This window comes from Nyctibius grandis, chromosome 25 (genome assembly GCF_013368605.1).
Source record: "Nyctibius grandis isolate bNycGra1 chromosome 25, bNycGra1.pri, whole genome shotgun sequence".
NCBI classification, from domain to species: Eukaryota; Metazoa; Chordata; class Aves; order Nyctibiiformes; family Nyctibiidae; genus Nyctibius; species Nyctibius grandis.
This window is the reverse complement of record NC_090682.1, coordinates 2,009,933-2,066,337: the sequence shown is the minus strand read 5'-3', so window position 1 is coordinate 2,066,337 and position 56,405 is coordinate 2,009,933. Positions and strand designations below refer to the sequence as shown.

Sequence of the window (56,405 nt, the reverse complement as noted above, 5' to 3'; positions counted from 1 at the left end):
TTTCCCACCTTGTCCCCACCACAGGCTCCATACTCTCCCAGGCACTTTCTCTCCCCATCACTGCTGCCTGGTCCTGCCAGCCCCCTTCTTCCATGGCAATTTTAAGTGCAGAGCTCTCTCTCCCACCCCAAACACCAACTCCTCTTTCTAGTCCATCTCATACCGCATTTGCGGTTCACTCCTAATTTGCTCCCACCTCTTTCCTTCCCCAGCTGCCTCTGGAGCTCCTTGGAGCAAGTAGGACCGAGTCAGCTTCATAACTCTCCCCTTTCCACCCCCAGCTGTAGGTATACCCTGTATCTGTCTCTTTTTCAGAGGTGTTGTGTCCTAAATCCAGTCAGGACAGAAGTACTGAGTTCCCCCTACCACAACAGATGCATCTCCTCTTCCACCTACTATCTCCAGAGGACCCCCTTGTGCTCTACTACTCTCTGTTCCCTCCTGCAGCACAAAACCCCACAGCATCTCACTTTTCTTCTCATTTTCCTTTCTTCAGACCCAAATGTCTCCCCATCTGTCCTACACCAGACAACCTTTCCAGCAGTTCCTCCCCTTCCCTTTACCTTCAATTGCTCTCAGGCTCACACTTACCTCCTCTCCTTGATTTGTTCCCAATTATTTCCCCCATCAGCCCCAGCATGCCCTATTTTATACCACTTGCCCTTCCCAGCTCCCACCCATCCCCAGTTGCTTCTCATCAAAAAACTCATCGAATAGGCTTTTGGCTATTGCTGCCCCAGCTCCTTTCTCCCCTCCTCTGTCCAGTTTGTCTTCTGCCACTTGCCCTCCCTTCTCCTTACACAGAGTATTTCAATCCCATTGAATCAACATTTCCCAAAACAAAGAGGGCCACTATTCAGGTGGAAAATTTCTTTAAAAAATAAATGTCTTCTACTCTTGAGATGAATACACATTACCATATCGTTTCCCAGCTACTCTGTTTATGTAACCTTGAAGCTATTTTGTACAACCCTTTAGTTTTGACAGCTTAAGATTTGTTATGAACTAATATTTTAAAATCAAAATAACTCAGAGGTACAAGAGATTGTTAAAGATTGCCCAGGCAATCTGTGCAGGGAGTAACACTGAGAAGCAAATTTATTTGTTTTTTTTTTAAAAGGAAAGGCTTTTCCTGGGTTACCTTGTCTTCAACTCAGGAGATGTTTGAGTAAAGTAAACCCACTCCCTTTCCAATTTGATGGCCTTTAGGAAGTTGAAAATACACACATGGATACACACTTATTGTCTTTCTACCTGGCATTTCTATGTCAATAAAGGGCTTTCAGCCAAAACCAACCAGATATAATCTTTCAGGAACTTTTACAATGTCACATACTTGTGAAAATTGCCAGCGTGTTTATAGCAACAGGCACCACAACAGACCTCTGTGCTTTCAATTAGGCCAGGCAGATCCAGCAGCCTCCTCCGTCTGTTTATGTGCGCGTATTCGCATGTGGCATCATGCGAGAGATCATCCCGCCAAAGCACGTAGGTGCTCGGGAGGGGTGGGGAAATCACTGCTCTCCACTGACCCTCCTGCCCTTAGACCCTACATGGACCATGGAAACGTCTGCAGGAACCCACCAGTCTGTGCGAGGGGATGGAGCTTGGCACGGTGGTCAAAACAAATCAAACATGATGATTTTTGACTCCTTTTGGAGCAAGACCCTGAGCTGCTCCACCAATTCCTGCCTATCTGTATGAAGGAGAGTAAACAACACTTAATCACCTCGCTGAAGGTGCTGTGAACTGTCAAAGACCTGGAAATCTTGCAGCATAAGATCCAGCGTGAGAGGGAAATATTATGATGCATGACGGTGTGTGTAACCATCTTGGTGAGAAGTTGCCTAACACTGGATGTGGAGAAATTAGCTTCCAAGTTGTGTTAAGGTAAAAAAGACACTGTTATTCTGGAACACAAATGTTCCTACCGAAATAATTACTCCAGAATAGCTAATCTGATAAATATCCAAAAGCAGACAACCTCTGTGTACTGGAAGGAAGGAGTTTCATGATTTTTAGGGATTATTTCTAGGCATGTTGTTGGCTGGTTTGCCAGACAGTGCCTAAAATGGTGGGCTTCCATGTACCCAGGCCAGACAGAAATATAAATAACACCTGTGAGGATAAGATGGAAGTGATTAATCTGAGTTCTCATTCATAGAAAAATGGGCTGGAAAGACAAGGGCAAAACATCTTTAACCATAAACCTTTCCACCAACAGTGAGATTTTTACCCAATGTATTGATTTCTTCAAGGAATAAATTATCTGCTTTCATGTTTCTGTTTCTCAATGAAATTGATTTCCAAGAAGTTGAGTAGAGTCTAGTTTCTTCTCAATGGACAAGTCCTTTCCCCTTTGCACCCTCTGGCAAGGCAGGAGGTGCAACCTTCACCAGTCTGCTGCAGATGCAGATGTCTATCGACAGGTAAAATGAGTCCCCGGGCAGGGCAGGGTGATGGAGAGCTCAGCGCTGTGCTTTAAAATGGGACGGGAAAGTGTCCGAACTGCTGCACAGGGGAGCCTGGGAAAGGCGAGCGTGATTTATTGCGCTAAATCACACAAATAAAAATAAGTAAGTGACTCAAGCATGTGCTTGCCTTAGCAGGGGTCAGCGCAGCAGTGAGACACATCCCTCTTCTCACCTGGTGGAAAACCGCCCCGGGGCATCCTCCCAGGATCCAGTTACCGATCTGGGGAACATCACTTAAGCCAATGTATTTCATTCCCAGTCCCTTGGGATTCCAGATGAACAATCAAAGGGGTGAAAAGGGAAGCTCCACCCAAGTTTATATTTCACAGGGTAAGAGGCGCCTTATCAAGTGTCAGTGAAACGAGCCCAAGGCGCAGCAAGTGCCGATAGTGCCTACGTAGCCCTGAGTTTTGATTAATTACCATGGTATACTTTTATATCTCTCTCCAGAGATTAACCATACGCACCAGGCAGAGGAGATGCTCCTGGCCAGGCAGGAAGGTGACAAAGAGCCCCCGCTCCCAGCCTGCAAACTCCTCTCTTGCTGAAAAGCCCTTTGCAAATAGAGATAATTTTTGGAGGGCTTTGTTAAATGGGTTTTAAACAATAATTAAGCGGGGATGGGCTATGCACACGCAGCCCAGCCAGAACTGCTGCTAAAAGAAGAAGAAATGATTCACTCCGTCACCTTTCGAAGCGACGTTGTCTTGTTGTGGGAGGATAGGAGAAAGTACCAACTGCCCACTCGCCAAACCCCGCTCTCCTTACTCAGAGGAAATTTTTATATTGCCACCCACACACATTCAAAAACCCATGACTCATCTCCACGGATAATGAGATCAGCTTTAAAGCGACGAGATTTTGAATACAATAAAGGTTGCCTCTTAAGTTCTTCACTCGTAGAAGGCACTTTTTCCAGCTTTTTCCACCTACTCCGAGAGGTGGAAATGTCCTGATTTATTTCCATCTCCACCCCTCCCAGGACCAGAGGCTCTCAGGAGATCCCATGACTCCTAGAGCTAAGGTTTTTTGGACAAACACCACCTATCCTCGACACACAGCAAAATAAAATCACAGGAGCTGGCAAAGCCCTCGCGTTGGTGGGAACACTGCCCGAGCGGGAACTGAGAGGTTTGGCCCGTGATCAGCTCCATCTCAAGATGTTTCACTCGTTCCTGGCTCTCCTCCCATTGCTCTGTTCCCAGCTCAAACCCGGCAGTGGAGGACAGAGAGAGGATTTAACACCTGAATACACCTCCTGTCCTCTGCAGCTGCTGTTGCAGGACAGGATTGGGCTATGAATCATGGACCCCTCTGGATTTCGGACAAGAAAATCATTCCCAGAGGGATTTTTGAGGCTCAGCTTCAAGTTTAGGGTCTCTCAACCATTCTGTGTTTGGGTTGTGTTTTTTTTTTTACATTACCCCTTTGGGCTCAGGGCTCCAATTACTCCTTTTCATTCCTTTTTTCTTTAAGGATTCGGAAATATTTGAGTGACAGATCTTTTATTAAAACATCATTATCAGAAAGCATCCAAGAATGGGCAGGGCTAGCGCTCCACTCAGGGTTTCCATGCCTCAGGGAGAACTAAGCTCTTCCTGGCTCTCGCCTGGCCTCTGATGAGCAGGGGTTTGGTATGCAGGCTTGGGTAAAGAAGACAGAAGAACATGATTGTCCCAAAAGGTTGGTAGGAAAATGAATGTCCATCATACCAGAGAGGTAAGTGGCAAGGCAAAGGAGACACCTTCAAGAGCTTCTTCCCATCCCACTCCTGGCAGGAGAGTGGTGATCAAGAAGGACATGGCATGGGCAGCTGATGCCATTACTCGCCTTGTTCCTTATCCACTCAGTGACCATTCACACAGCAAAGAGCTGTGTCTTCTCCTCTTGCACTAATGCTTCAGGCACCCAAGCTAAATCCAGTGGTGGTCGTGTCTTAGACCCATCTTTTGGAGCACAGCTTTACATGAGTCATTTTCCCTTGCTTCACCTATTCTCCTCCTGCCCATTGAGACTGCAAGTTCCTTGGGACAAGAAGCCTGTAATGGTCCATCACTTGCTGGTACAATAGTTAGTGCCATGATCGCATCTTTCTGACACAGGCCCTGCACATAAAGGTTTATGGATTATATTCTGTGGGAGGTCAAATTAGTTGCTCATGGATCTGATAGAAAATGACCCATCCATCGTTTTTTTTCCCCCAATAAGTGCATATTTTTTCCATTTTTCTTCAAAGATTGTTCTAAAATGAGATTTGGAGCATTGGGGTCAGAACCTGAAATAATTCTGTTTAAAAGGGCCTCATCAGGAGTTGCTGTTGGGTTGCTGCGTGTCTTCTCAAACCTCTCCCATCTTCTGCAGCAAGTTCTGGCTGCAGCTTCCAAGAAGCTGGGTGAGAAGAGTCCAGCCACTGTCCCCAGCTCGCCTCGCTCAGGGGATTTTGGGTTTTGGGATGGTGGGATCGAGTGCCAAACACCAACTGCCCTTTGTCAGAGCACACACTCGACACGGCACCTCTTCCCAGTCCTCCCAGGCTGATATGGTTTCTTGCCCAGCTAAGTCAACATCACACCCAATGGTTGCAGAAAAAGAAAAAAAAAAAAGCCCAATTTGCTCTCTCTTGCCTATCCATGAAGCAATTCCAATTATTTAATGGACTCAACGAGCCTGAAAGCCACAAGGAACACCTGCAGTGAGAAGAAACAAATATTTCACAGCTGGATGCATTTGGCAGGTCACTCGTGGGTTTTGGCACCAAGGTGCATTGCTGGCATCTGGGGCTTGGCCATGCCGTCCCTCTGCTGCTCCCGAGGGGGAGGAGATTGGGAGGGGGGAATTTCTGATTTTCTTATTATACTTGCTGAAAATTTCACTCTTACTGAAAGGGGATGGATGTTGGGCAGGTTCGCTCGAGGCACAGGGCTAAGCCCCTTTTCCTAGAGGTCACCTATCTTTCAGGAGAACAGGTTTTTGGGAAGCCAACATGCATCTTCACCGATGAAAGATATGAGCAGAAAAATTCCACCTGACGTGCAGGGACAGACCTCGCCGATGACCCGGGGCTACGCACACCCCCGTCGCCATGCCAGGGGGTGCCAAGCGTTAGCACAGCTCCATCCCACTTACATGCTCCCCGGTGCATGTTCTCAAATCCTTTTTTTTCCAAAACAAAAATGATTATCAGGGCTTTCGCCTCCTCTGTTTTGCTTGGCTGGGGCACCTCTGTTTATTGTTTATCACCGTGCTCGTCTCTGCTCACGAGCAGTTGGGGATGTGCTATGCCAGCGGGGAGGTGCGGGACAGGGAAGAAGGGTCTGGACATGCAGGACGCGGTGCTGCCTGCTCAAGGCTCTGCTTGCAACTCCAAAGAGTGGGAAAAATTCGGCCAAAACTTGTTTTGACAGAGGACTTGGTTTCCCATGCACCCCCAGCAACTGTTGCTGCATCATCATCATAATCATCATTATTATTATTATTGTCATTATAATTGTTTTCTACTGAAATACCCAGCAACAAACACGTTAGGATTTTGCTTTTGCCTCACCTTGTTTTCCCAACGGAAAAATATGTCTTTATTTTTGAGGGGAACTCAAGAACTAAGCAAGCGATGGGGCAAAAACCACCTAAAACTTTCAGAGTGCGGCGAAGTGAGCTGGATGGGAAGGAGCCCGGGAAGGGGCTGGGGGCAAGGTGGTAGCAAAAGTGCTCAGGCTGGAGGCTTTGAACCCAAGCAAGAGACATTGGGGGAGAAATACAAATAGAGAGGAGCAGAAAATGAATGAGAAGCACCTTTCTTGCACCCCTGCTTGCTCCTAAAACTGGAGAGGCAAAGCAATGTACGCCACGTGTGCCGAGGGAAAGGGGAGGAGAGGAAAACCGACGGCATCACCAGCTCAGTGAGATCTGCAGGATAAAAACAAATGACCTTTTGTGCTGTCTGGGGAGAAACTCTTCCATCATCTTTATGGATTTCCACCTTCGGCAATAGCTAAATAGCCTGGCGTATCTACCATCGAGACACTAACAGCCATGCCATAAATCTTAACCCTAAATTATCATTATTCACCAGAGAAAATGAATGGTTTGCTCTGCACGTGAAAAAAGAGCAGAGCTTCTGAAAGAAAGGAACCCTCTTGGGCTGGGCATCCTCCCCGGCTGCATTTCGGGCTAGCTCCTACTTGTCGGTGGGACGAGCATGTCTTGTGGGTTCGGTTTTCAGAAACTTCCACAAAAAAGTGCTATTTTCTATTTCTTTAAACTGATATTATCTTGATATGATCTGTTGCTTGAAAGAGTGAGTCAGGTTGGGAAATGATGCTAGGCGGCCAGGTCGCAGTTTCTCATCTGCAAAATGGACTTAGATCAGCTCGCTGTTCACTTGGAATAAACATTAAAGGTTATCAGGGTCCCAGAAATGATAATAATTGGGGTTAAAGCTCGTTGATGCAGCCAGAAAAAATGTCCAGAGCTTGTTTTGCTCACCTCCTGTCCCCCCCGAAGGACACACAGCCCAGGTACGGGCTGGAGCCAGCCCCTCACGTTGGCTCTGGGGCAGCTGCAATGCGATTTAATTCCTCCCCTCTCATTACTGCTTCCTTAGCCGGGGTCCCTGTGAGCCCTAAGGGATGAGGGGAAACATCAGTTTCTTCACAAATTCTTGTGTCATCTTCTTGACAGCACCTTTAAGCGCTGAATGACACTCAGGAATGATGCGGCTTAACCTCAAGAGTTCAAGCGAGGGAGCGTTTCCCCTGCCAAGGAGCAGCGGTAATCGCTGGTGGAGAAATCCCTTCCAGCCCTCCCTGCCAGCAGCCACCCATCGCTTTGAACCCACGTGGCAGGGACACGGCCGAGGAGCCCAGCTCGCTCCGGGCTGTGCCATTATGGAGATGGTAACAGCTGGACACCATCGCACTTTGGAAGAGCATTAGGATATTTGTGAATAAAGGGGATATAATATCTCATGTGAAACGCCCACCTTTCAGTGGAGGTGGCGTGACTGACCTTATACCCGCTCTGAATCTACTGCAAATGGCAAATAAAAGGGGTTAATGCAAAGCACGGGGAAGGTGAGCACAAGCAGAGTGGATTTGGGCTGCGTTCCCACGGGATGCAGGCTGTGCACGAAGGGTGCCCGGTTCGCTGCGCGGGCCCAGCGGGTGAGGGGTGGGATGCGAAGGCTTTCCCGCAGCACTCCCTTTCCACACTTATTATCCAGAGACCAATAAAAAGCCACTGTCTTAAATCCCAGGGATTAAAGGTTTAACATGACCAAGAAGAAGAAGAAGCCTGGAGAGCATTAATTAATGTTTATATGTGGTTTCTATCTTCTCTTCCCTTTTTCTTCACCCTTTGTCTCCTTCAAAAGATAATAGGTGGGAACAGCTCTTTCTGCCAGTGCCAGGCTTCACTGGCTAAGACTCTTCTTTCTCCTCCCCAAAACGTACGTAACAATTTAATGCACAAGCTCATGATTCATGTGGCTTTCCCAGTGTTTATGTGCAATTAAGGCTCCTGTTCTTCCCCACCACTGGCCCCTTTTCTCATAGGTTATGTTCTCTGCGCAATGATCCCCATCCCAGTCCTGCAGCCCCAGCCTGGGAAACAGCATTGCTGCCTCTACCACTGGAGCACACACTTCTCCTCCTCCCTCTCCAAAATGGAGAGGTAAATCACTTCCCATTAAGAGCAGACACCACTGCAAATTCCCACCCTCGCTGCCTTCTTGGGAGCTGGTGTGTGTAACCCTGACCTTTCTTTCTAACTTCCTTGGGTCAAAGCTATTCCTTGTTCCTGGGATGAGCCTCTGACAGGGAGGACAGAAGATGAAATACCTAATCCCCAGGCAGATATTCAGAGGGTATACATGGCTCCCCGCTGATTTATGTCAGCTCAAAATATGACTCGACTATGTCTCGAGGTTTCTATATAGCATTGCACTACGCTGCACTTGAACCCAGTAATTTTAGCTAAGCAAAAATTTCAAGCTACCGCAACAGGTGGAAAGAATGAGGGGCTGTTCGCTTCTCCTGCCTCTACAGAACACATATTACCATCTTCTTTACAAAAAAAAAAAAAGAAAACAGAAAAAAAACCAGGAAGCAATCCCCCATCAGCTATTTTTCTAAGTTTTTTATACTGTATAATGCCTTTGCGTTGGAAGGAAGAGACTTACACTTGGATACAACATTCATGTTGGCGTGAAGAAACTTCAAAAAAACCCTCAGTATTTTAGTTGCAAACTCCAGGCCTTGGAAGCTGGGAATGTTGGAAATCGGGTGTTGCAAGAAATGGTAAATTAACCTCTGTTTTTTTCAGGAAACACCTACAGAAGTAGACTGTAGTCAGTCCTAAAGAGCCACGGTGATCCCAACAGCGCCGGGTTGGGAGGTAATATGACACGGTGAGAGGGGACCAGTGTGCTCCCCCCCTTTTCATCTCCCTTATAACAGAGGCGCAGAATTAATTTTAGCTCGAGGAAGTTTCTTAAGAAGAGAAATTTACTCTGGATATCAATATTTCCAGTAATGGAAAACCCACCATAACCTAGGCACCCTGCTCCATGGTCAATTAGCCTCGCTGTTAAAACGTCTCTCCTGCCGTCTCCATCATCCATTCTGTCCATTAGGGAAAATCCAGTAGATTTAAAAATGAGATGCATGTCATTCCAACTTCTATATAATTTCTTAATGCAAAAAAAAAAAGTATAATTCATTAAAAAAAACCCTTCCCCAAAAGGTATTATTTTCCAGAAGCTGCAATTACAGCTCTTTTGCTTCTGACTCTCGACCAAGAGCTAATGAACTCATTGACAATATAACGAGCGTGCAAGGAAAGGGACTTGGCACAGCACGACGCCGAGCCCTATGAATAGAAGGTTTCGTACAGCCTCAGCCACGTTAATGCTGTCTCCATTCAAAAACATTGTGCCCGAGCACGGGGGAATATTTCCACGTTAGCCAAATGGAATAACCGTAACAGCGAGTTATTATTACTCCATTAAGCAACCGCAGATATTTTTCTCCTCTTTCCCCAAGTTAAAAAACAAAGGCTGAACAGAACATAACTACTCACAGCCTGCTTAGCAAGATCACCTATTTTTAATGCGACATCTGTTACTACACCAAAGTACCCATAGCTCCTGAGAAAAAAAAGCTGGATAAAAATAGAACTTTATTAATTACAATCACCAGCAATTACAGAGACGATGGGCCCGATTCTGCTCTCACCTTAGGACACCACAAGGGCACAATGCCAGGTGAGGGAGGGAAGGCAGATCTGTGAAACCCAAAGGCACATGAGGGGTCCTCACACCCATCCTTGGTGAACAAGAAGCTGATCGGCACTGAAGCGAGAAGAAAGGGTGTACTGGAGAGCTTAATGAGGCTGCAGGACTCACTGCCACACCACGCTTCTGAAACCCAAGAGCCAAAGTGTAATTTCTGTGGATAATAATACCTAGGGTCATTCTAGCCAAAAGTAAGCAGCATTTGGAAGGGATATACAATGTCACGGACCAGGGTTAAGCCAGCTGTTGGAGGTTAGGAAAAGGGCCATTGTGGAAGAAAGATTGCTCTGCTACTGTTCCTCGTGCTTCCCTCAGAGCCCTTGGTACCCAATGCTGACCCAGGCTCCACAAATTTGAGTCTACTCTTTGGACACCTCTTTTTCTAAATTACTCTGTGTTCTTCACCTCCACTCTGTGTTGCGGGTAGCATTCAGCTAAGTAGAATGAAGCAGCCAAACTTTAAGACATCTGCTTTTGCTAAAGGTACCAAGGGATCATTCATTTCCATGCAAATCAGAGTCTGGTGGCTTCGGATCTTATCTAGGCATCAGCAATCTAAACTGAGGAAACCAACTTAACCTCTATCTACAGTCAGAGGCATCTCCAGAGAGCAATTCACCTCTGCAGGAGAGAGGATAAATTGCCTCTTTCTCTGCACTGGCCATAGATGGGAAGAAGACTGTCAGATCAGACTAAACAGCAAAATTTACATGCTCAAAGTCAGGTGAGATGAAGCCCACTCAAAGGGAGAAGTGTTTCATTTGTTGTAGCATTGCCCGACAGATTCTCAAAATAAGAATAAAAATCTCTACCTTAATTTAAAAAAAATAAAGGTAGTATAAAGTATTTCCTCACCTCTTAATTGTCAGTCCTGAAAGGGCTCATTTTTTGCATACCATAAAAGCAACAAGAATTTGGTAAAGCGATCCAACTACCAACCGAAACTGGAGGAGAATGTCGGAGAAGGAGCCAGCAAGAGTAAATCACAGCAACTTCCACCGAGGAATCATGACAGCACTTCTGTTAAATCCACGTGAAATTCACTGGTATTAGCTCATTTGGCATAAGAACACGAAGGAATATGGCAATCTGGATATGGGGGTTCCATTAGAGCAAAACAGTGATGGGACCTGAGATGTCTGAAGTGTCCTGGACCCCAAACTAGACAGTAAAGCTGATTGTGGTTTCACTGGAGATGGGTGTGAAGATCTAGTTTCAGATATTAAGGGCTGGTGGCTTCAACCTGAACTTCTCTAAAGCTGATGAACAGCCCCATAGGAGCATGGATGTGATTTGCAGGCTGACTTTATGGACTGCCAGCTTTGGGTGCCTTCAAAAACTCACCCCCAACAGCAAGCTCCACCACGACTGTGGGTTTTCATAAGCCACGTCCAGACCTGAATACTACAGCTTGCTCCCATCCCTGCATCTCACCTCCTGCACCTGCTGACTTGGGCTGGAATTGTACTTGATAAAATACTACCAGAAAGTCTGTTATAATATTTCCCCATGCAGCAAAAGCACAGGAATTTGGGAGAATTTACGAGAAGCTCTGGCAATATTTACACCCCGGTTCACAAGCCAAAGCCTTTCAAAGGAATTAAAATACATTTCTTATGAGCAGCTGAACTCACATTCGTGCTCTTATTGCTGTCAAACAGGATCCCTGGGGTTTGCACTCTTGCCAGCTCTTTCAGAGTCTTTGTTATTTTGAGAAATGTGCTTCACCTCTTTGTGCCTTTCGTTTCCATATCTGTAAAACGGGCGCTTCCCTTAGATGAGAATTTCTGCATCAAGTTCATGTTGCTAAAGCTTTTAAAATCATGGCCACGGAGTTCTTGCTTTCTTGATTTCACTCTGTAAGGAGAGTAAAATTAAAGCTGATTGCTACAGAAAAGAAGCCTTTGTGTCTCATCTTCCTCCATCAGATTATGTTTCTAAGGTATGTTCAGAAATGAGACCCCATAGGGGTTAGTGGTGTCCATTTAAATCTCTCAAATACCTACACGCAAATACACCGAGTGCACGAGGATTAACTCTCAGTCGGAGTGGATTAGCCAAGAAGCCTTGCACGGCAATGGGGAATTGCAGGAGAAAAATATATAAAATTGTCATTTTTGTCAACTTTACAATACAACTTGATCCCCCGTGTATAATGAGCTGTAAGCCTGGCGATACCCCAGGATCAGGTGAAGAGAAAACTTTCACTTGGGAAAAAAACAGTGGAATTCCCAGGGTCAGAGCATCAGGGACATGAGAGACGGGAAACCTGAGGCCACCTACCTCCCTCACTCAACACCCGGCCATCCCCACCGGCTGCGCTCCTGGAGCTCATCCAGTCCTTCTGCAAATCTGTAGTCACATATATATATATATATATATATAAAAATATATATTTACACACTCCCAAGTAATTAAAGACAACTATGAAAGATTAGGATGTGAAGGACATGATCGAACATACAAAATAATGTGAGCAAACAGAGAACCTTGATACATCTTTTGAAGGCTATATATGTTATAATACTAAAAAAAAAAAGGGAGACAATTTCCTTTCAAGAAGAGCATTTAAAATAAAGCAAGTACAGCTGCCTGCAGGACTTCCCTTGCTTATGGGATGTTTCAGCTGAAGCAGAACAGAGATAACATTACTGGTCTATGCCATGGAAGTTGGGTCTAACCCAGAGAAGTTGCTGCCACGCTACATGGGTGGAAGAAGCGACCGAGGGAAAAGTTCAGCTCTGACATCTGGCCTGAAAAGTTTGTAACCTATGAACCTATTGCTAGAAGAAAGGATGCACCACTCTGCCCTCCTGCCAGGTATGGGGCAGAAATGTTAAAAGACAGATTTTTTTTCAAGGTTATCAAGGGAAAAAGGTCAGAACTGCTCCCAGGCTCCCGTAACCAGGATTGCATTTGATCCACAAAACTCTCCTCCCTTTTTTCCTAAAAATTTCCCTGCCTGGAACTGCTTGTCAGTGGCTGCTTGACTGGTCACGGCTTACCCATAGCCTTAATTAGCAGGTGTGTGGCTGCCTGTTTAGCCACATTTTTAGATCTCCGGGCTCTAGCAAGCTGTCAGAAAAAAAAAAAGGCATTATTTTAGGTAAAATACCACTGCAAAACAGAGTGACATTCAGTTTGACGCGTGAGGATAAATTAAGGATGAGGATACGTTAAAGAAAACTGAGCGCCTTCGTCACGTTCCTATGTTCAAGGGGAAATGCAGCTGAGTTTCAGTTGATCTTGGCTTCTTCATTGACCTGTAGCAGTAAATTTTCCCCCCTTTTAGTGTTCAAATACTTTGTCAGTGAATGATCCCATTCATAAAGTGCTGGTGATGACAGTTCTGCGAAGCTAAATGGCACTTAACTGTGCACCTAATAAATCTGCAACAAAAATAAACAGAGAGGATGAGGGGAAAAAAAAAAAAGATTAACAATGCCAAAGAGCTGAAAAAGAAAATAAAAAATTACTGGCAGGTATGAAAGGATATTGTCATTAAAACTGTTTGAAACGGTATTGTGCAGGATTGCTCCCATTTCCTACCCCTGTTTGGCTGACCTTTGGATTCTCAGAAGAAAAGGGGCTTGGCTGATAGCTGTGAACTCGGTATTTGGTCATATAAACCTGCTGCAGACGGCGCAGGTCCATCGCTCCGTGACTCTGTGCAGGTACCCACCTCCGCTGGGACCTCCTGAGTTAGCGAAAGGGCATCTCCACTCTTGTGGCAAGCAAAATTTGCATTTATGAACTGGTAACCCTGATTCCGTACAGGAAAAATGAATGCAAATACTCAGGTTGCTGAAAGCATGAGTCTGATTTGGGGCGAAATTGGGGCAGAAAAGCTGAAACTACGACAATCCAGTAAGAAACACATCTCGGAGAGCTCAGAGCTCTTGTGTTGCAAACAAGACGCTTATCGTAGAACCGCAAACTCCAAGAGAAAAAAGTCTTAATAAATCAATCTAGCCGAAGGTGGCACTGGAGAAATGTCATATATATGTAAGAACTGGAAAGAAAATTTGAGATAAGCAAACAGACTGAACACTGACTTTAATAGCTTGGGGAAAAAAAAGCAACCCTAAATGTAGAGGGGGTACAGGGAAATGGGATAATGTGGAAAGAAGATTGCTGTGCCTAATCTCTCTCTTCAATAAGATAATGGATTTTCTAGACAAAGGAGATGCAGTACACCAGTAATTTGTGTATAATTCTGTACAGGGAATTAATAACCTCACTGACAAAAGCGGGGTTTGGTATGAGAGGGTACAGAGGCGGCTAGAGATCAAAGGAGAACGTGTTCAGAGGGAGACAAGTGGGCTCAAGGAAGTTTATTAACAGAGTTGTTCAAGATTCAGGCTGAGATTAATTTGATATAAGTCTTTAATTAAAACCCTGGGCAGAAAAAGCAGAGTTGAGCCGTCAAAGTTTACCGATGACAGAAAGCTGAGTCAGATTGCCATTACCAAAAAGGACTGGACAACCTGCAGGAAAACCAGGAGATGGAGGACGGGAACAGAGGAATGAGACATGGGAGGAGCAAACCATGAGTGTGGTCATCAGTGAGTGATTAAACGAGGTTTCTGGCCCATATTAAAAAACCCCATGCAATTGTAACTCCAAAATGAGGCAGATAAGGTATTTGTGCTGGAGATAGCACTGCTGTGAGACCTTCTCTGTAGCAGTGTGTCTCGTTTTCATCACCTATGTTGAAGGAAGATAAATTCAGCCTGGAACAGAAGCAGCATAAGGATACCGGAGTGATCAGGAGGAAGGAGTTTATCTCATGAGACAAGCCTCCAAGAGCCTAGCAGGATGAAGGCTGCATGGAGATATGATCCCTGGCTATAAATACCCAGGGGGAGAAGCAGCAGAGAGGGAGAAGAACTGTTTGTGCTAGTGGACAACACTAGTTAAAAAAAAAATACAGTGAAATGGGATGTACGTAAGTGTAGATGGAAAATGTAACGAGGTGCTGCCACAGGAGTTAGCCTCTGAGAGAGCTTTCCAAGAGTAGAAATGTACAAACCCCCTCGATTTGTTTTTAAACGGAGACGGAAATATTTACGAAAGGGAAAGCATGAACAAACACATGCAATTGCAACAACCTGGTCTTCGTAACCCAAACACACCCTGCTAATCCCGACTTTTATCTCCTGCCATCATAGAGGATCCCACCTCGAGAAAGCAGCCCCCAGCACTAACAGCAGAGACTCTTGTTGCACAGGGAAAAGGGGAATATTTGTATTACATTTCACATTTCCCCGTCTGTTGTTATTGCGACTACACCGAGATTAATCAAACTAAGCTGTTAGGAAGAACCAGCAGGAAATGAAACTGATAAAAATAGGATCCTCCAAAGAGGATCTTAGAAGCACTTGGGGAACAGCACCAATTTGGCAACACTCTCCTGTTTACCTGCTCCAGATTTATTGTCCAAAACCAGAGCTTAGCCTCTTTGCTGACAGCAGATCCTTAAAAAGAGGATCTATTAAAAGCTTTCTTTTTTTCTTTCTATAAGAAAAAAACAGGATCCTGCCTTTGCAATCCAGTTGCTGGATTTGCAGTAACTCACTCCTGACTGTGGTGAACCACCTCTGTGGGAGATCCTGTGTGACACCCTCAAAGGAGCTCTATCTTCAGAGCAGGATTATCTGCTGCTTGAAAATCAGGATCTCTCTTGGGTTTCTTAAATTCAGACTTTGAAGACTTATCTTGGCCCTTGTTCCCAGGCCCGCGTCCCACACAAACTGCACACAGTGCTGAGTAAATCAGGCTTAAATCCCACTCTCTGCTACCTCAGGCTCTCCACAAATTACTGCTTGAACAGATGGGCTCCGTACCACGTCTGAAAGGTCAACGCATTTGGCCTAATCCAGACCGGGGCTGGGAGCCACGGAGCAGAGCGTTCCTCAGGAAGGGGTTCAGAGAGATGGCTCCACAGCTTTCAAACAGCTTTGACTAAGGTGAGGATCAAGTTCATGGGTTTTCGCTTAACATGGCACAAGGAGAGAGGCGGGTCCTTGGGAAGGGGAATAATGAACCTCAGATTTATCGGGGAAAAGCCCAGCTGACGCTTCACGAATGAGTTATCCCATCTCTCCTGGCAAGAGCTTCGAGCAAATGTCAAGCCATCCTCTGCTCTTTGACATCTTCATCTTACTGCTCCTGATGGGTGACTTTTCACTGCACAAATGAATCTAATTATTACCTCAGGGGTAAATATTTGCTCAGGCACACAGAGAATAAGGCAAGTAATTCCCAGTCTGGGCTTCTAATCCCATTATCAGACACCTCCTCAGCATCATTATCCTAAATAACACAAAATGAAACACAGGGGGAAAAATACCATTGTCTTTCCAGTAATGAGAAGCATGGACAAGAGAGGAAATAATTTCTCTGAGTCACGCTCCCCACCCAAATAATAGAAATATCTCCGCGTGGAGAAGCAGATGACGCTATGGCTTAGCTGCACTTAATTTTCATCATGAAAAAGTTCCTATGTGCAATTCCCAGCACAGAAAGCCGCCTCTCCCTACTTAGGTGGCCTGGACTCCAGCTATTTGCTCTCTTTGAGGTTTGCAGAGAGCTGATGCTGTACATCCCTTGTTTGCAAAGGGATCAGTCCCTTCCGACCGGGCTGCCTCTGAAGCCGTGCTCCCACAGCATCCCACATCAGTCCAGGGATGGGCACAGGCAGACTTGTGCATCTGCTGCTCAAGAGCTGGCAGCATGGGTGGATCACAGCTCCTAGCTCCAGGAATCCTAGAAGGTGCAATCCCCCAGCTGCCGAAGCCCCAGGGACCTCCTCTGGGAGCAAAGCTGACTGGGAAGGGGCAGATGCAGGAAGGTTTGGAAGAGGAGGTGGAATTACGGGTAATCCAGGCTTCCAGTAAGAGGAGGGAAATTCCCATCTCTCCTGGCAGGACCTTGGATGCCCAGAGCATCAAGACGTGTATGTGCACGTATATGCTAGGGATCGGGATGGATGATGGAGGAAAAGTTTCTCTCTTCTCGCTGAGCTGGTGCCATGATCTCTCAGCAGAACAGCTGTCAGCAAGAAACCCCCAGCCTGTGACCCGTCTGTGTATTTATCACTTTTAATCCACCACTTTCAGCTTGTTTGTTTCTCATTTAGCTACTAGACATCCAGGAGAGCTTGTGTTCTCCAGAGGCACCAGAAAAGCTCCACAGAGAACAGCTGTGTCATCTGGCTTTAAAAATAATCTTCCCCCACTGAATGTTAGCTTGCTGAAAAGCACCTGAGAGCCACAAAAATCTGCAGGGTTTGTATCCAGCAGTCTCAAAGCAGCAGCCCTGCTGTTTTCGTGACAGTTTACACTTCCCTTTTCCATGACTTTTGCAAAGAGTACTACTGTAATATCATCATTATGAGGTGACACTGCGGGAACAGCCACCCAAGCCACCAAGAAAACTTTCTCCTGGTTGTTTGCTTCTTGCATAAATACTAGGACCTGACTTGCCTCCCTCGCTCCTTGGAGGTCTGTAAGAACCTGCACAGCATTGGGTATCACAGCTCTGATATGACTAAGAAAGGTTTTGCGTGAGTTTAAGTAAGAGCTGGGCTTTGGGTGTGGTGAGAACGGTGAAGTCTTAAGTGTCCAGGAACTTGTAACATTTGCCACCTGACAACGATGCTAGCTACTGTTTGGGAAAAACATTAATGGCCCTCGTATGGGAAGCGTAAAAGGCCTGAAATATTTTACTATTGTTTTATCTACAAGGGTTTGGTTCCTTTGGTTTTATGCAAATATTAGAAGCATTTGCCCAAGGGGTAACCATTGCTTCCTCTGCTTTCGTTAGCGCTCTGGCATGCTCAGCAGCCTTCTTCCCCAGGAAACTTTGGCTTATGAAATTTCAGCTTATGAAATCTCTTTTTGATAAATTTGTTTCTCATTAATCTCTGGGGAAAAAAAAAAAAACACAACACCCTCCCAGTTGCATGCAGGAAGGTAGGCTGTCCAGGAGCAGGATGATTTCAGGAACCTCTCTTAGTAACTCTATTACTCTCAATTGTTTGACAAAACAAGAGCTTCAGTGTTTCCAGCAGTTAAGGACATGTCAGAACAGCCTAGAGGGGTTAACTCTCTCCGTTGGCAACCGCTTCGCAGCTCACCTCTCCCTTTTGGCACCCACGGATCCCAGCAGCGGTAAGAGCCTTCCTTCCTAGCACTTATTGCCATGCTAAGGTGCAGTTATTCCGTTGTGTCTGGACAGTACGTTCAAGGAGATTATCAGTATGGGAAAGGACTAGAATTGGGGGGAAAGCCTAGAAATCACAGGGTAAAAAAAAAAACCCCACAATTAATCTATTTCTACTAGGGAAAAATATATTTAGGTTTCAGGGTTCAAATCCCTGCACTGAAAATCATCCTCATTAACCTTAACTCCAGGACTTCAAAATCTAAACCGAGTATCCAGCTACAGATTTCCACAGCACAAGACATGCAACAAGTTGGGGGTTTTTTTGGTGGATTTTTTTGGTTATCATTTGAACCAAACACCACTAATCTAAGAGATATGAATTGCAACTACTATGTTTGCTACGTGCCACTCCTGTAAGAAAAGGAAAGCTACTGTGCTCCAAAGATTTATGCCCCCGAACCGCCTATTCACAGAACTAGAAACTTTATCTGTCAAAATTTACGCCAAAAAAGTTGACTTTTCAACAAGACTCTTTTTTCCCCCTAGTTTTCATTTTTCAGGTAGGTTGATACAGTTAAGCTTTTCAGCTTTGGCTTTTTCTTTCACCTTCTCCCTTCTTTTTTTCACTCATTCCTTTCTTACTGCCCTTTTCCATTTTGCTTCTGAAAAAAAATGGAGAGAAGGGGGGACTGAACACCCACCCAAACACCAAATTTCTTTGTACTGGCCTGGAGTTAAATGAATCCATGGTGGTGTTGGTTTTTTTTTTTCTTTTTCTTGCAAAACAGGACGAAAGCCCATTCATCCTTGCTGGGACCTGGGGGGAACTTACCATCTTGCAGGATGAGCTCAGTGCTTTGCAAAATTATCTAAACAGTGGGTACAAGAAAAGGTGGGTCCCAGCCAGCACTCCGGATATGAGCACTTTCCATCCCTGTAGGGGAGTTGGGATTTCGACATCGGGGCTTGTTCCTTGGCTGTTAGAACTGGAAGCCCAACACCCCGAACATCAGCAAGGTTCAACCCCAAGGGCACATGTCTCCCGTAAGTGACAATCAGTCCTGGGACAGGAGATGTCAGTACCTGGGAGGCAGAACAATCAATAACCTCTTAAAAAATAAAACCATCTTCAGGACCAGTGCAAAGGCACTTGGAAAGCCCTTTGCTGTCACTCTGTCGATAAAGATGAAGCCTTTTTGTGCAGACTTCCTCAATATTGACTGCAGATAGCGGTCCACATTGGCTACACTACTGAACCAGGGTGCCTAAAATGAGACCCGTAATGTTCTTTCTGGGTCTCAGGAGCATGAAGCAAATACAACTCACAGCCACAAGAGCTGGGCATCACTACAGCCTCCTGTAAAGGCTCAACTCAAACAGCCAGGCTTTCCCCAGCCCAGCCTTGCAGCCTGTCTCAGCTCAGCCCAAAGCGAAGGGGAAGAGTTGCTCAATAGTTTGCATTTCAATGACATGAGCAAAACTAAGCCCAACAGAGGAAAATCTTAAAACAAGAGGAAAAGGATCATTTGCCTACCAACAATGGCTGGGATTAGTATGTTCAATTCTACTAGAATTCGTAGATGTAACACAGACCAGACAACAAGTAGGAAAAGATTTAGCCACGAAATAATTCGATGGTTTTACCATTTCTCCCCTGCTGTTTCCTTTCCATCCAAACACACACATTTTGAACGTACTTTCCATGAACATTCAAGACATGATCAGGAAAGTCAGTGAAAGTAATTCAGCGCGAACAAGTATCAGACAGCATTTCAAGAGGAAATTTTGCACTTAAATAATCACATTGAAAAATAAGATGCTAAGATTGCTACTCATCCAAGAGGAACAAAAACATCTTCAGTGTCTTATGGACTCATTAAAAACTAGCCCAGACAGCTATAGAGTATTGCATTTTCACCCAGATTGACTCATAAGTGATTAGAATGGGATTAACAACAAAAAAAAAAATCACTGGAACGTTCCCACTGTAAGTGGGGTTGAGTCAGAAACAATTATTTTCATCTGGGAAGTGGGAAATGTCATTTCGTTTTCGTAAAACTTACTTGACTCTTTGCTGGAAAGTGACCAACTTTGCTTTGCTTGTGATTTAGAAATGTATTTTTAAAATTTTTTGAAATTTCATATTTTCATCCTTATCCGTTTCATTGGAAGCACAGAAACACCACACACCACTTCCTATTTCAGGGAACAAAAGTAAATTTTTTTCCCCCCCGTTTCTACTTTTCTTTTCCCTGCACCACATAAATCTCAAAATTTCTCAAATTAAGACAAATTCACTGTGTGCCAAATGCAAAAAAAACCCCAAACACAAAACCCACGTTCATTTTCCATTTTATGGAACACACTTTGCTTGAAAGAAATGCTATATACTCAAATTTCCAAATGCTATGTTTAAAATACACCTCTGAAAAACTCACTACAAGATATTTCCACTTTGAACTCAGAGAAGTTAAAATCTCTTTGATGCCTTGCCTGACGGTCAGCTTTCTATGGTTCTGGAATGATCTGCACACAAAATTCGATTTAATGAACTATTCAGGCTTCCAAATAAACCTAGTAGAGACTCTTGCAGACTTTTTTGCAATCCGAGGGTGAAACTTATTAGGCAAATTATTTCCAGTGTGTTGCTCTCTTCACCCTCACTGAGTACTACAGCATTTAAGACTTGTGGAAACATTTTATTTTGAGATAACAGTGCTGGTGCTACTATCCAACAACAACAGAGGATGATTATAAATTTCATAGACCATCTAATCTAATTCCTGTATAAATAGGCCACAGGCCTTTTTTTAAATTAAATGCCATTTCAAGTCCAATAGATACGGTTGAACTAAAGCACAGTTCTGGAAAGGAAAAGAAAAAAAATAAAGAATGTGCAACAACATACTGTATCATAACTCCAGACAAGTGCCAAAATCCTGCCCCGCCACCCTTGCCTCTCACAGTGACTGTCACGAGTATGTCAGGGCTCTGGAAAGAACAATGGTTCAAAGACATTTTGATGCATTTTGGTGGCAGAGGAAAGACTTCGTAGCTCACAGCCTGTGTTTTCAACACAACAAGCAAGTGGGAAATCTTTTATCCCTTTTCCTTTGTTTTAGGTTTAGGTGCAAACCTGTAGGTGCCTTTTCAAAGTTCATTACTGTGTATTAAACACACAGTGAGTGGAGCAACGTCCCACCCTGGCTTCGTTGAAGTCAGCTGGAGTTTCACCATGAAGCATTACCTGATGCAGACTCACGTGCCATTGCAGAGCTAACATGGAGCTGGAATTAAAGTCTTCCAAACACCACTGAGCAAGAAACTCGTGAAAAAAGAAATCCTTTCTCCCCACTCAACACTCCTTGGATAAGTCACTGGAGATCTATGTGTGTGAATTGTTACCACCACCCCAAAAAAGAGATTATTAAGAAATCATCTTCACAGGGTCACGAAGACTCATTTATTGGATGTCCAGACATAACTGCAGGACAAGAGGTGACAGAAAATAGCTAGAACACCAGTGCTCTCATTCTGACACATTCACCTGCACCCAGGGACAAGGTGGCATTAACACACCTACCTTAGCAAGGTGCTAACAAGAAAGTTTGCACAGTGCTTGCTGCACAGTAGTGTTACGGAAAGTCTGATGACTCCTGCTTTCTCCAGGGTTTGTTAGAATAGAAAAACCTAGCCCAGAAAAGTCTCTGTCTAGCATTCTGAAAGAGAAACAACAACAACTGGTTTATTTATATATTTAATTTTTAATTAAAAAATAAAGGTTATCTTAATACATCTCTTGCAGCCTTTGGGCAAAATGTACCCTTAACAAGACTTTATGAAACATGATGCACATCTATTCTTGGCACACATCTTAAACAAACGCGAACTTTCTGCAGCAACTTCTTAAATCCATCATTCTCCCAAACCCTTGAAACCATTTAAATGTTCTTTAAAAATACCCTACAAAAATTAGAAGTGGGCCCAAAGCAAAAATCCCAGATCCAAGCATCCCAAAGCTTTTGGAGCAGACTCAAATCCCAACCCCTTGTCTCATTCCAAGTTTTATCCTGGATCACTGCAAATTCACAGACACGGCACCCAAACAACCAAGAGAGATGAAATCCGAATGCTGACCCGGGTATGAATCTCGCTTCGGAAGCTTTGATCTTTACACTGGGCCAAAGCAAACCTATGGGTCTGAACTCCTTCCTAAAACTGTTGGGTCCATCCCTAACAGGAGTAAGTGCTGGTTACGTGATGAAACGGTGCTGTCGGAGCTCCCCATTTCTTAGATGTCCCTGATCTGAGACCAGACCAAGCAGTCCATCCATTTGCAGTACTTTACAAGGCAAGGACAAAGTCAAGCGACCACATTGAACCCTCCAACTCAGCCATATCACTACATATCTGCCTCCCGCAGCATGAAAGGAGCCCTGGGCTTCTCCTTTACTTGCCAGGAGCTGTCTCGGATTTCTAGACATGGTTTTCTCTGGAAACACGTTCAAGCCTCTGTCACTGTCTGTGGGAAGGCTTAAGCACGCCGCCGGAGGGACGGGTCGTCACCACTCACGCAGGATGTCTTTGTTCCACCGTGGCCCATGACGGCTGATTCCCAAAGGCACAAAGTGACCAATCTTTAGACTTATACACAAGGTCTACATATATATATATATATATTTATATATATATGTACACACACACAATTACATACATATTTAAATATATATATACATATATATATTTGGTTTTGGTTTTTCTCTTTTATCGTTTTTTAATTTTCCTTTTTCCCCTTTCCCTCCTTGGTTTCCCTTTTAACTTAATGGCGTAGTCTCCTCTGAGGAGGGCTCTGGTATATGTTCAGGAGACTTCTCCATCTCCAAAGAGACTTCTGGCTTCTCCTCTGTCAATTTAGGTTCCTTGGTGGCTTGAGATCCCTCCAGCTCCTGACTCTGAGCCTGGCTGTTCATTTTCTCTTCTGCTTCAATCTCCTCCGAGGTGGGAATGGAGTTTTTCTTTGGACGGCCTTTGGGCTTCGTTGGAGCCTCCTGTCCACCCTTCAGCACCTGGAGCAAAGAGATGAACCATCAGGATCAATCTGAACTCTGCTGCTAGGAAATATCCTTTAGGGAAGGTCGAAACTCAGCTTTGACTTTGAAGTTAATCCATGACTTGGTCACCATTTCAGCCTCATAGAAATGCTCTGCATTCATGGACTGAGTTCACCCATTTTCTCAAGCAAATAAAATTAAATGCAAACATTACCAGCAAGGACACCCAGAACTCTCGAGGTCTCTTTATCAGTTCCTACAGGAGACCCAAAAGCAACCTAGGCACGCAGTCCTCAACACTACAGACAGAGAAGATTTTATGCAGAGTTCAGGTCCTTTCCTGAGAGTTTGCTTTATTCAAAGCCCAAGTAAGAAGAGTCATCAATCTTATCCAGGATTTCCTCTGCCTGCCTTTCCTCCAGCTTCTTTGCCTTCTGAAATAGCCTTTATTTTTTATTTTTTGGTAACACCTGTATTAAAATGCACAAGATCCCTCTCGTCTGAGTAAAAGGTGAGAGTCGGTACAACAGGTCTGTTCCCATGTGTAATTCCCTTTCCCTTTACACCATCACTGCAGCAACAAGAGACTTCCAACCAAAGATCTGTATCCAAGGTAATCCCAAATTTGTTTTAAGTGGCAGTAACTTCTGCAGCTGTCACATACATTCAAAGACACAGTCTAGAACTGCATCTCCTCTCCCAGATCAGAATACATAAACATCTCCACTGGAGCATGTCACAGCATCGTGGTTCCCACCAGGAGTTATTGGACAGTTGTCCCTTCTAAAAGCATTTTAACTGGAAAAGGGCCATGAAGCTGAGAGTAAGAGGTGAGAGGAAGATATGAAAAACAAGAATTAATGATATTAGCTCTCAAAACTGCATTGGTTTCCATGGAGCAGTACAATCTTTTCTGTCTATGCACATAACCAATCCCACAAGCACTGAGATCACAGGAACACCAGAAATGCAGAGGGAAATATTTTGGTTCTTCCCTCTGTTTTGTTCTCATTTCTTTCATCCCTTTGCCTTGTGTTCTCCCTACAGCCTAGGGTCCCCTCTAGCCCACCACATATGTTGCAGGGTGGACATTTAAAAAAAAAAAAAAAAAGAGTACATCTCTAAGAAAAGTGATCAAGAATAAAACAAAATTTGGTATAAACAGACACAGGTCACTGACACTATGCTCAGCTTCCAAACCTGTTCTTTTGAAATCAGTTTTTAAGGAGCATGGAGAAACGGTAACGAACCACTTACCATTTTCTTCCACTTCATCCTACGGTTCTGGTACCACGTCTTCACCTGGAGCTGCGTCAGCCCCAACGACTGGGCTAAGTCAAGCCTGGGAGACAAGACAGACATTGAAATGAGTTTACAGAGGTCAAAAAGTGGCAAATCACTGTGAATTTAGGATGTAAAGATAAATACTCTTCTTCCATAAGCGCATCTAAGTGTTTGCAGGCTATCTGTTCTCTTTTCTTCTCTGTGACTGCTGGGCAAATGAGCAAGCCTTGAAGTTTCAGAAGTTTGCCTGCCCTCTTTCAAACACAAGCGTGCTGTACCCCAACTGCTGACACCCCACGTTTGTACATGAAGCAGGGAGCTACTGGTACGCCGCATCCCTGACGAACAGGTCTATGGTGTCCGAAGCAAACACCTAAGAACCAAGACACCCAGCATCAGTCTGCCTTTGAAAGTGCTGCTCTTTGTATTGTATTTCTTCTTCACTACCTACATAATGGGGATAATAATACTTTCTCATTTCTCACAGAGTAGTAGTAGATCTAAATCTAGTAATTCCTTATGCATTCTGCTATTATAGGCAATTTAGGCTTATAAATGAATTTATTATTTGCGTGTTTAGCTTAAGGGTATATGTGGCAGACAGCCCATAATCCTGATTCATCCTCCACAAATCTCCAACCTATGCAAGTTCATCTGAAACCATTCATTATTTCTACATTAAAAACCCAGGATATGAAGCAAATGCAGCTCAGAGTAACTCTTTATCCTTCCCCACAGGTGACAGCACCATGCATGTGCCAGTTTTGTAATGGAGTTGCACAATGGACTGAGTTGGAAATCCTCAACCACGCTGGGCAAGTGCCCCACAGAGTCACACAAGTCCTGTAGGTGGGACAGCTCAGGAAAGGGGAAAGACAGAGAGCCTTCTGCTCTGTACCTTGCCCATCTCTGAGCCTGGATGCCTGCTAGCAAGCACATGTGGCACTTCCATTCATATAATCTATTGTGCCACCTTTGATCCCAGGAAAAGTTAGCCTTGAAACTGAATCTGGTCACCTGCCCATGTCCTCAGCCAACAGCAGAGGTATCTCTGTGGATCTAGAAGGCAGCACACTCCAGCCAGGCAGCATTCTGTATGGCAACAGCTGAGCATGGCTGGAGGAGCCCTTTTGCTCATTCGTTTTCCTAGTGTAAAGGACTGACCTACCTGTCAGGAGTAGAGAGATACTTCTGCTTCTGGAATTTCTTCTCCAAGCCCATCAGTTGGAGCTCTGTGAAGATGGTCCTACTCCGGCGTGGCTTTTTTAACCGAGGCGTGGGCTGCTCTGCCTCCGACTCGCTGCTGGCATGGGTCTCGCTGGCAGGCGTCTCTGAGCTCGCGGTCCCCGAGGAGGTCTGGGCTGGCAGCACACGGGAGCTGGTGGCAGCTGGGACGAGGTGAGGGACCACGGAGGGCTGCCTGGTGATGACGGAGATGAGAGGATATGCCCGCAGAGAAGGCGACCCTGGCAGGGAAGGAAGCAGAGGTGGTTAAGTAAGGGGAGCACTGGAGAGAGTAGGGAGGGAGGAACACCTTTCCTGGCTCTGCCGTTCACTTGTTAAGTGACCACAAACAAGTCAATTCCCCTCTCTGGACCTGTTGCTTCTCACAAATTGCATGTGTTTAGCTTTCCTTGGGCTAGGAGTCCTGATGTGCATTTCCTCAGCACAGGGAAAGGAGGGCCTGTATTTCCAATGCCTTTTATTTTTTTTTAGGAGCTATTATAACACACACCATTGAAATCGTCTGTCTAATTACCACAAAAGATAAAACTCAGCGAACAATGAAATCTATCCCCATTCATGCAACTCTGCCTCTCTATGGACACCAGGACAGGGTTCACTTGAGACAGTCACCTAATCTCCCTTTACAGACCACAGAGTTCAAGTCACAATTCATCTCGTCCTCTAGCAGGTAACCTAAACAGTCAGATGAATCACACTTTCATCCTCCGCTGTCTATACTGACCCTGTTGACAATACGGGCTGATGAGGATGAATAGGTTGGAAGCAAGAGTTCTTCACCGACTCTTAACTCTACATCTTATACCAACCAGTTGATACCAGCCCTGAAAAACAAACCAGCAGTTCTGCTCCAATCCCTTCAGGTCAGGGCCAGTCTGAGATGACAAATCTAAACATTCCCAAACATTAGAGGAAGTTCTGATTCACATCAGACCATCTGAATTTACAGCTCTAGACAGATTTCTGCTCAGCCTTAGCCCCAAGAAATCAAATGGTCCTTCAAAATTCGGACAGGGAAATAGGGCCACGTATGGGAAATGTACACACATCGCAAATGGCACTCTATACAACTTTGCAACCAACCTGCACAGTCTTGGTTAAGTCACTTTCTTGCTCCGTACCTCAGTTTACCTCATTTGCAAAATGGAAACCATCGTCTTTATTTCACTGGTGGTAAAATGTGGATTAAATTTTAATGTACATAAAGTTTTCCGAGATCTTTAGATAAATGGTACTGTGGAAAGGAACATATTACACCAGCAGGCCGGACTGTGAAACTCTTAATATGAATCACCACTAATGAACATAATGATCCATAGACCTCAATGAGTCTATTTCAGTGAGTAACTTGTCACAGTGGAAGAAAGGAGTTGCCAGCCTGGCCTGCTGATGACCTGTATTCCTTACCCTGCTCCCTTGAGTGAAGGGCTGGGACTGCACAAATCAGGTCCCAGTTAGGCTGCAGTGCACAGGGTACATCAAAGAATCTCGCAGCTTGTTGATTGTCGCTTCTCTCCACAAGCACTGCAAGTTGTGCAAAATCCAGTCGCGTACAAAGTGAGCTTGGAAAACTGTTGCCAAAACACTGTAAATCCCAACAGACTGGGATTTAAGCAAGACTGTGACTACAGACGGGTTTAGGCAGACTAAGACTTAAGCCTTGCTTTCTCCTCCACATCTCTGCAACACTAAAAAAAAGTCAAAATATTTCCATTAAATTATTCCACTTAAATCACCAAGGAAGTACTTGAGAGATGAGATCAGAATTGTCAAGCCAACCTTTAACTTGTGTAAAGCATTACCTACCTTTTCTTTCCGTGGATTTTTTTTTTCAGCTGAAGACCGTGCTGATCTACAGCATCACCGAGTAACCTGGCAGAAATCCTGCCTTAATTTACAACCTCAGTGGCTGTTCAAAGATCATAAATCAGGATAGGGCACGCTGTCCTTTGCTTTACACTGCTAATTCTGCCCTCACTGATATTTATGTACTCACTGACACCAGGCAGCTACACAGAAGGTAAAACAGATCCTGCTCCCATAGTCCACATCCTCCTCACCAGTACCCACGACAGTCAGTTTCCGCCATCATGGGATAGCAAAAGCAGTGCTGACCCACCAATGGAACAGATGACTTCCTCTGTTTCCACCAAATTTGCTGAAAAGAATCAGCCTCTCTTCCCTTTTTGAAGGGCACTTCCATTGCAAGAGTCCTCTGCAGGAACCCTGAAGCCACCTCCACCGTAAGAGATGGTCCTGGGTGAGCGATGAGGTGCGTTGATGGTCTTCATCTGGCAGCAGCCCTGGGACTCAGCCCTTCTGCATTACTGCCCTCGTTTACAGAGGCTCTAAGAGAAGAGACTTCATGGATCCCAATTCCAACCTGCTCTGAATAAGGAGACTGAAAATTGTTGCCCAAGCTTAAAGGAGTGGATCCAGTCTTACTATATATCCTTATCCTGCTGTTAGGGGGTCCTGGTTCAAACCTTCCCATCACAGAGCTCCTGCTCCCCTGCAGGTTCATTCGCCAAGCCCTATCTCATAGTCTGAAACCCCACTCCTGTCCTTGCACATGGGTGGCTTTTGGCACCAGATCACTGGTTAATTGATACTTTTACCCTTGTACCCCTGTATATTTCCAGCAGGGCTTTGCATAAACCACAAGATTGCTAAGGAGTAATAAATCACCAGAGCTCAGAAACCCCTGCAAGGCTCCAAGTGACTGAAACCTCTGGACAAAAGCATTTTTACAAGGAACTCTCTTCAAGGGAGGTCAGCAAAAGGTATTTGATATCAGAGCAATCAGGGATATTTGCTTTCCCGTATGGCATGGCAGCAGCATGTGGGACTGCTTGGAGTGGGGGAAGGCTAGCTACAGTGGTCCCAGAGCTTACGATCTGCCTCCATCAAACAGAGGAAAGTCTCTTCAGACTATTTTTCTAATAATTAGGTAGGCTCAGGAATAAAAGAACTGCTTTCCTCCTTCCAAGATCAGCAGCAAGAACTCGGCTATTTTTGCAGGGCGAAACAGCGGTTGGTTATTAGAGAAGCAGATGATATTGGAGTTGTTCAGGTCCACATTTTCAAGTGCTGAGCACCTGAATGAGGGGATACATTTTCCAAAACGTTCAGCAGCCAGCAGCTGTGACCTGGCCAAATGCTCAGAAAAGCTCAGCACATGCTTATTTTTGGTGCTCACGTCAGGACACTTATTTACTTACGGCCCTTCTGAAACCACTGTTGTGCTTCTGTGCAAGTAGTGGTTTGCAACTGCTGAGTTGCTTCGAGCTCCAGGTGGTGAACAGATTTGTGAGGCTGTTGACACCAAGTGTCTTATATTTGTTTATCATTTGTGATCATAAGAGAAGCCTTCGCTTATGGTTTGACACCAACAGTTGCGGCAGTGCTTTTAGAAACCATCGTAAACAACGAAAGCATCTGCTGATGTTCAGCCCATCCGTATACAAGACTTCTCAGCTTTCTGCCCTCAGCCTGATGGGGACACAGGATGGTTAGGGAATACAGCAAGGATGGCATTTAGAGAAAGACGTGGGGTTCAAGGCTGCAGAGGTTTTCTGGGGGGGGAAAGTTGCTGGCCAGAAAGGGGGCAATGCTTTAGCAGCCAGCTCTCCTTGCAGCTATAGTAAACGAGAAATAGCTAGCCTCCTCATTGCACTAGCTAGCTTCTAGGTCACAAAGAAAAAAGCTGCAGTTCAGTGTCCTGTTCTGGATCTAGTTATCCCAAAGTTCAAGGGTAGCTGAAGTTGAGCCAGTCCATTGTCTCTAGGTACGCTATTACATGACTCTCCTTAAACCATCCGTACAGCTCTTACCCTGATAAAGCCTTGGCTTCCAAACACTAGGAAATCTGAGGCTAAATCTAAATTTCACATCCCCCAGAGTTCAAAGGTATTGCTAGACTGACACGGTATTGTAAGAATGGAATAATTTCTTAATCTTCAACAAATTAAATGCTGGCAAGCAGCTCTTGTCTGCTCAGCACTGTTGTGACATGCTCTGTCTCCCACAACGGGAAGGAATGGAAATGAAGCGCTCTTCCTTTCCGTACCTGCCTTTCAGAACAGTTTCGGCTGAACGCATACTTTCCTGCATTTTCCTGTCCCACTGGTCTTCTGCACTTGGAAACCAAAAAGCAGCCTACATAAGCCAGAAAATGAGGAATTAGTTTGCTCTCCTAGCAACACACCTCAAGTGTTTTATTGTTCCCATCTCAAACAATCAAAAGGCAGCACAGTCCAATGGTGAAGACACCAGTCATTTCGGACTCGGGAGATTTCAATGCTCTTCATAGGGACAGTAGTCTCTTCCTATGTGGTTTTATACAGAAAAGTCCCAGTTTTATCTATTGGAATAGTCTTAATCACCCTAAAGCCTAGGGTAGTGTCAGGCTCACTTTGTTGCTGAATACGTCTCAAATACTTGGGAATTATTAGCATAATCCATACTTCATACCATGCACAACCAAGGGAGTGGTGCTTAAGCACCAGCAGTTTTCCTGTAGTTATTTTTGAAGCATTTGAACAGTCTCAATTTCAAGCAGCAAGAAAGCTCTTATTTCTGTCCATCTCCATAAAGCTAACATCTGGCCACTCAGTTGTGAAAATTAACCAACAGCTAAAAATAAAAAGGACGCTGGATCTGCGGAGTGTTTTCTACGGATCTGAAAACATTTTTCTTTGTATTTAAATCACGCCACACTGGCAGCCGCTGTACAGGGAATATTAGACCTGCCCCTTGCACAATGCACCGACCACACCACCTTGAAATGAACTGGCTTACTCAAGCCACGCAGGTCTAGAAGAACCCTGGCCTCCCGTTTTCTCATTACATCTAAAATATCTGTCCTAGAAATGTATCACAATCTAACATACCCAAAGATTTTTTTTCGCACTTGTTTTGCTTTCCAGCAGTAACTTCTCACGATCACGCAGTAGGTACACCACCACTACACCAGATCACCTTGCAAAAGTTTTAATTAAAAATAAATACTTCAAATAAATCTTTTCCCCTTCTTTTTCCCCCTCCCCCTCCTCCCTGGCTTACTTTCAACTCCAGCAGACACAGACTAGAGGGAAGAGAAAAGGGAAAGCACTAATTAATTGCACTGTTTGGCTGCCGGCAATGGCAGAACAGTTTTCCTCCTAGGCAAACTCAGCTAATTCTGTTTTGGAAAGAAAGAAAAAGGAAGGGAAGATTTATGGATCAGCTCCTCTTGGCAGGTCAGCCCTGCTCGGAGGCAGAATGAAATCTCACTCAGAATGGGCTGCAATGAAAGGTAAATAATGAAAGAAAATGAACTTATGACTCAGGAAAGTCCATAAATCTGCTGTCTCCCGAGTGTCAAAACAAAAAGGAACCAAGAAGGAGTTGAGTTCATTTAGGAAAGAGCTTCATTTTGCTGAAGGAGCAGGCAGCCTACTGAAAGGAAGAAGCAAGCCCTGAGTGAAGCGAAGAAGGCAAAAGAAGCAAGGGAACATTGAGAAAAAGTTGAACCATACACAGTCTGTTTAGCAGGGAGGGCGTGACATCTACTTGTTCTAGCCCAGATCCCCAAAAGCTGAGATTTCCAAGCGATGCCGTTCCCAAGGATCTTGGCTGGACTTTAGCACCAGCCTCCGTGGGAGCGGAGACAAGCCAGAGCTGAGCGTGGACCTGATACAATCCAGAAACTCAACGTGGCCCCGGAGTCAAGTGGTTAAAGACAATGGCCAAATGTCCGCTGTGTACACCCGGACACGGGATGTCTCTCCGGATTTAAGCCTTCTCTGCTCCATCTGTACCAGGCTCAGGCCCCGAGCAGCCCCCAGACACGAGGGCCTCTTACTGCACGTCCTCAGCGCCCCTTTGCTGCCCCCCAGCACCCTGAGCGTGGGATCAGCGTCTCCCTGGGCACTGCTGCCTGTTTTTCCTGGAAAGGTGACGTTCCCTCACCTGGCAGGGCTTGTCTCAGCCTACATCCAGCATTGCGTGGTCGCACAGCCACGCTGTCGGCTCTCTTCCCGAGTGTACCCGTCATGAAAGCAATCACGGGGTCGGTCAAGGCAAGGCCGCAGGCAAGAGGCGGTGGGATGAGCAGCATGCCTGTGCCAACAGAGCTGTACCCTCCAGCTGCCAAGTCTACCTCCGACTAAGCACCTCTCCAGTGAGGTTCCTTCTCATCTCTTCCCCATGCGTACACTGTGTTTTCACAGGCACTGCCATACCAAGACACCTCGCTTATTTGCCATTGCATAACATTATCCAGTGACACACAAAAAACTTAAGCCACTGCCTAAGTAAAAACACTGCACTCATCTACTCGTTGTGTTTTTCTTAAGCTCTGCTTTATGATTATTAACTATTAGAATGCAGCTTGCATCAGGTTCTTCCCAAGATCAATGCTGGGCTCCACCAAGCTCCCTGATAAGGACGTAAAGGTGAAAGAACAGCAATGAGCTGCGCACATACCAGGCAAATTTATTTCCCCTTAGGAACAACTGCTTAGGAGAGGGTTGAAGGGAAACAACCAGGTCCCCCAGCCTCCTTGCAAGTAGCCCAAGATCCAGTCCTTTCCTAGATGCCCTGCCCACTGGCACATGAACAAACACTTGAATCCCAAGCTAAAAAAGTGACCTGGGTGATGTTTACGCTGTGCAGTGTGGTGCTGTGCACAGATCCCTCAGCTATCTCCAGAATGGGAAGCAGCATAGCCATGCCAGGGGATGATTGCACCTGAGCTAATTACGGCCTGAAGAGAGGTGGGCTAATTAGGTTGTGAACGCTGTGTTGACAGCTTGACAGTTTCCAAGACACCGAGTCGATGTATTTGCATGGTGCAGCCCTTGCAACACGTTGACACAGATGGTCTGTCAGAGCTAGCTACCCCTCCTGTATCCTCTCTTAATGGGCTGGAATTCCAGGCATAGCCACAAAAATCTCCCTGAAGCTGTCCCCTGCACAAGTCAACCGAGCCTCAAGCCCAGAGGTGGTACTTAAGTATGGACTTAAATGTTTTTAGCATCCCTGTCAAACAAAGCTTGGCCAGAGAGGTGACAGATAATTTGTCAGGAATCCTGTGCATCAACCAGTTCAGATATTGATTCTCTTCTCGTTCTTTCCAGTCTTACTTTAAGACAACCCTACAGAGCCCTCTTTGAATACTGAAATAGCTGGAAAACCTGCATGCGATCCTCAGACCCTTTTAAAGTGCCATATCTCAACTCTACAATCAGACCTGTCTGTGGCTATTAAGTTTTAAATAGGAATTCTGGAACTGGGAATGTTTAAGAATGATCTTCATTGCCATTCCTCTCCTCCAGCATCTCAGCACCTAAGAGCTTGGCCACTTAACTGAGAGTTAGCACTGTTTTGGGAGGGGAGATTTGTCTTTGTTGTTGTTGCATCTTTCTCTACTAGCTCTCTTTGTTTGGTTACATGTGGAAACCAATTGTAGCCAAGCAAGAGCCAAAGTCTCTGCACGTGAGCAGAGCTGAAGGGCACTTCTGGGACATTTTGAAAGCTTCCAGAAATAGTCCCAAGACTCAGCCCAAATGCACAGAGCCAAAATTTCCATGGGAATCGTGAGTGTCATAGAGGCTACAGGAAAGCACAGCAGAACAGTCAACCCTGAATATCAACCCTGAAATCGTGCAGGGCTGGAGCACGAAGAGACACTGGTGGTACTCCAAAATAGCGAGGTTCCTTGGAGTAAAGTCTAACTGCTCCTCAATCAAAGGCTGCAGGTACAGTTCACACCATATTCTATTTTCACATCAATTCAATGAACCCTCTTAGCCTGACATGGGCCACGATTCTTGCAAAAAATAAATGCAACTCAGCATTTACACAGCAAAAAGTCTGCTTGGTAGCAAATGGCTTCTCTCCCTTGTGGAAGAATCCAGACCCATCTGATGTCCACCGCCAAATGGAGTTCAGTGGAGCCCGCATTTCACCTGCATGTGTCCACAGGACAAAAACAGCAAAGAAATATAAATCGGTGCAGCTAAAATGATGGATCTGTGGTTAAGTTTAGCCCAATTTCAAAGCCACAAGTGAAATTTCCTCAGTGCTTGGAGCTGTGAAATCCAGGTTTTCTGTTTCAAGCCTGTCCCCATTAGCAATTTATCAACATAATGTTTCAGTATAACTTCTACATAATAACAGTAATTAATAAGTTTGAATGCATCTGAGGCATGCGTGCCGGAGGCCTTCACAAAAAATAACTAGAAAGATAATTAATCCTTCCTTAATAATGACATTTGATATTTATATTGTGCTTTCTTACATGTTTAAGGCACCATACACACGTACGTAATTGGCCTGGAACAAATGACGAGCCTGAGAGCATCCCTGAACGAGAACTTGTCACACTCCCTGCTGCCGTCTTCAACATGACTGGATGTGGGGCAATTATCTGTCTTATAAACACAATCCAACAATTCACCTACAGCATCCACGTCTCCAGGGATGCCAGATCCCTGAAGGATGGCACCCGGGTTCTTCTGGCAGGGTTGGCGATACCCATCATAACAAGCTGGCTTTGTTCAAGGGCCATACTGGTGGGGGAGGAGATAGGAATGCACCTTGAACCTGGAGTGGAAAGACCTGGTTGTGCTGCTATCCTGGGGCTAGTCACTCCGCCGTGGTTTCCTGTTATCACAGGATAGCAATGCTTAGCTGCTGGGTTTCTTCTCGATTGCCGGAAAGATATAAGCAAGCCCCACCTGGGTGCTATAGATTGTTCTCCTTGCACACAGCGGCCTTTCTTCCAGGCTGTCTGTCAACCAGGGGAGTGTGCCAGGACCTTGTCAGATCCTCAATGAAGAAGAAAATTTATATACAGAAGATTATTATTATTTTTTTTATGAAGCATTTAAAGAATCTATTTGGCTGGCACTCAAGAAATCCTTTGTAGCAAATGTAATAGCACTCTGGCTTAATCGGTGGAGAATGAATCAGAACACGCACCACTTCTCTATTCTGAATTATTCTGCTTCACATACTCTAACGGCAGCCTGCCTTTTGGAAGGGAGCCCCCCTTGACTCAAATCCATACTCTTCAGGCAAACGAAGCACGGCTCAGAGAGGTCCTGCTCTTTGTCTGAGGCTACAGAAAAATGATTCTGTCTGGGATTCCTCATCTTCAGCAGATGATCCCTTTAAATCCTACTCAGTGGGAAAGGAGGTGCACTGAACCCAAGGAGATCAGTCCTAATGTCTCCTACTAGGATATATGGGCCCAAGGCCATCACAACTGGAAACAGCTCCAAACGGAGGGTGGGTTTGGACATGAACCTCCATTCCAGGCTGTCACTGTTTGGACTCCAAGGGAGTTTTAAGACCAGGCCACATTAGTCCCAGAGAAAGAAATAGGAGCACATCTCCATAAACAACAGCGCTCAGATGGGGGAGGGACGTTACTGGGATACAAGCCACCAGCTCGTTTACCACATCTGTATCGAGGGACACTTTGGCTCCATTAAGCCAACTTCAATTTGAAGTTCTTTCTTTCGAACTAAGTCTTGTTAAATACTTCAGCCAAGTGTTTCCTCCATTACCAAGGACAAGACTCAACTCTAAAGCTCATCACCCACTGAACCCAGATTTAGCAAGCAAAGTAACCAAAAGATTACAGAATCAAATAGCTAGAAGGAATGGATTTACAGGCAGTCTCTGGTCTTGTCTGTTGCGGGTGGAGAAGAAACGTTGCACCAAGAAGACACAAATCTCAGGGTGTCTAAGCTTAAATTGCAACAAGTTTCTGTCTTTACTGATGACGGCCAGATGATCAGACTTCTTGGGACACTGGGGAGAAACGTAGGAGGCCAAATCCAATCCTCTGTCCAGATGGTGTCACCGGTCAAGGAGCAAGATTTGGACTGAGATCTGGGAACAGATCATCGGGGCTGAGAGGGTATAGTTTAATGGAAGGGTAAGTCACGTTCTGTTCTTCATACTGCTCCCTAAGTATCTCTTCGTGGCCACCGTCCAAGATACGAGTCTATATGGACTCTGGACTGACACATTATGACCATTCTTATATCCTTACACATTTGATAAATAAACCCACCTTCTCTCAGGATTTCACAGTTTCTGTCCCAGTCCAAACGCGTAACATAAATCAATCAGTCCTTTACTTCCTGCTCTGTTAATTATTATCACAACAGCCATAAGCAAACACTAGCCTTGGACAGCTGACTAGCCATGCACACAAAAGCACTCTTCAGGTTCCTCAAGCCCACCCTTGTGTGAGCTCCAGCAAAAAGCTCGCCATAAATATCACTGCCTCTTCCTGCTTCGAGCCTCTAAAACGCTCTGGTGAGTGACACGTGGGAAGAAAGAGAGTTCAATTGTTTCTAAACACCAGACTGTGTAAATTTTGCTTGATGGATCTTTTGGGAAATGCTTTTTTCTTCTCGGGAGAATAGTAGATCAGTGTTTGAAATACACAGACACCCCCTTCTTCTCCTCCACACTGAAATGAAAGGGGGACTTCAGCAAGTACCAGTGTTAACCTGAAAGAGACCTGTCACATCTTGGCAAAGGCTTTGCCTCTTGTAATTGTGGCTTATCATCTCAAGGGTTGCTTTATTAATAATCTTGCCCCCATCAGGACACATTTAGCAGAGAGGTTGGTCTCTCTGAGCTGCATCTATGATTCTTTGATCTTGCATCTGCCCTAACAGAGAGAAAACTCATCTGTGTTTCCTCTCTGGACAAAAATAAACTCTGCGGACGATTTGGCTGAACAGCTGCACAAACAATGCAATTTAGAAGGATGCAAATGATACACGAGCAGGTTTTGGTCACAGCCTGTCTATCCTTTGTGCTTGCCAATTAGATCAGCGATCTTAACCCAGCTCTTGTGGCTGGGGGAAGGAGGAGAGACATATACAGGGAATAAAGCGAAGCATAATGCACCTCACAGTATTATTCCAAGAAGCCGAAACCTTATTATCAGACTCTAGAGCACCTTGGAATAAGGTTTTCCTCCAAATGTGATTTTTGTGGTGGAACAAGCTGACAAAAGACTATGTCATAGCTTCCAGCGGTACTGGGCATGGCTATTTTTATTCCCTCCACATCAAATAACAGCACACCCATGTCACCCTGTGGATTGAATCTTAACCCAAACAGAATGAATCAAGGACAGCCAAGCTTTCACTTTTTGGATGGGGAAAAAAAAAAAATACAGCTGAATTTCCAGTTTATGGAAACTTTTCATTGCAAACCCTTCTGCAACATTGCTAAAAATCAGTGCTGGCAACGGCTTCATCAGTGCCTCTACCTGCAGCCGTGACTATCTGGCATGGACATGGGGAGGTGGGATGCTCACGTTGGTTACACCCCTCAGTCTCCAGGCAAACCAATATTTTGCTCCCTTCAACGTCTGTGCTTAATTAGCCTGCCCTGTGGCGCAGGAGTGAGGACAAGGAAAGCTGCATTCACTACTACAGACATCATGGAAAGAGCATGTCAGACTGCAGCGTTGCACATGGAGGAAAACACAAGCAGAGCAGACAAGGCAGCTACGGGGTTGGTCTGTAGCTGGGAAATGGTGGGAAGCAACCAGCAGAATAGCCAATTGCTCAGTGGAGAAGGACCTAGAGGGCTCCAAACACCAGCTCAGCCCACCCTACACCAGGCTGTACTGTCTGCACCAGATCTTCAGCCTGTACAAACTTGCACAGTCCCCAACATCAAAACCAGCCTGATTTACAGTAGCTGAGACCCAGCCCATTCATTTCAGGGTGGGTGGTGGTTTGGGTTTTTTTCAGCTGAAGCACAAAACAAGTTTCGCTCCTATTGAAATTCATCTCATCTCAAAAAAGCAAGCTGAAAAATGTCTCAAGGATGGGCAGTCTCGAAATGGACGCACCCAGAATAAGTAGTTGCATGAGAAAAATGTCAACCTTATTGTTGCAAAGCACTTTGGAGGCATGCAACCACTTACATGTCAGAAAAGCAATTACAAGATTTTCTCAGCTACCAGGCTGCCTGCACCACAGCACTGGTAGAAGGGTAAGCCAGAAATTCCAGTTGGTGAGCTCTAGCTGTCCCAATCTCCAAAAAATACGAGCCCTCACTCATGCCAGACATCGGTGTGCTGGGTTTTTTTCTGTTCTGATAGGAAGTCAGCCAAGGAGACACTGTTTTCACACCTCCACACAAATACAGATTAGACTTAGGGTGGAGATAGGCCCTAATTAATCATAAGGGATTGAATTAGGTTTCTACAGTGCTCACATTCTGCTAGCTTTAATTGTGAATTAATGCCATTATGGACAGAAATCTTAGGATACCTGTTTCTGACAGCTCCAATCTAGAACTACAACCGTGCCCCTAGAAACGCTCTGCTTTAGGGATCCAGATGGGAGACCCTCCCTCACGCTAACATTTGGAGGGCTTTGAGTCAAAGCTTTGGTTATCACCCATCTCTGGTTTTCAGCAGCACATCTATTTACCGCTGATTCTCCCATGGCACCTGTCACTGAGGAATGCAGCATCACCGTGTTCCACAGGAACGTCTGGGACTCGATAATCTCATTTAAATACCAATCACAAAAGTCAATATGCAAAAAACAATGCAGCCCTTTCTTCCCTCCACACGTGTGTGGGTGCGCAGTTCCCGCTAGCATCAGAAACAACTCCAGCCTGATGCAAATATTGTCTTATTCCCACCGACTTTATTTACTCTCATCTGCCCCATAAAGGGCCAAAGGAACAAAGTTCTGTTCACTTAGACGTAGATTTTGGGGAAAGAGGACATCAGGCATAGTGTTTCCGACCCTGCCACTGCCTTCATGTACAATCTCAGCCTGAATCTCACGGGACTTCTGTTTTCCCCACATGCAAAATGAGGATGACGATACCTACCACACAAGGTGGTTGTCTGGGCTGGAAAGCACTCAAACGGAAGGCACAAGGAGAGGCAGAGGTGTTACTATCTCACAGCTTGCTGAAGACACTTCCCATTAATAGATTGCATGAGCACTGCATTGAGAACTCTCTTTTGTGTCATATGATTACGAAATTCCTTAATGTGCCCTTAATATATAGGATAACACTGAAGAAATGCACGTATCCTGTTATTGTGCAACCAGCAATGTTTCCACAGGAACTCCTCCAATAACAGGCACAGATGCAGCGCGTGGTTTTTCAAACCAAAATAACTTTTTTCAGCTTTTTTTTTTTCACTGTCTTGAAATAGATTTTCTCCAGTTAATTCAAGAGTGCTTTTTTAAGTCTTTTTCCTCCTTCCTTTATTAAATCATTCTATAGAAATGAAAATCTTGAAGTTAGCTGGATGCAGCGTTGAATGCACACAGATATATGTATATATTGGTTTAACAAAAAGATGACTTCTCTTCTGTGTCTAGCCTGTCTATTCAGACCACCACAAACACTCCACCTCCACCACAAAATTACATAGTGGGAGAAAAAAGTGTAACTGAAACTGAAGCAAAATTAGAAACTTATAATCTGATACATGAATTGGCTCAAAAGAAATAAAGATTTCAAATTATTTTAGTCCATTATTACAAATAAATTTATAAAATAAAGACAGAGTTTAAGCTATTTGAATAGCTCGCCCCCTCCAAATTTATAAAGTTTCAGACTGACAACACATCCCTACTCCTTTCCAACTTGCAAGGAACAAAATAAGAATCTCTAAAGAAAAAGAAAATCCCGTATGAGAACAAAAATCCATGTGAATTGTGTTTGCACACATTATGAAGAGGAAAAAAAAGGCATGATTTTAATTATATTCTCCTCTTTGTCGGTCACCTTTCATTAAACTGTTGAGAATAAAACATACTCCCACCAAGACGTTAACATCTCATTTCCAGTACTGCTTGGGTGAGGAGACCAAATAAAAATAAATGGCTTCTACAATAAGACACATCATCCATCGTCAGCATGTAAAACGCAGTCATTAATCACAGAAGCAACCTACTTATTACGGGTGTTCAAGCACTGGCAATACAAATGCTTATAAAACAGGGGCTCCTTTCATAATTCCCTGCCCTTGTCTCTCAATAGTTTAGAGGATTAACCCTTTTACAACGAGGGATGGGCAAACTGGTTTTGCCTAATTCCAAACCAACCTGACGTCATGGGTTCGAAAGTTCGACTTGAACTCAAACATTATCAGATGCGGTTTGTGCGGAGGGGAGACGGCAAGGAAGAGCTCAGGGAGAGAAAAAGGAAGGAAGATGGTGAAAGAGCAAATCGAAAAACCCAGCAGGACGTGGACAAATGAAAAACATCCAGTAAGGGGTCAAAGGATGGATAAAAATTGCTAATAAATGAGTTGAAACCCTACAAAGTAATAAATGCAGCTTTGTCTTAATACCTATCTTGACATGACTTGTGGGAGTCTCTTCCCTCCTACAGACTTCTCTCTGGTGGGAAAAAAATGCAGATTTTAGTTGTACTTAATTAATCCCCCTGAAGAGCACAGTTAAACATACGCAGTTCCCACTGACCATATCGCTTTGGGCTCCTCCTGCATTTCTTAGCAAAGGGTTTCACAACACTTTGCACAAGTGTGCAACGACCTGCTGTTTTCCTTTAACTGATGGGAAAGATGAGGCGTGCAGTGAGCGTGTAACCAGCTCCCCATCGTGTAGGGAGTCAAGGACAAAGCCACCAGAGATGGCCAAACCCCCGAGCGTCCACTGCAAAGCCCTCAGCCATTTCATGGGCTCTGCAAAATCACAAACTCCATTCAGTTACCCCTATTCCCAACAGCAACATGTCCCAAGCTGCCAGCTAAATGAATGCTCAGCAGAAAACGTTCATATATTTGCAGTCTGATGCAACTCCTTTTCTTTTCCTACACACCCAAAACTTCTATTGACTTCAAGGAGTAAATAAGAAGTGGGGACGGGGCAGGGGGAAGTCAAGAAGTACTGAGGAAAGCAGTATTTGGACATCATCTGCAGCATGCAAAGGGTTAAACTAGAGTTTAAAACACATAAGCCTCACTATTTACTGACTGTTGCAAAAAGTGAGACATCTGAATGAAGAAAATTCTTGTGGAGAGAAACTAGATGAGGTATGTATTTGAATATTCTGGCCCCAGTTTAACCAGAGGCAATAACTTCTCAAACACTTAAATTAACTTTGTCATCAACTGGACAAACATTTCCAACATCGGTATCAATTACTGGAGGCAAATGACCCATGATTGGCTTTGGGGAAAACAAATATTTTGAGGAGACAAAAAAAAAAGAGTCAAGACAAAAAAGAAGATAAAAAAGAGTCCACCACATTTTAAGCCACGCTAAAGCTATGTGCCAGGTACTGGGAGTGAACACTTAAGTTTCAATTAATTAACAAAGCAGCAACAGGCAATAGCAGATATCCCATTATAACTTTTTTTATATGTAATAAACACTCCGTGAATACCTTGTAGGCATGACTGGTTTCAGGGTAAGTGGGCTATGTCCTGGTAAATTGTCAGCAAGAAGTTCAAATCATTGCAGAGGTACTCAGAAATTCTGCACCAGCTCTGCTTCCTAAGAAAAATCGGGAGTTTTCCCAAGATATCTCCCCTAAAGGAAATGTTTTTCTTCATCCAAAGCTGCCATCAAGGCACCGTGATGAATGAAAGCGTTTTCAGTATCCTTCACCGTCCAAAAGGATTTTCTATCCCGTCATTTACTATGGGAAAGTCCCATTTTTATTTTGCAGGCATATACTCAGAGATAGAGAAACACAATCAGCAGGTAAAAACATTACCACTGGTTTTCCTTTTTGAAAGGTAACACCAAAATTACGATCACTGGTGAGCTAATGAGTCAAATCACGCTGAGGCTGTACTAAGCAGTCAGTATCTGGGAACAGATAAAGTAAAGCTCAGTTTTTAAATAGCTCTCGACTGATTTTAATGCATTTTTATAAGTTGTAACATGACTAATGGTGCTAATATTAAGAAGGGAGAAAGAAAAGGCATGGATCACAGAAATCAGTATTTTTAAACATATTAAAGCCACAGATAATCAACTATAACTATCAAGTTGTCTGCATTGCTTTCATGGTAGCGTCTTTGTTTACTGATGGGGAAGAAAACAGGCAGTATTTTTTCCTAAGTTGAGTATGTGCCATAGAAGTCCTGTATCAACGTTGATTGTGGTTGTATCCCTTCTTCCTGGATGGGTTTCACTTTTACCCTTCTCTGAAGGACAGAAATTTCTATTTCATAGTTGCAAGCTCTTTAGAAAGTGTTAGCGGAAGCTATTAATTGATCCTGCTATTAATAGAAACTCATGGAAAACAGAAAAGGATACAAAAAAAGGTGAAACAACCGTGAAAACTGTGACAGCACAGAAGAAAAGGAAATAATTTGCCTGAGTTTGCCAGCCTAAAAATGAAGCCCATTTAGCCAGCCAAACAGCTCTGAAGACGCTCCAACACTCCTGCGCCAGCCGTGCATGCAGCCAAATCCATCTTTTCCATTTCCACCCGTGTCCCTTTTCTGTTCTTTCATTGCTCTGCAAACGTCCAGCACCTCCATCCACCCCAAAGATCTTTCACAGAGCCAGAGCGACGTCGTGCCCTTAGTTAAAACAAGGATCAGGCCGTATCTTTCATTTTAAACGCAGCTGCTCACAAAGAGAGCAAACCAACCAGACCGATTTCAACCCCCCCAGAAGTCCTTCCAGCGCTTGGCATCATCTGGGAGATCGTCTGTCTGCGGGGACGGATTTAGTTGACTCGGAGAGATGGGACTGACCCCAGTGAACAGCTATTCCCTGCTGTACACACAGCTCGTCATGTCCCAAGCTCTTGACAGATCTTTAGGGATGGCACTTAGGATGCGGTGCCCCATCGGACAAAGGCGTCAGGACACCCTATACCTGCCAACTCTGAGCTGCTCCAAGCGGCAGGAGATGCCTTTGCCCTGCTGGAAAAGGGACGATGAGGAGAAATTCTGAGGACAGAATGAAAAGTATCAATCCTGAATTTATTAAAAAAAAACCCAAACCCATAAATTGCCTTAAAGCAGGCTTGTGAGTCACAATTTAAAAGATCATCTCCCTGATTTTCTGAAAACACCACCATATGTTGTTAAACTTGAACGTATTTATAATTTTTTTTTTATCATGTAGGTTATTTCTTTTTAAATAACATTTTGGACGCTGTACTTTGTTCAGCTGAGACAAAGCTGAATATCCAGAACCATTACAGTTTTGAGATCAGCTCATGCACAAGTTCCAGCGGTTTATGAGCTGATACACAAGTAAAGCTTTCTAAATCCTGACAATTAGATGAAACACCACCACGATTTCTACCATCTCTTTTCAGTCACCTTTGCTGTCTCTTCTCATGCAATCGCTAGTCAGGTAGGTTCTGATGGGCAGAAATACATCTATGGTATCCGTGGCTGTGGCATCTCTTCACAACAGACGGGCTGTAGGGGTTAGGCACCAGTCTAAGAGGTCCCTGTCCTCAGCCACAAGAAAAAGGGTTTCATTAGAGCTGTACAAATAAAACACCATCAGCCTGGGATTTCGTAAATGCTTTTGTTTTAATGTAATTTAAGTGCTAAACTACCTTATAATAATGTGCTTTTAAATGTTTACAGTTAAGGCATAATTGGATTTGACTCATTTTGGCCCTGATCCAACGACGATTTAATTGACTTCAGTGGGAGTTGGATTGGGCTCTAAGTAATTTTAACTAAAATAATCCATCAATTGTTCCTCACCCACTTCATCAAACTCCTTCCCATCATTTATATGATTACTCTGTAATTGATGGCAACAAGGTGAAACCAACCCTTCTAACTTCTGGCACGGCTTCCTGTCCCTCAGCGAAGAACTTCACTACTATCCAAACCTAAATTTGCTAATTTGTTTTAGCAACCTAAACCAAATCTGCTTAAGGAAAGAAAAAGGGCACAACGAAGAGCAGACAGCAGAGATCCACGCTGCCTAGTACTGTCCTCTGCTGCTACAGAAAACTTCACATCTCAGCTCCTCCACTACTTAGTCACCGGAGGAACAAAACAAACTGTAAGCAAAGCTGTCAGGAGGAGGTTTTGAACAGAACAGACAGAAGGGTGAAGTCAAATGTATTCACAAACTCACGCAAATGTTTTGTGGCCAACAAAAAAATCCCCATTTGCTTCAGACTCTTCACCATTACACTGAATCAATTATTACATTTCTCGTTCCTGTTTCAGGGGGATTTTTTCACATTTTTCCTCTTTGAGCCACGCAAATAAATGCAAGTCAGAGAAATATGCTTTCCTAAAGACTTATAAAGTTATGCAATTATATGTACGTGATACCTACAGCTTGCAAGTAGACACTTTCCATAACAAAGTACCACCACTGCTAATTTTGCTTCAAAGATGACAGGTTAATCTGCTGTAGAATGCCCTATTTCAGTAACCACAAACATATTACATGTTTCTCTGTCTTGTAAAAGAAAAGGAGATGCTTTTATTAAGGCTTCAACCCTTCCGTGCTTACACAACAGTGGTTTGTTTTTTAATGTATAAACGTAGGCAGCCGTACACTAGATGTGGCAACAGGTACCTGCACACTCGAAGCTACAGGGTTCTTGCTTCAACATTAGTTCTGAAGCTGGCTATTAAAATTTAATTCGGATTAAATCCAACCCCTACAAGGTGAAATCCCAGTTAGAAAAAAAAAATAGTAATTTGCATCAGCAGGAAAATAGCCATTAACTATCCTGAAACTTGCAAGATAATCATTAGTAGAAATACCCAAAGCCAAATGGTGAGCCAAGTGTTTAAAGATGACTCGATGGCCACATTGAAAACTCTCTTATTCTGAAGAAAACCCACAAAATAGTGAGATTATCTGAGGTACAGGGCAAATATAAAAGCTTCCAATTCAAATCCTTCTTTGCATGAGTAGTCCTGTTGAAGTCAGCCGACTAACTACGTGAATAAAACCCACTGGCACGTTAAAGAATTTACAAGATACAACCTGAATGCACACATCCAAACACATTTTAAGGTCATTGTAAGGTTGTTGCTCTGAATCTCACAGAAAAAAGAGCATATGTATTTGTGCAGATTTTCTGTCATCACATATTCAAAGGGAATTTTATTTTTGTTATATAGGAAGTTCTAGAAAACTGTTTTTCTCCTTCCTTCAAAAAAAAGAAACGTGATTTTTTTTTTACAGAAAAATGAAAAAACAAAGCAGAGATTTTGTCTGGGAGCTGTTGATTAAGGGTGGCCTTCTTTCAGGTTTTGTGTTTTAGAGAGGGCTCAAATAAAAGGAAATTAACTGGGGAGTTTTTGTGTCTTTTGTGTTTTTTTTTTATAAGGAAGAGATGCTGGACTGCCTTTCTGTGTGGCACACTTCAGAGAGAGAGATTCACATAGACAACTAATTAATGTTGACCCCAAGAACACTACCACCCTCAGAAATTCTCATTAGGTAGCTAAGAGCAGAATCAAACCTTCAGCGTCCTCACGGCACGTGTTCTACCAGCATCACCCAGACCCCGCTGGACTCGTCCCCTCTGGGGGCCTGGATGTGTTCAGAGGACATGTGAGAAGCAGCAAGTATATAACCTCATTTGCAATGAAGTTGCAACTTCTAACTGAGTCGGAGGAGATTTGAATACCAGTGCAGGGTCCCTGTTCAGGAGGATGGAGGATTATTTTGCAAAAGGTTGTCTTCACCCTTCCCTTTAGTTACTTAAATGGGTCTCAGTGCCGAGTATCCAAACACCTGTCCGAAATATCTGCAACTGGTAACTCGGTGTTCTCCTGAGCATGTTCTGGGCAGGAGAAATGAGGGAGAAGATTACAAGAATCAGTCAAAAGGAAAAGTTACATGAGAGGAAGATGGAAAATATGAAGTATTTACTGTGTTAGCCAGGTCTGAACACCAAATCTCTATATATTAGAGATATAGCTTAGGGATATGGTTTAGTGGTGGACTTGGTAGTGTTAGGCTAACGGTTGGACTCGATGATCTTAAAGGTCCTTTCCAACCAAAACACTTCTATGATTCTATATTTTTAAAGATGTCATTAAGATGTAGCTTTGCGAATTTCACACCACTCAACAAGGGCTAGAAGCCTCTCAGCTAGAGTTGCAAGAACACAAGAAATAACAGATAATTCAGAGGGGGAGAAATCCATCTCCAGTATTTTCCTGGATGGTAATATTAATATGACCTCATGATATATTGCTGCTAAACCTACTCCAAAACTCTCACGTTCGTCTCACCACGCAATCCATGGTGGGAGCAATCACACGGCATGGAAACCCTTCCTAGCAGTGCAAGAAAGGCGAGCAACGCAAAGAGGGGACACCTTCCCGTGTAGGTCAGTGTGAGCTGACACTGTTGTGCCCATCAGCAGGAGGCATAACTTGGTCTGTCTCACCTGAGCGATGCAACGCTTTGCTCCGCTCCCCGCCGAGTAGAAGCGCACAGAGGACATCAACTGCCCAGCTCCTGTTAGCTTGTTCTTGTGATCCTGTTCTGTTACAGACTTGGTCTTGACTTCCACAAACACAGCCGACATCACCAACCAGCCCTAAACCTTCCAAGGAGCTACGGTTTCCTAGCAAACGAAGCTCGTGTTAATGTGTTCTGGCTTCTGCAGCCCAGCTGGAGCAATTCTTAAATCGAACTGACTGAAAACATTCAGCTTTAACTGCCTTTCATCAAAAAAGAAAAAAAAAAAGACAATTTTGCAATACAGAAAGGAACTTCAATGCTTTGCCAAATGTCTCATATAAAAAAAGGAGTGTTAGAAAGTTTCGTTTCGGCCTTTAGAAGATGTTTTCAATATTTATTCCAGATCAAGTATTTCCTCTGATCTGATTTCCATCCCCCCCACATCACTTTGTTTTAACTTGCCAAAACAAATCTAAAACATTTTGCTTCACTCTGAACTGAAAAGGACAATTGGTTATTATTTCTTCTATCTACCAACAAACCAAAACACCCGTTTTTCTGACTACTACTCGTATTTTCGCTTTGCGCTGAGCAACTTCAAGTCAGAAAGGCAGAGATTTCTTTCAATCCTCCAAACCTGCTCACAACACTCCTATCAGCATTAAATCCTTTCTGAAGGTGGATCAAGGCTCCGAGCAACACACTGCCAAGACGATGATATAGCGAGCTGTCCTTCACCCTACTTTTAGCTGGAAAATCAATGTAATGCTCAACACAAGTAAACACAAGAAAAAACAACAAGTCTCCTTAGCTACTGCTCTGCTCTGTTCCCTGGCGAGTTGACTGGGAGCTTCACACAACTCATTGGCTCAAAACAGTCTCATTTCTTTTTCCCCAGCTTCCCCAGTGAAGATGCTTGCCCTTGCTCATAAACCCGCTGATATTGAAGGCAGCAATGCTGGGGAGGACATTTATTCTACGAGCCAAGTCTGGTTTTTCCTGCATTTTACTGCGGCAGGTTGAATAAAAGTCATAAAAATAATAATCACAACAACTTGAGAGCTGCGGCACTCCATCTAATAGTCTCCACGAGCAGTGTCCAAAGTGGGGTCAGCAGCCTCTTTACCAATCTACAGCATTTAAGCCTAAAACAGCGCATAGATGGATTCGAACTGTGCTCCAGTGCGAGCCGCGAGGCTTTAGGAAATTAGGTGTAGGTGTCAATTTTCCCAGTGGAATCCCACATTCATTAATACCTCCTATTATAGCATTCCTCTGCACGGCTTATTCATGCCTAACCACAACCACAACGCTGATTACTTTCCACAATAGGTTTTATTGCCATCACTGGTGTGGGAGTTCCTGGTTTGTTCCACGTCGTTTTGCCTTTCATTAATTCCTTTTATTCACTATTAACTGTGCTGAGATACAGCCAGCAAAATTCAGTCTTGATTCCAAATCTTTAAATATCTACCATTGAAACTTCCTTAGAGCCAGATTTCCCTGTCTATGTGAGACCTGTTTTCAAATTCAGATGCTGACCTGGCTTTGCCTCTGAAATACCACCACTAATATTGGATGTAATCTGACAGCAAAAACTGACAGATTCTTCTCTGCGTATATAGTTATTAGCCAGCCCATTATTATCCCTCATATACCACTTTTTCGCATGTCTGAACTATGTTTTCTGCTAAAGACATCAAAACATGTAGAAAACCAAGGCAGACACCCTGAAAAACGCCAGGCTCTTTAAAATTAAATTTTGTGCCCAACCTTCAGCTGTTACAGATGAATCCACTTTCAAAGCCTACAGCGTTTGTTCAGTTTACCTCGGCTGATAAGCTGGTCTTCAGCGTGATTGCTACAGAAAGGCTTTTCTTGTAGGGCTAAAATGGACGGGGAGTTATTTATCTGAGAGTTTTGAGAAAATTCAGACTTTCCTGAGGTTGCAGCTGAATAAATCACGCTATGGGAGCAGAGAGACAGCCCCGACAGCAAATTCTGACATTTCTAGGTTTTCAGAGCAGCGCTCCGAGACTCCAGCGTAAATGTGACTGCATCTTCTAGGATCCTTATGCAGTAATGTCGTCTCTGAATTATCTTACATTTATTAGGAATATTTGATAGCTTCCCTAATACTGGATCAGAGACACCTACAGAAGCAACATGTCGTATTTTTCACGATTAATAGATTTCTTTTGTCATTTTGCCTTTACTTTTTGCTATTAAACTATTGAATTATACTGCTCTTTGTAAGCCAAAGCCAATAAATGTAGGCAGTTTTCAGCAGATTTTTTTTTCCTTCATATGTTTGCACAAATAATCAGAAAAAAATCCCAAAGAGCATTGCAGCAATGTACATTTCCACACAGAGACACTTGCAGCTTTGCAATCTAAGTTGGCACCTCTCACTCTCTGCTGTGTATAAACAAGCGTACTCATTTTGGCCTGCTTCCCTCGACAGATACATTTTGGGACAGAGGTCTTTAAGGAATCTTGTTGTGAGGTCACACATCAAAACTGAGCTGTTTTAAGACGCAATAAATCTACTTTCTCGCCATGGTTCCCTAAAAACCCTGACAAGACTGACTGAGGACCAGGAATATGAAAGCTCACACTTGATGGTGCAAGCAATGGTTCCTTGCCAGCCCCAGGGGTTGCAGGTATCGCTTTGTTTAATTCAGAAAATATTAAATATACCAGGAAAACAATAGCTCAAAAAAAAACTTTGGGATAAGCAGTTCCCAATTTCATCCTAAGATAAAACAACAAAGGAACTGGAAAAGAAGAATTCAAGTTTTGAACAATTCTGTACTAGGTACCTGCCTACAATAAAACCCCAATTGCACAAAGGTGGAACAAGGTCTCATCCTCAAAAAAAACCCCAAACAAAACAAACCCCCAAAACCCAAAATAATAATTTCAAAAAAGTCATAATTATTTGTGCTCTTTAAAAGCAACTTGTTCCACAGACTAGCAAGCAGAGTAAGCTTTCAAAAACATGTAAACAAGCTGAGAAAATTAAGGTTATGTCCGCTTCCAGAAGTTGAATATACACAGAGCAGTACAACCCCCTTTAACACAACTCCCCTTACACAAGTGTAAATATTTGATAAGAAAGTAGCTAATTCTCTCAGAAGATAAGTAAAACCACACCGATATAAGGCATCTTTATGCCTGTAAAACTACATCCATGCAAGTCGTATATAGCTATATATATATATATCTCAATAGCGTAGTATAACTACTGTAGCAGACAGAAGAAGAAGCAGCGCAGTCCAACCCGAGATACGTACCAGTAATTAACGTGGAAATAAATTACACTGATGCTCATTGGAATTTAAGTTATAAATCACTACGATAATTTCAAATTTGAGGTTTTCTGATGAGCTCCAGAACGGGTCCAGGTAGAAATGAATACACAGCATAGGCAACAAATAATTTACACTACGAACTTTGCTAAAATAAACTGAAGACTCATAAAAAGCTCTCTCTTGAAAGAGGCAATGGGATTTTTTTAATTCAGCCAGCATAATTTAATTGGGATAGAAACAGATAGGACATGCAAGACCAATATTGTCCATTATCATGAATTCCACTATCACCAGGGACAGCACACAACTTCCCCTCCACACCGCAGCCATGACCACCCCGGCATTTATTTTTTGAGTAATTTCAGTTATTTTGATAAATATGAAACATTTCCAGTTTGACCTCGTAACATCAAACACTGACAATGTCCTCTGATTCTTTATCATGAACTATCTCTTGTAGTTCATGTCCAGAACTACAAAATATGGCATTTGGATTTTGAATGTATCATTAAACCAAGATTTTAAAAAAAGCCAGGAAACAAAACACAATTGGTATAGCGGCCTACAAATATTTTTAAATGTAAAATTGTCTTTATATAATTTTTCAATGTGAGAAGCAATTCCTATAGGACTCTGCTCAATCGAAAAGCAACCTTCAAAAATCACTATAACAAATCAAGCACAGTATATATTAGGACTGTAATCATTGCTTATACAAATTAATTAGATAGGACAAAATATGAAAAGCCAATAAAAATATAAATATCATGGAACCAAATAAATAATGTTTTCACTAAGGCATCACAATCCAAAAAGTCATAAAACAAAGAGGTATGAACCACCATCTGAAAATATTTCTGTTTAAATATTTTTTTTTTTTAAATATCATAATGGCTTTGAACCTGGGTTAGCATTTTGTTACAGGTTCAGTATGAGAACAGTCTTGTTTATTTGGCTCAATAAATGCCACGATACACGTTCATACACCAAATTTTAAGCTAATGATGGATCCTTTTTCACAGGGAATTGCATTTTTCTTTCCAAAGGAAAATTTTGGTTGAGGTTCATTCCAAGCTCTTCGCAATGGGGATCTCCCCAGGGAGATCGCTGAGCTTTGCATCAGACCCCCTGAGTGCTCCTTACAACTAAAATATCAGTCTTCACGATGCCCAGGAAAGTCCTGAACACTCCTTCCACCCCCCATCCTCCTCTCCTTAATTTTGTTTTATCCCAATCCAGCTGCACTAAATATTTAGTATTTGACCACAGCCAAAAGAATAAATATTTTCCATGTGGTCACCAATGTTTTTTCCCCTTCACTTAACAAGGGATGTTGTTAAAACACATATGCTGCACCACCACAACTTACATCTTTCAGCTCCAAATAAATTACAAAGGCACATCAGACTTCTCCGGCTTCACCCAAGACGAAAGAACTATTAACTCTTGAGCCCATGAAAACGCCTCCAAAATGTGACTCCTGACTCGAGAAAAAGCCGCGCTGCTGAAGAGAAGTTCAGCTGAAGTAACTAATCACTCGTTACTGTTTGAAACACTCCGAGGTCCCAGCTTTGACTACACTGGCAAGGTAATTTCTGTGATTCAGATTAAGATTAATTTCATTTAGACTGCAAAGAGACTAAGTGCTCACTCCCTTCCCGATTAACTCAAGAGACAAAGGAAACAGCAGGCAGTACGTTAAATGCCACAGTGCTGTATTTCTGTAGACTTTAGTCCCTAAGTGGTTTGGGGTTTTTTTATTTGTGTTTTGTTTTGTTTTGTTTTTTAAACAGATTTGTGTTGGGTATTTTTCAAATTCTTTCATATTTAGTTAATCTTTTGTGGTATTGTCCATTTCTTAGACAATGACAGAATTTCCTCTTTTATAATAAATAAAAAATTCCCATTACCTAATACACACAGGACTTCAGTTGTACCTATACACTTTAGAGGGTTTATAATCTGGAAGCGTGGACTTTTGTAACAGTTTCTTTTATGGTTTTAATCCTGCAAGCAAATCTCTTTCTGTACTTCACTTCTCAAGCACTGCAACTCCATCAAGCTTATTCCATTAGAAGCAGGTATTCACAATCCACCCTGACACAGGGACAGGCCAGAGCTTGGGCTAGAAACACACTCTGGAGGGCAAATTCATTAAAGATCTCAGGCACAAAGAGAAATAAGGCTTAAATTGAACATGTAACCACAGGAGTCATGCTGGCATCACTCAGAATCCACTGCTGAATCATCTGAGGATTGTTAATGTTTATTTAATGACTATATATTAGTCTTACAAAGACAATGTTTGCTATACTTGACACAGAACTACACATTAAAAAAAAAAAAAATCTCTTTTTTTTCTCATGGGGGTGGCGAGACTCAACACAGCTGTTGGGAAACACCCCACCCATCAGGAACACTACGGATCCCTGAGCCCAAACGTGACATTCAAACTGTGTTTTGTGATGCCGAGTTAGTCGTACATGCTTCTGGATGCTGGTAAACATCCAGGTTAATACTCCTTTAGGGTGCTAAAGGGAGCTTTCCTTTCTCATGCCTCCTCTTTCTGTACAGAAGGACACTGAAATCTCTTTTCCTGGCAGACGGGGGTCTGTGGAAGTCACGTCACTGACTCTGACGTGAGCAGAATTGGGCCCTCTCCTTGCAAGCAAACGATTTGGGACTTTCATGCCTATTTTGGCCAAGCACAGAATTTCACTGTCCATGGGGTAGCGAGGGATCAGCTCTGAAAAATTCCCCTTGTCAGCAACATCTCGATTAACAATCAGATCTTCTTGTATAAAAACATGTCAGCGGTTCGTTAGAGGGAAGGAACGTCACGCACAAATCCATCGGAAGAAATAAATGCTGAATGAAGGTCACACTGTTCACGTAACCTCTTTTGAAAAGTTGGTCATCATGGGTCTTAATTCTGATCCAGCCCCCTAATCACTTCTGGATCTTTAATTATTAGTATTTACAAAATAAATATTGAGGTTTATGCTCGGACCAAGAGTTTACTCTACTCATCAAACTCTTAGCTAACCTAACAGCAAGTTTTATACTAGCACAGCTCCACTAAGACCTGAAAAGTTCCTTCTTATTTATATTCAGCTGAGTATTAAAAACAAAACACCAAACCTAAGCCAAAGTGCAGGCCTTGAATTTTTAAACACAACTTAATATAAATGCAAAATGAACACTCCCAGGAAAGAGAAAGGAAAAATAGAATTTTATGACCTTGGAGTAGATATTATTTCACCGGGAAATAGTCCTTTACAAATATTTTTCAGTAGTTAAGATTTTTTGAAGAATGTATTTTTAAGTTTCAGCTTCATCATCTGATTCTCTTAAGACATTAGGTGGCACCATTGGAGGTGTGGCCTTATGGGAAGAATATAAATCTGGAAAACTGCCTACTTCACCAGAAAAAAAAAGGATTTTTCTCTTTTTTAAAATCTGGAACGCATTATAAGAATGATATTTTTACTTTTAACGTGGATTTTTGAAAGCTCACATTACACCAATCTGTTTGTGAAATTTAATAATGCCCACGGGCAAGACCCCATCGCTCATTTTATTGCATTAAAATCAGTGGTATCTGTCCAGAAATCCATTTGTATGTATTTATTTGCAGTGCCTACGTCTGCAAAATCACTGCAAGTATTTTCACATCTTCTCTCTTAGAAACAGCCTAACTTCTTTCAAAGGAAGAGATAAGTTAGGGCAGAAAATACTGTGTCTCAGTGGCAGTTTTTCTCCTTTTTCAGATTTTCTATTTTAATTCTATTCTAGTCTATTCAAATTTCTTTGTACTCCCACAAATGGCAATGAAAGAACCACCAAGGGTTTCAATGAGCACAAGATCAAGGCCGCTTTTTACTAGAGGACACGCGCTCCTGTTAGCGCGTTGTCATTCGCATTGGGTATTTATTTGTGAACGCGCCGAGGAAGGTTGAGGCTGAATCCCACCTTAGCTTAGCAAAGGGGCCCTTAAGATTTAACAAATAACATCGTCCCTCTTCCCTGGGCAAGTGGGAGCAAAAGCAAACCCTTCTGCTGGGGATGGAGGGGTGAAAACTGGGGTTTGTGGCAGGGATTGGGTTTGGAGGGGAAAAACTGGGGTTCATGGCAGGGATTGGGGGGGAAAAACAGGTTCATGGCAGGGACTGGGTTTGGGGGGGAAAACTGGGGTTCGTGGCAGGGATTGGGTTTGGGGGGGAAATACTGGGGTTTGTGGCAGGGATTGGGTTTGGGGGGGAAAAACTGGGGTTCATGGCAGGGATTGGGGGGGAAAAACAGGTTCATGGCAGGGACTGGGGGGGAAAAACTGGGGTTCATGGCAGGGATTGGGTTTGGGGGGGAAAAACTGGGGTTCATGGCAGGGATTGGGTTTGGGGGGGGGAAAACTGGGGTTTGTGGCAGGCACTGGGTTTGGGGGGGAAATACCGGGGTTCATGGCAGGCACTGGGTTTTGGGGGAGAATCCTGCGCTTCAGAGGAGCGGGATGCGCAGGAGTTTGCTCGCCCCACCAAGGGAGGAGAGGCTCGGCTTGCAAACGGTGCAAGCCCCTGGCAGGGGGGCTGCTTGGCTCCCGTTTCCCTCGGGAAAGCCCCCCCCAGGCTTCTCCCACGGCCGGGGAGCAGGCTTACCGGCGCAGGAGTGCAGCGGCTTGGGCCGGACCAGGAGAGACGGACAGACGGAATAAAGGGAAAGTTTCTCGAAGTAATCGCAGGTTTCCTTGGAGAGGATCTCGTCGATCATGAAGGTCTTGTAGCGCCGCCTGCCTGCTTTGGGCCGGCCGGGCGCGGCCAGCCGGCACTGCTGCATGGCGGGGCCGCCCGCCCGCCCCGGCGCTGCGGGGCTCCGCGGGGCTGCGCGAGCCGCGGGCCGCTGCGCATGGGCCCCCGCCGCCTCGCTGCCGCCGCCGCCGTGCTCCGCGCCGCTCCCCAGCGCCCGGCTCCGCCGCTATATAAACCTGCCGATAAGCATCTCTCCACCACGGCCTTTTTTAGGACGCTCCGGCTGTCAATCAGGGCGCCCGCTGCTCCCCGCCGCGCACCATTGTTACCCTGCGCCGCGCTGGGAGGATCCCGCCGAGCCTCTCCCCTCCCTGCTCTCTATTTTAAGATACTGGGGTGTGTGTCTTTTTTTTTTTTTGGTGCAAAAACTGGCGAGGTTCCAGAGTTTTTTCTCCTCCTTTCTTCTCCTCCCCCCCCGCGCCTGTAATTAGTTTAAAAAAATTAGAAAGCGCACATCCCGCAACCGCAGGGAGAGCGAGCGGCTCTGCCCCGGCCCCTGCAGCCTTCTCCGATCGGCATCAAAGCTATTCCCCGGTCGCAAAGTGCTGGAGAGCAGCAGGGAGGGGGGAAAAAACCCACTATTTATAGGTGCTTTGCTGAAGCAAACGCTGCCTTCTCCGGAGCGGCGTCCCCCTTTCCAACCGAAACGATTCCATGATTCATTCCCCGGGCTGCTCCCGCAGCCTGAGATCATTTACTGACGGATCGCTGCTTATCTCGGCTGGGTTTTTTTTTCGCAAAGATGAGCTTTGAGCCCCTTCTGCTGAGGACAGACCCCACGCAGCCCCACTGGGGTGCAAGGTTTCCCCACTCCGCCAAAGCTTTTTGCTCGCGGGCTGAGCCCTGAGTTGTGTTTCTCTGCTCTGTGACCCGATTTGCAGGGAAAACTGCTCCCAAATGGGGATTTTAGGCCACTGAGAAATTACACCGTACCCCGTTTGGAGTCAGTGGGGTTTAGCAGAGGAATCACCGGGGCACTTTATTCAGGGGAAGGCGTATCAGAAGGAGTCCTCCCGATTTCAACCGGTTGCTGCGTGGTTTTCCAGAAACCTCGCCATTATTTGTGGCTGCAAAGTTTAAATGGGTAAAGAGAGGCTCATTATGAAAATATGCCACCTCCCCCCCCCAAAAAAAAAATTATTTGCAGGCTTCATACAAGGATTTAAGTATAATGTGCAAAACGTTACCAGCCACCACTGAGTTTTCATGCTTTGGTGATCCAAATGGCAGCAAACTCTTATTTTACTATTAGAAAACTGCAGAAGGAAACAACCACCTCAAACTCTCATGAACTATTTGAGCAACTTTTATTGTATTGATCTATATTTTTAAAAGCCCTCAAAACTCCATAAACTGATTTCTTTTGTAAAAGCACTATTTCTTTTTTCAATTACAAGTATCATTTGGCTTTAAAGTTCAGAGATACACTTGCCGATTTGGAGAGCCCTAAAACCAAAAAAAAGATACTCGTACTGTCCGCACGCTGTCAAAACTGGAGGGCAGAGCAAGGAAATATAATACTTTTGATATACGCTTTGAACTTTTTTCTTAAAAACTCATTATGTGGTTTTAAAAAACACGGCACAGCAAATTATATTAAAATAAAGATAAAGTGTTTTGCTCATTGAGCCAATGGAATGGCATTCTCATTTAAAATAAATTGGTTGGAAATGGTTTTACTTCTTTTTATTCTGAGAAACTAAAGCAATCTTATGAACAGGAATTTAACCAGAACGACAACAACCACTAAGGAGTTCAAGGACTTTTTTACCCCAATGATATAAGTATTTTTAAATTACTTAAACTGTTGCTAAACAAACTACAAAAAGTTAAGGAGATTTGCTGACTTCATTATGAATGTAGCTTTATGAATACTCACTGCTTAATTCAGACATAAAACATTTTAGGAACATTCTTTGCTTCTTTTTCAGACTTTCTTTTTCAAGAAAACAAAATAATTACCAGTAACATTGACTTAAGCAATTGCTGCTTGCTGATAATTAGCGCAAAGAACATTTCTGAAGCAATGTCCTGGGCGAGCTACTGATTTAAATCCTGAAACAGCAGCAAACGGCAATTTGCTCCACCACGTTTCCTTGGTGCCTGGGCAGTAGCTGCAGCCCCCCGACCCTCACTCCAAAATCATTTTGCATTTATTGGCTTCACAAAACCTGACAAGACGCAGCAGAGGAATGTTTCCTAAATGGAGAGAGAGCGCAATACACACACTGGAAATCAAAGAGTCTTCCATGAGCCCGAGCAGATCCAGCCCAGAAATCAAGAGGGGAAGAAAGCCGTCAGCTCGCCTAACTCGCACACAACTGAGCGCAAGACAAGAGTCTCCGCTTGGCTTTAAACATTTCTCACATCTGAAGG

At 44.0% G+C, this 56,405-nt stretch overlaps 1 protein-coding gene across 1 annotated transcript; it reads right to left on the bottom strand.

The window, feature by feature from the left end:
* Positions 1–22,479: 22,479 nt before the first annotated feature.
* BARX2 (BARX homeobox 2) lies at positions 22,480–54,057 on the bottom strand. The gene is made up of 4 exons (XM_068418140.1): positions 53,880–54,057; positions 25,435–25,732; positions 24,240–24,324; positions 22,480–22,997 (listed from the first exon to the last, which is right to left on the bottom strand). Exons 1-4 carry the CDS (start codon positions 54,055–54,057, stop codon positions 22,746–22,748), a joined length of 813 nt encoding a protein of 270 aa, XP_068274241.1. The 3' UTR covers positions 22,480–22,745.
* Positions 54,058–56,405: the final 2,348 nt, after the last annotated feature.

Bases quoted from the DNA above. Each gene is read 5' to 3' on its own strand.
- BARX2 (XM_068418140.1), bottom strand. From the start codon at position 54,057: ATGCAGCAGTGCCGGCTGGCCGCGCCCGGCCGGCCCAAAGCAGGCAGG. The intron at 25,733-53,879 runs GTAAGCCTGCTC...CTTCCCTGCCAG, and splicing joins GCCGCTGCACTCCTGCGCCG to GGTCGCCTTCTCTGCGGGCA. The intron at 24,325-25,434 runs GTAGGTCAGTCC...CTTGTCTCCCAG, and splicing joins TATCTCTCTACTCCTGACAG to GCTTGACTTAGCCCAGTCGT.